Consider the following 67,269-nt stretch of genomic DNA (forward strand, 5'->3'; position numbering starts at 1 on the left):
ATGCACAAGCCAGGGGCTCCAAGCTCCAGGCACACAAGGCCTGGACCAGGGTCTGTAGGTGGGACAGAGGAGCCACCATTCCTGGGGGCACATCCCAGCCACTGTGCCCTCTGCTGGCAGGGCCCACAGGTGTCCTCTTTCCCTCCCCTAGGAACAAAGTCTTACGACTCTCTTCAGGGCTGGAGGTGCCAGGGGCCCTCAACTGGGAGGTGACCCTGTGTCTGCTGGCCTGCTGGGTCCTGGTCTACTTCTGTGTGTGGAAGGGGGTCAAGTCAACAGGAAAGGTACAGCTGGAGTGGGCAGGGTGTGGCCAGCATTGCCCTGGGAAGTATGTGTCTCTGCAAGGACACTATCAAAATGAGGTGTTCAGACTGGAACTAGGGCCTAAGGAAGGGAGAGGCTCTTAAATCCAGACCCATTGCTGGATATTCCTTCCCACCCTCCAAATCCAGGGAGAGAAGAGACCCAGGCAGTAGCTGCTCCTTCCTTCCCTGTGTCCATCATCTCTGTCCCCACCCTCACACCCTTTCCCTCTCCAGTTTCTTTATTCCTCCCTCATTGCCTCAGTCTGTTCCGATGGTCTGGGTGGACCTGGTCTATGGTTTCCAATGCTGAGGACCTGGAGGGAAATCTGCATACACTCCTCCTTCAGGAGTTCTTAGGCTGTGGAGACCAATGCATGAACAGATACATAATGAATGGGACAGTGTGTCGAGAGCTGTGGGAAATGGCCAGGTCAGTCCCTGGAGGGTAGGCCTCCAGTGCATCTCATTCACAGCAGGGTCCCCAGAGCTTGAATACTGGGCGAGGAGGCAGAGGCCTTTGCTGTCCCTTTCTCTGTTTTTTTTTTTTTTTTTTTAAAGTGCTGGGGATGGAACCCAGATTCTTGCACTTGCTAGGCAAGTGCTCTGCCTCTGAGCCACACCCCCACTGTCCCTCTTTCTCTTTTCTGTCTGGCCCAGTTAGAATCCTCAACTACTAAGGACCCCACCTCTTTACAGAGGATGACCTGGGGTTTGGGGCCCGATAGGACTCTGAGATGGACATAGCTTGTCACCCCATGCTACACTGCCAGCATTAGACTCTCCACCCTCTTTCAGCCCCACACCCCAACACCTTCCCAATCTTGCATGGACACACACCCAGAAGCTGCTCCAATTTTGACCCTCAGGACTGAGTTTACATGGGCTTGCTCACTCCCTGTGGGCACCCTTCCCTGCAAGACTTCTTGGATGTGCCTAGGGACCCTCATCTGCGAGAGCCATGGTCTGGCCTCCCCCCTCCCTCTGCAGTTGCCTGGGCCTCCAGCTTCCCTCAGGGGAGCCTTGGCTCTGAGAAGAATGGGGTGCCAGTGGTTGCCCTGCAGCACGAGGGCACCATGACCCCACAGTCAGACGCCAGGCTCGGGCTGGAAGCCTCTTGGGAGAGGTGGGACCTCGGGCCCTTCTGAGCCTCCCATCCCTCCAGATCGTGTACTTCACTGCTACATTCCCCTACGTGGTCCTCGTCGTGCTGCTGGTGCGTGGAGTGCTACTGCCTGGGGCCTTGGATGGCATCATCTACTATCTCAAGCCTGACTGGTCAAAGCTGGGGTCCCCTCAGGTGAGGCGAGGACGTGTGCAGCAGCAGGGGCGGGAGAAGGGGCTGCTGCACTGGGGTCCTCATGCTCATTCTCTCCCGGCCCATCCCCAGGTATGGATAGATGCCGGGACCCAGATTTTCTTCTCTTATGCCATCGGCCTGGGGGCCCTCACAGCCCTGGGCAGCTACAACCGCTTCAACAACAACTGTTACAAGTAGGCACCACAGCCCAACCCACCTCTGCCCAGCTCTGCCCTGCCCTGTCCTTCCTTGCCTGGGAGCAGCAGGAGGTCTAAGCATCTACTCCATCCCCTCCACCCCCAGGGACGCCATCATCCTGGCACTCATCAACAGCGGGACCAGCTTCTTTGCTGGCTTTGTGGTCTTCTCCATCCTGGGCTTTATGGCCGCAGAGCAGGGCGTGCATATCTCCAAGGTGGCCGAATCAGGTAAAGCCCTCAGCTTTAGGCCACCTCCAGAGCAGCGACATGTCCTGATGCATGCCATGCAAACGCATGCAAACCAGTTCTGCAAAGTGACAGACAAGTTCAGCCAAGCTGGTCTGATTGCCCTGGGCCAGAGGGCAGCAGGCAGAGCCACCGTGAGGCACAGCTGTTCTGGCAGCTCGGGGAGTCCCCTTCCATCCATCAACAAGGGCCACAGTCTGTCTTTGTAGTTGTCCCAGGGCTTCAGGAGGGAAAAAGAGGGTCTCCTGCAGCCCCTGCTGGTTCACCTAGGGCAACCAGAGACCTGAGGCAGTGATGGCTGTTAGAACCCAGGGAGGGGAGCCTGAGCCAGATGCCCCACTTGTATGGGGTAGGGTCCTGCTGAGCCTTCCAGGCCTAGTGTGAGGGGCCTGCAGGGCCGAGTGTGCCTGGCCATGCCTATAAACAAATGGAATTGGAGGGTGTAGCTCTTGGCCCCCAGGTGCCCTGGCTTTGTCCGTGGCTGTTGCCTCCGAGGGCCATGTAAGCGAGAGCATCAAGATAGGCTCAGGGTGTAGCCAGCCCAACGTGGGTGCCAACTCACCCTGCACCTTTGCCCCTCAGGGCCAGGCCTGGCCTTCATCGCCTACCCCCGGGCTGTCACGCTGATGCCTGTGGCCCCACTCTGGGCTGCCCTGTTCTTCTTCATGCTGCTGCTGCTCGGCCTGGACAGCCAGGTTTGCGGGGTGCTCCAGGACAGGAGCTGGGGTTGGGGCTGGTGGGCAGGGGCCTGGCAAACTGGGCAAGAAGGGCTGGTAGGGGGAGGGCTGGGCCTGAGCTGCCCTGGCCACAGTTTGTAGGTGTAGAGGGCTTCATCACCGGCCTCCTCGACCTCCTCCCGGCTTCCTACTACTTCCGTTTCCAAAGGGAGATCTCCGTGGCCCTCTGCTGTGCCCTCTGCTTTGTCATCGACCTCTCCATGGTGACCGATGTGAGTGGGGGCCAGGTGGGACTGCCACTGGTCTTCAGTCAGTGGCCACCATCTTCCCTGACCTGTCTCTGCCCCCCAGGGCGGGATGTATGTCTTCCAGCTGTTTGACTACTACTCAGCCAGTGGCACCACCCTGCTCTGGCAGGCCTTCTGGGAGTGTGTGGTGGTAGCCTGGGTGTATGGTAGGTGTGGGCCAGGGGTTGGGCTGGGGATATGGGGTAAGGTGTCGGGAGGTGGTCTCCAGCTCTGGCCCTCTTGCTTTGCCTGACCCAAGGAGCCGATCGCTTCATGGACGACATTGCCTGTATGATCGGGTACCGACCCTGCCCCTGGATGAAATGGTGCTGGTCCTTCTTCACCCCGCTGGTCTGCATGGTAAGGACTGTGGGAAAGGCTGGGCAGGTGAGGCGGTGCGGAGAGCCACGCTGACTGCAGATGTCCACATCCACAGGGCATCTTCATCTTCAACATTGTGTACTATGAGCCGCTGGTCTACAACAATACCTATGTGTACCCGTGGTGGGGCGAGGCCATGGGCTGGGCCTTTGCGCTCTCCTCCATGCTGTGTGTGCCCCTCCACCTGCTGGGCTGCCTCCTCAGGGCCAAGGGAACCATGGCAGAGGTAAGACCAACTCCACCCCTCCCTCCGGGTGATCAGCCCTGACCAACTCTGACTAGGGGTGGATGAAGGAGCTAGCACTCTATGACCTTGGGTGGTGAGAGGGTGGCAGGGCCCACCTCTAGCTTCCCTCTGAGAAAACACCCACCCAGCCCTGTTCTCTAGTGCAGGGAGTAGAGGACTCTGGGAGGAGCAGACCTAATTCAGTGGCAGGTGGTAGAAACTGGAGATAGAGGCCATTGCCATGGGGAGCAGTGACCCTTGGGGGTGCTAAACATGTCTCCCTCTCCCACAGCGCTGGCAGCACCTGACCCAACCTATCTGGGGCCTCCACCATTTGGAGTACAGAGCTCAGGATGCGGACGTCAGGGGCCTGACCACCCTGACCCCAGTGTCCGAGAGCAGCAAGGTTGTCGTGGTGGAGAGTGTCATGTGACAGGCAACCCCAGCTCACATCACCAGCTCATCCTCTGGTAGCCATAGCAGCCCCTGCTTTAGCCCCCACCCCACCCCTAGAGGGGGCTTGCCTTTCCCTTACAAGTTTTGGGGTCTGCCTGGGGGGAGGGGAGGAAGCACCTTGAGTGCTAACTAAAATAACTTTTTCCATTTTTAATAAAACGCCAAAAATACCACAACCCACCAAAAATAGATGCCTCTCCCCCACCTCTGGGCCCTAGCCAAGCTGGTCCATGCGTTGCTCCCAGGCCCTGCCTCCCACCCCTCCTCCCAGTGCCCAGGACCCATCTCCTACCCCTGCCAGGCCCATCCTGCCCACCTCCCTAGGCTCTGCTCTGTTACACACACTTGGGTGGCCCCTCACCCCAGAAGCAGCAGTGGTAGCTTGGGGAACAGGAGGGAAGGGGAAGGGTGAGGCAGGATAGGAGGGGAGGGAGGGAGGGAGGGGTGGGCAGGGGAACCTAGGCGAATGTTTCAGCTGGACTAGACCCCTCTCCCCATCCCTATTCTAGAAGCTTAGAGAGCCAGCCAGCAACGGAACCTTCTGGTTCCTGCGCCAATTGCCACCAATATCAATTGTGTGAGCTTGGGTCCGAGTGCACGTGTGAGTGTGTAAAGGATGTGTAGATCTATCTCTTAGTGAAGGCGAATACCAGATGTTAACTGTGCCTCTGGGCAACAGAGGCTTGTATTTTGCACATTTTATAAAAACTTGAGGAGTGAGATTTCTGCTTGTATATTTCTAAAAAGAGAAGAGCCCAAACCATCCCCTCTCCTTACCACTCCCTTCCCTCTCAGCCCCTCCTTCCTCTTGCCCCTAGCCAAGGAGTGTGAATTTATAGATCTAATTTTCATAGGCAAAACAAAAGCTTCAAGCTGTTGAGCGTGTGAGTCTGTTGAGTGGATGTGCGTGTGTGGCCCCCAGCCCCACACTGGGGTGGGAAAGTGCACAGTGGGGGGCCTCAAAGGTGTCCCCACACTGCCCCCTTTGTCCCCAAGTCTGTGGGGAGGGGGAGGCTGCAGAACCCTATCCCAGGATCTGGAGCTGCTCACCTGGCATGCTCAGGCTTGCCCACACCCTGCTCCCTGGGCTGGGCTCGATTGCAGGGATCATCCATGGGCACAGCCCAGGGAAGGGATCCCGGGCATGGCTCCCACCTCCAAGCTTAAGGCTGATGCACTTTCCACATCTCGAGTCTTCCGTGTAGCAGCTTTAACCCACCTCTGTGTCCTGTTGAGCCCAAAACAGCTGAGTGGCCCCTGGAAAGGCTTCCCCCATCCTGAGACCTAGGCCGGAGGGGTGGGGCTAGGTGAGGGCACAGGGCTGCAGGGACGTTCTTACTGTGCTAAAAAGCCACTGCAAACATAGCAATAAAAACACGTCATTTTCCAAAGCTGGCTCCTGCTTCTGCTTCTTCTCTGAAAGGGGGTCAGGCTTGGGATGCAGGAGGTATGGGGGGACTTTTCCCCCAGTTACAGCTGCTGCATTCAGCAAGAACCAGTTTTGAAGACCTTTGCACCTAGCACCGTTCTGGGATCTGGGAATAGAGCAAGAAAGGAAGCCGCAGAAACCCTCAGCCCCTGGATCTGATGCACCTGGGGAGAAGAGGGTAATAGTCATCTCAGAGTACATCCAGCAGAGGGTGGGTGTGCAACCATGGCACTGGAATTTTCAAAAGGTTGTTCCAAGAATGAGTCACGGAGCAGGTGACCTTCTAAGATCTGAAGGAGGTGAGGGGTGGGCCAGGGCCAGGTTGATGAGGAGACTATAGCAATGACATGGGGGCAAAGTGTGGTACTTGGACCCAAGTGGTAGTCATGGAGGAATGCGACATCTTCATATTAGGGTCTATTTTGAGGGCAGGGCCAGCAGGGGTTGTGGATGACTAGGATGCAGAATTCAATAGTCAAGGAGGACACCAGATATTGTCTGAGCCACAGGAAGACTGGCGTTGCCAGGTCCTGCAATGGGGATGATTGGTAGTTGGCTTTGGGTGTGTCATCCAGGGAAGTGTCATCCAAGTGGAAATGTCTAGTTGGCAGGTGGACTCTAGAATGTGCAGTTCTGGAAAGCGTGGCCTGGAGCTAGAACTTCGGAAGTTCTCACCACACATGGTGCTGAAAGACATGAGTCTTGATGGGTTCAAAGTACGGGATGGGGGTGGATGGTACATAGGCAGCCAGGGTCCAAGCTTGGGGTCCTGAGCCACCCTGCAAGGGTCATGGAGGAGGGAGTGGCCTACTCTGCCGGATACTGCTGCTGGTCAAGGAAGACAGTGCTACAGCACTCACTGGTTCTGGCAGTGAGCTCTCAGAGACCTGGACAAAAGGTCTGGGGGAGGAGCCTGACTGGAGTGGAATAAATAAGGGGTGGAAGGAACCAACGTGTCCAGAGACAGATGAATGGATCAAGTATGGCATGTCCATACAATAGAATATTACTCAGCTTTAAAGAGTAAAATTGTGGCACATGCTTCAACATGGATGACCCTTGAGAACATGATGCTGTGAAATGAGCCAGTCACAAAAAGGCAAATGCCATGATTCCACTCACAGAAGGTCCCTATAGCAGTCAAACCCATAGAGTAGAATGATGGGTGCTGGAGGCTGGGGGGAAGGTAATGGGGCCCTAGTGTCTAACAGAGACAAGGTTTCAATGCAGGAAGATGGGCAATTCTGGAGACAGATGGTGGCGATAGACGTACAATGTGGATGTGTTTAATACCACTGACTGTGTGTGCAATTAAAAGTGGAGATAATATGTTTTTCGTTATATATTAAATACATTCCGCTGGGCACTGTGGCACACACCTATAATCCCGTGACTCAGGAGGCTGAGGCAGGAGAATTACAAGTTTGGGGACAGCCTGGGCAACTTAGTGATACCCTGTATCAAAAATAAAATTCAAAAAGGGATATGGGTGTAGGTCAGTGACACAGCACTTTCCTAGTATGCATGAGGCCCTGGGTTTAATCTCCAGTACAACTGTACAAGTCGCCCCCGCCCCCCGCCCCAAAATCAAAGGGAGATAGATAGGTCCTCAGAGGGATGGGACATCCAGCACATGCAGAGGGCAGCCTTCAATGAGCATGTGGCACCATGGGCGGGAGGGCAACCGGGCAGCCCTGGTTCTGTTGTGTGCAGAAACAGACAGGAAACAGTCTTCAGGTAGGCAAGTGGGAGCCTGGACAGCCTCCCTGTCATCCTTCTCTTTCTGGTTTTCCAGTTTCTCTCTTCACAGAATCCCTGTCTGCCCGCTGCTCCCAAACTGCTACCCTTTCCTCAATAGCTGCAAAGGTCCTTCCTAAGTGTGCATTAGACCCCTCCCCAGGGTGCCCTAGGCCCCTCACATTGCCCTGTCCCCAACTGACTCCACCCATCAGAAGGAGCCAACAGCCAGTGTCACCCTCAGGGCTCCACCCCACCCCACCCCTGACAGGCTTACATCAACTCCTGAAGAGTTCTCAGCCAGGTTTTTTGCCTGGATGAGAATCCTGGTCTGCTGTTCTCACCTTCAGGTCAAATGCCCTCCAAGCCACCTGCCACAATGCCACCAAAGACACAGCAAACAGTGATGTCACAAAAAGGCAACTTCACGAAAGTGTGCCATTTAAACTGGCTTCTGCAGTAGCAGGCATGTGCCATTTACTCAGGAATCTGCTTCTGCACTAGGGGTTAGGACATTAGGGATCAACAAGAGCTCTTAGTCCTCAGGTCTCTCCAAGTACAGTGGGAGACATGGGTGGGAAAACAGAGTGCTGCAGCACCTTCTGTCCCATTAGAAGGCATGCTTCAGAAGCCAGGCCAGAGAGGGGCTTTGCCAGGGCCAGGGTGGAACAGCAGGAGAAGCTGTCTGGACTTTAGCCTGTTGAAACAGAGACAGGCGAGCTCAGGAAGGTCCAAAGGAGTCTAGGAACACTTCCTGGAAAAGCAGACAAGCCCTAACTAAGCCTTGGCATAGCAACCAGAGGGCGTCACCTGAATGCCCCCTGCCCCCATGGCCACCACCTCTTTGCTGAGAAAGGGGTGGGACTCCTCACGAGGTAGCCACGCTGTAAGCACAGGGAAGGGTGACAAGGTGCAGGAGAAGGCAGCTGTTGGCCTGGGCCCAGACTGTGCAGGCAAGAGTGGGAACACACAGTTGGCCATCAGCCATCCTGCCAGTGTCAACATCTACAGGGATCACCCTAATTCCAAGAGACACAACTCTACCAGCTCCCGGATTCCTCCACCCAATCCTCACACAGATACCAGGCATGGCAGACACCCTGTGAAGGGAGGAGGCTGGGGGACAGAGGACAAGCACCTTGTTGTAGACAAGCTCTTTCTTGTGCCCTGCTGGAGAGCAGTTCAGCTGCAGGCTGGCCCTGCACTAGGTCCTGCTCTGGGAAAGCCATGGGGGAACCACCAGCAAGCCAGTGCACAGTGGCAGGCCCATGCCCAGTGTTCTCAAGGCTGGAGTCAGCAGAGGGGCCCCAACCCATTCATGGCTCATCTCCACTGCCTCACTCTGCCCTGGGCCAGCTCTAGGTCACTGCCAAGGACAAGTCTCCTCTCCCAGTCCGCATTAGTCAGAGGTCATGCTGCAAACCTTCAGGAGGGGGTGGGGCAGGGAGTGACTGGTGGCATTCTGCCACGTTGTATCTGTCCCGGCTGCAATGAACAGTAACCCAGAGAAGGCAGGCAAGTTTGCCATCAGGAAGTCCTGCTGGTTTACCGAGCTTCCAGCTTCCCAAGCTCCCCGGATGGCTGCCAACCCTCAGAGAGAGTGGCAGGACAGACACTCCCCAAAAGCCATAAAGTGAGGCCTGTCTAGGCCTGGGGGAGAAGGGGGAAGGGCGAAAAAGACAGGACCTTTGAGGGCAAGTGTGAGCCTGGCCTTCAGGACTGGAAGCAGCTCAAGGAAATGAAGGGTGCTGCACAGAGCCCCTGCCTCGCCTTCCTGGCTGCTCTGGAGTGGCGAGGGGAGGTAGCAGTCCTCCCAGCAGCCCCAGTCACACACGAGGACCACATACACATGATAATAACCTTTATTGCCCCAGGAGAACTAGATGGCCTGCTTCACAGAACTCCTGTAGGACTAGAGAACACATAAACGTGGCAAAACAAAAGGGGCTCAAACTCGAGCTGGTCACAAGTGCCCTCCACACTCCTAAGAGTGGAAACAGCCCAGCAGGGCAGGACAACAGCAAACTCAATCTGAATGAGTGACAATCAGGTCCCCTGTGGTATGCTGGCAGGGTGAAAAGGGGCCTAGATAAGCTACTAGCTGTGGAAGGGAATGGGGCAAGCAGAGGGCAAGAACTGAAGTACCAGGGGAGAGGCCAGGCTCCCAGGAAGCAGCACACACAGGCCAGGTGGAAGCCAGCTGCAGGCAGAGAAGACAGGCCCTCACTCCTCCTTCTTGTCCGTGGGACCATCTACCGAGGCCTGGAAAGGGACAGAAACCCCAAAGCAGTAGGTTGGCAATGCCCATTCCTCCCTTTCAGCCTCCAGCCCTATGTGTGCCCAGAGGCCCAGCCTGGTTCCCTTCTCCTGTAAATGACAGGTATCCAGGCAAGCAAGATGCCCCACCCTCAGCAGCACCAAAAGACTTGCCAGGGTGGAGGACTGCCAGGACTACTGAGGTTCTCCAGCTGGGGAAGCAGCTGGAGGCCTCCATTATGGTTTTTACAGAAGCTGGACCAGAACCAAGATCTCCTCTCTCTCAGGCAAACAGCAAGCTATCTTTCAAGTCCTGATTCAGGCCCTTCCCAACTCTGCACACCTTCCAGAGGTATTCTCAAAACCCAAGTCCTTTCCAGAGAGCCTACCTTCCACTCAGGGTGTGGATCCCCACTGTGGGGCTGAGCCCTTCTTCCTCGCCTATGCTTGGACTGCCAAGCACCAAGGCAGGCTGTGTGAACACTTCCAAACCATCTAAGCTTCCAGATGCACCCGGAGTTCCCAGGCTAGCCTGAGGACTTAGACCAGACCTGCAGTGGCAGGCAATGGCATCAACCAGCATGTATCAGGTAAAAGTGGCCTTCAAGGCTTTCTTCCCAACCTCAAGGGAAAAGCAGCCAGCAGCAGGTCCCACTGTTTCACCTGCATTATCTCTTCTTGATGGGGCCCCATACCATGGGCTGGGGGTGGCCCCTCTTGAGAGCCCTGAGCCTGGGCTCAAGTTGGGGAAAGCCCAGAGCACAGAGAGCCAACCCACCACCGAAGGCTGCCTCAAGAGGTGCCCACCGTTTACTGCCAGGCCACACCCCACCATGAAGGGTTCTAGCTGTTGGGTCTGCTCTAGGCCCAGACTTAGCAGCAAAGGAAGCAGCAAGGGGAAGCAGCGGAGTGCCACTGGCTGGTCATCTAGACCTGCAGCAGGGCCTAGGCAGAAGCAACAGACTCCTCCACACACAGGGCATTTGCTACAAGGCCCTAACTCTAAGCCTTGTCTGACCAGCACAGGCACAGACACTCACCTGCAGCTTAGCATGCTCCTCCAGCAGGCGGTCATACTCCTTGGTAAGGCCCTCAGACTGCTTGCGCATGGCCAGAGCTTCGTTTTCAGCTTTCTCTAGTCCTGAAAAATGATAGAAATTAGGAAGGCAGAAAGAAATTAAATGACTGGGAGGAAAAACTTAACTTGCTGAAGACATAGGACACTGCCTGTAATCTGTCTCAAATGAGGTCGTACGTGCAGTTACTTCTGTTTCTAAATAAAGGCCTTTACAGCCCCCAGAGCATGGGCACAATGGACAACTGAACAGCTAGAAGAAGTGAAAAGATACAAAGAAACCCCTTGGTTCTTTTAATGGAGGGAAGCCCAGTGCCCCTCAGCCGGGGGTCAGGGGGGGCGCTTCAAGGAGAGTGAGAGGGAGCAAAATCCTAGCCTCAAAGAACCCCTGATGATGATGATGATGATAACGATGATGATGATGACGACGACGACGACACCAACACCTTAGAGAGTAGACACAGCCAAAGCATGTGGAGTGCAGTGAAGGTGCTCTGGACTGAGTGGGAGGCGTGTGGGGGGAGAAGCCAGTTAAAAGCTGGCTTAGACCACATCACGTACAACCACAAGAATGGAATCCTTACTAGAATCAGTTATACTCCATGTAGCATAATATGTCAAAATACACTCTACTATCATGTATATCTAAGAACAAAGAAAAATAAAAAGACAAAAAGCCAGTATAGATTTAAAAAAAATAATAAAACACCATGAATTCCTGTCCACTCCCTTCCTGACATTCCTTTTGTCCTCAGTTCCAAGGCACCTTCAGGTTCCCCTGCCTGCCTTTCCCAATGGGAAAAGCCCCAGCAGGCACTGCTGTGGCATGTGGGGCAGCTGCCAGGGCTTCTCCAGGGCCAGCTCAAATCACTGAGCCCCACCTAGCTGGGGGCTGAGCTCGGCTGCGTTTGGCTCGGCACACACAATGGTGCTGTGTACATTTCCACCCAGCTCTTGAGCTTGCACATGAGGTTTGTTATAAATATTCTGGTACAAAAGGGGCAGCAGCTGACAACACAGCTTCCAGGCTTCTGAGGGGTGGGGGATACAGGAAGACAATCCTCACTTTGCTTGGTGCTGGCCAACTCGTCCTTTAGCTTCTTCAGGTCAGCCTTCAGGTTCTTGTTCTCTTCCTTTAGCCTTGCCTCAGCATCCTCAAGATCCAACTTGCCTCCATCTACAGCAGCTCCCTGGGAAAAGCACAGAGGGCCCGGTTATTTGGGAGGAAAGGAGGGTGAGGGTCTAGTCTGGTCCTTTCCCACCACACGCCACAGTTCCTCAAGCTGCCCTGGGCACTCGTCCCTTCAGAAATGTCAATGCAGAACTGGGCTACAGCTTGCTCCCAGGCAAAGGCCAGGGAGTGGCTGGCTGCCGAGGAGACAGGGAAGGGTCAGTAGAGCCACCTGCTTGCTGCAGGCTCACAGGCCACATGCCCTGCCTCCCCTGGCCCCTGGCCGCGCTTCCTTCCTCACCAGCAACTCAGCGGCTTCACGGGGTTAACTGGTCCCTCCAATGACTCAACTTGCTGTCATCTGGAGCTCTCTGCTAGTCACCCCCAACTAACCACTTACCATCCCTTCCTCTCCCCAGGCTCTAGCAGCTCACTGTAGCCAATGACCCCAAACTCACCCCTGCCCATCTAGCTGCATCCCACTGGTGACTCCAAATCTGTCTGCTCCTGAGTTTGGCTCACACCTCACCTCCTCTGACAAGCCTTCGAGGACTTGGCCAACAACCCTGTCTCTAGTACTAAAGAACGTTATTGGCCCCTGAAGGGTTGTGACTGATAGCCATCTTCTGGAGAATGGAAAGGACGCAGTAACAACAATACCCCCTTCTCTACCTCATTCCTGTGAGCTAGAGGAGGATGTGAGAGTCACTCTGGGTCCTTCCAGCAGGCCCACCCTCCCAACTGACAACTTGTCCTTTGCGCTTCCGCCCAACTCTTCAGCTTCTCAGGTGGCAGTAGTCTCACAGAATCCCCAGCATACTGACAGTGGGAATGTGGCTCAGGCGCCATGACCCCAGGAATCCCACAGAACTCACCTTCTTGAGCTGGTCATTCTCCTCCATGTACTTCTTGGCTGCCTCACTAGCACTCTCTGCCTGTTTTTTAAAGGCTTCATTGGAGGCCAGCAGAGTGGCCTGCTGGGAGATGAGAGTCACCAAGCGCCTAAGCAGGCTGCAATAGTTTACAAAAAGGGAGAAGTGAGAAAAAGAAGAGAGCAAATTGGCTGGCAGGAATTATTCTTGGCTGCCCACCACCCCAGTCTGCTTCCAGCCTGGACCTGGCTGGCTTCTGCCACTAACCCCAAACAGCCACTCTGGGCTCGTACAGATGTTTCAGGGAGGTTGAAAGCAGGAGCCTGGGGACATCCAGGACACAGCCCAGCTACAGTAGCACAAGGACCCAGGTCAGGGCTTGAACATGCCAGACAAGCCTCAGCACAGTTCTCCTCCCCACAAGGCTGGGCTTGCCTCTGTAAGAGAACAACAGCCAACACGCCAGGCCCAACCTTCACATCTACCTTATAAGGTAGTTACTACTACTGCTCCTATTTTACAGAGGAGGAAACTGAGACACGGCAGAATAAGGTGTCCAAGGTTAAGAGTGAGAAATGGACATGGCTGGAATTCCAGTTCATACCTGTTACTCCAAAGCCTACAATCGAAAACACCATAGCTTCTTTACTCCAAGGACACAGCTTCTGGGTCCTGACATGAGAAAAGGCTTTTCTCCCCTCAACCTCTTTCACAAACCTTATATAACAGTGCCAAAACTGAGGTCTTCCCAGGTTAGAGCAAAAGAACCAGGGCACAGGTGCCCATTGCCTATCTAAAGCAGAGGAAAACAGGGCAGCTGAGGGCAGACCCCTATCCAAGCAGTGGGAATGGGCTGGCAGGGAAAGGAATAAAGGAGATGGGGTCAGGAGTCCCTTCCCCATATCATGCAAAGGGGCCCGGTCCAAACACAGGCAAGGCATGGAGAGGCCCAAGGAAAAAGGAAGAAAAGTTGCTTCCTCCAGAGCACTACAACGAAAAGTGCTTGCTCAAAACCTCAGCAGTCTGCTCCTAGGCTGTCCTCTCTGGCCCTGCCAGGCCTTGACATGCTCTGCTTATCCCTACCTACAGCCCAGGTGGGCAAGAATAGGAAAGCAGAGCAGGTGAGCTCTCTTCCTGGCCTGAGTCAGGGATCTCCAGGGCCCTGGCAGAGCCCCTTTCAGGAATGCACACATGGGATGGAGAGGCCCATGGTTCTTCGTTTGGGGAGAGGCGCCCAGGGGCCCCTGGCAGCACAGGGAGCGCCAGGCCATTGATTCCTGGCAGGAGAGGAGAGTTTCCAGTGACATGTGCTCTCTAAAATTAGTATCTAGACCTCGTGGCCTAGGGCTCAGGTTTCCCTGCCTCAGCCCCCAGCTGCCCACCAGCCTGCCCCCCACTGGGCTGAAGCCCTGAAGGTGGAGGGAGCTACTGAGCACCCCAGGAGCCAGGGAGAAGCCACGCATCTGACTCACAGCAGCATGGCCAGAAGTCATGGAGAGGCCAGAAGGAAAGGCAAGTGTGACTGGTCCCAACCCCCAGCACAGACCTCCCTGGCTCCTGAGCAGGTCCCTGTGCTGATGAGGAAGAGGCCCCTCCTACCAGCTGGAAATGGGGGGAGGGGGGCATGTGTGCCACCTGGTGGTAGAGATGGGCCCTGTGGGGACCCAACAAAGATAGGCAGGCAAGACTGAGGGTTATCTCCCCAACCCCCAACCAAGCAGTGCTGGTGGCCACTGGGAGTGCCCATGGCTATGGCCTCAGTTACCCAGGGAGGTCAGCAGGACAGTGACGACAGTGGCAGTGCAGCAGGGGCCCCAGCTCCTCTCTGTGCTATCTTTCCTGGTTGGGCTACAGCACCCACAGAATCCAGCACAAGACGGGTGCAGTGTCCACTCAAAATCCTGGCCCTGCTCGGCCCCGACAGGGCCTCCAGCTTGCAGTGGTGAACAGTGAGTGTCCCCACTACCAGGCCCTGGTTCCCTTTCCTCTGGCAGACTATCACAGATACTCCCCACACACTGAGCACCCTGGGTTGCCTCAAGGGCAGATACCTTCATTGTCCACCCCAACCCTGACAGTTTTCTTCCACACCACCCACTGATTCATCTGTGATTCTGGATAATTCGCTCTGCTATGCTGTCTTCCCCCCCCAGAAATCTGCCCCTCAATTTCCTTCCTGTAGTTACCAGGCCCTCTCTCCCACCAATCCCAACTCCAGTCAAGGGCATCAGCAGGACCACCAGTGCTCCCCTAACTGCCAGATCCTGTGACCACCCTGAAGACCTCACAGCACCCACACTCTGCTTGCATGTAGCACTGCTGACAAGTCACCCTCATAATGTCCTCCTCGTCCCCCACGACCCAATACTCTGCTCCTTGGGGGTCTGCTCTGTATCTCCTACTTCCTTCTGGTCAATCCTACACCTGAAAGGTTTTATACACCACTCAGACTCATATCCGGCTGCCCATTGAACAACAGATCTTGGATGTCCCTAGAGACACTCCAAACTCAGCATTTCCAAAACAGGCCTTCCCTTACCCAACCTGATCCAACCACTCCATGTGTCCATGCCATGGTGGTGGACACACAAGCAATCTTAAGATCCATCCTCCTCACCCCTCAGCCCAGGTCACCATCCAGTCATCCCTACCACCAGTACTATCTTTCCATCAGTCTAGCATTCCAGCAGTCCAGAATTCCCATTCACCCAGAAGCAGACAAATCCCACCCACCATTCCTCCTGTCAAGCCACTTCTTAGATAATGTGGAGCTTTCACCATTCCCAGAACACATCTGGTCTGTATGTCAGTCCTCCAGGCCGCAGTGTCTCCTACCCAGCTCAACCATCACCTCCCTGGCAGCCTTTCTCACTCCACTGCCCGACTTTTGGGTGCTCCCAGCAGCTCCCTGCATACACAAGGCTGCATGGTTCTTTCTCAATTTTCTGCATCCTTCTCACTTTATCTGGCTGCCTTACCAGGCTATTATGAACACCTTCAGGCCAGCACTGTACCTTTCATTTCTACACCACTGTAGCTGGCGCAATGAAAAGGGGCCTTCCAGGTGACCTCATCTCACTCCTGTAAGGGTGAGGGGACATGTTTGAGGTTGCTTATCAGGCCCAAGCCTGCCCTTTCTCCTTGATCCACCCATGTCCACCTGCAGGCCTGGCACTGAGGAAGGCACAAAAAGACAGTGCTCACCAATCTGTCCAACAACAGAAGAGAGACAGCAGTGGGAAAGTGTCAGTTCAGACCCTGTTGGCAAGAAAGTCAGGCTTGTGGTCTTGGTGGCAGTAGAGAAAGCACATAGGAAAAGCAATTCACCATGAGCTGGGGGCAGACCTGAGCTCTGGCTTCTGTCCCTAGCCTGCTCCCTTGAGGCCCCAACAAGGCATATCAGGCCCTTCCCAGCAGGCTCACCAGCATTTGCCAGCCTGGAAGTCAGGCTTCTAGAACATTTTGCTGCTCCCTCACCCACTGGGTCATTCACCCAGACCCCAGTCAACGGTCCCCTCAGTGACCCTCCACCACCCACATCCTCCACACTGCTCTCTATGGAATTTGCCAGGGCCTGGGACTGAGTGTAGCATGATGAACAGGAGTAACCTTCAGAATTTCCAGGCTTAAAGAGACCCAAGACACACCAGTCTGCTGACCACCACACTGCCTCTCTCTCCTGCCATGTTCTCTTCCATTGCTCTCTGTTTTATCTCCTGAGAGCTGTTACCCAGATAGCTGTTCTTTGCTATTCATTTATGGAGCATAGGTGAGAACCTGAGAGCCAAAGAAATTTCCTAAAGGAATAGTCACTGACAAAACAACCCAGGATCCAGATTAACTGCATCTAATGACATCAGGAAAGGCCAGTGAACTTAATAGAATCCAGATGTGTCCTTGGCAGACAAATGTCAACCCCAAATACCTGAACTCGGCTTGACTTTCTTGGTAAAATGTTCTTGGATGCTGAGCAGGGCTATCATGCTTTTATAAAAGGTTGAGTAAACAAGAGAAGGCAGAAGAAATATAATCTCTCTGGACTCTAGAGAAACAGGGCCAAGCATATCAAGTGGGGAGAGACATGGCTCATAGGCACTTTTCACCAATCCTGTCTCCCCTGTGAACAAACAGGAAGACAGGGGCTTAACAGGAAGTGGGAAGGGAGCAAGTCCCCATAAAAGGTCCTTCAGTGAGGACCTAGGGGCGTCAGGTGAGACAACACCCTTGCAGGCATAGGCTGTGCACCACAAGCTCTTCTCCTCTGCCCTGCACGAGCGTGACTCCAGTGTCACAGCGCCACCTGCTGACTCCACAATGTCACAGCCCATCAGAACCTGGCAGTGTAGCCAGAGGACACTGGACAAATCATGCCTCAGCTGTCAGAAGAAAAAAATGAGGCAGCCATCCTGGCAAGGAACCAAAACCAGGTGACGCCCAGGAAAGGCTTCGGGTGCAGCAGTGATAATACCAGGGCTTCTGCTGGTCCAGGACTCTCACTCTCAAGAGCCTGCAGTCTTGAAACTGAGGAAGCTGCAAACAGGAGGGTTAATTAAGACTAGGAAAGTTTTGCAATCCCAGCTACTTGGGAGGCTGAGGCAGGAGGATGGCAAGTTCAAGACCAGCCTAGGAAACTTAGTGAGATCCTATCTCAAAATAAAAAAGTAAATAAAAGGGCTGGGGAGGGTATAGCTCAGAGGTAGAGCACCCCTGGGCTCAATTCCCCAGTACTCCAAAAAATAAAAAAACACAGAAGTTCCCTAGGAAAGATCCAAGAAAGGTCACCCCAAAGGGCAGCCAAGTCCCTTCCAACCTCAGCAACTTAGCAAGGCCATGTCTCAAAATAAAAAAATAAAAACAAACTGAGGATGTGGCTCAGTGGTTGACTGCCCCTGGGTTCAATCCCCAATACCAAAAAAAAAAAAAGAGGTAAAGAGAACAAATGATGTGAATGAGCTACTTCAGGGGTTTTCTCATGTTTCTTTCTTGAAACCAGCTGAGGAGTTTGGGGTGACATGGGAGGCAGAAAGCAACAGGAAGGGAGCTGGGAATATAGTTCAGTTGGTAGAGTAATTGCCTCGCAAGCACAAGGCCCTGGGTTCAAATCAACGGGGTTCTCAAAAATGCACTGCAAAAAAAAAAAAGAAAGCAACAGGAAGCCAGACAACTTTGGCAGACATTTTGTAATTGGTTCACTCAAACTAAAACATGCTAGTGGCCTGCCTTGCTTCTGGAGAAGTAATCCATGATGGTGTGAGTCAGGAGGCTATCACTCCCAGATGTGCCCAGCACTGGTGCCCGTCATAGCTAAGTGCCTCCAGCAGGTTGACAATGGTGCTCAGAGCCCAGGGAGAAGCACCACAGTGAGCTCAACTGTATGGTACTCCATTGAAAGGCTCTGTACACAAGGGAGATGGGAAGCTCAATTTCCAGCCCATGGGGAGCAGTGAACCACACACGTGGCCACAGACACTGCTGTGAGGGAACCCATGAGCCTTCTTCTCCCACCCACCCTCACCCTGCTTGTGTGGCCAGCCCACAGAGGTAAACAAAGGGGACCACTCCTAGGAAAATAAGCTTTCAAAGACCTTGAAATAGAGAAGGGCTCCTGTTTGCTCAGAATTCTGCCCCAAAGGAACTCATTCACCTTTTTTTTTTTTAAGAGTGAGAGAAAGACTACTCTGGCCCAAATTTAAGAGGCTAAACAGCATGTATATTTTGAAAGCAGCTGATGGTTGTTCGATTGGATGCTTGTCAAGTGGTCCCTTTCAAGCCATTCAAAGGGAAACCCCTTGTCAGAACTCCCCAAGACCCAGCACCAAAGGACACAGCACAGTTGGATGATTTTAACTTTGGGACAGGGGGAGCTAGGAATCAATGGGGTTCTCAAAAAGGCTCTTCCCCAATATCTAGGCCTGAAGTGCTATTCCAGTGTTTGTACTCTTAACCCATTTTGTCCCATCATCCCAGATGTGGAACACCTATAAAAACTTTAACTGAGCAACAAATATACCACTTATGCTAACTTCAAATATTTGAATACTTAAGTATGTTCACAGAATTAAAAACTTAGAAGCTAATGGGTTAAGAAAAGGTGACAACCAGTGGAAGGACTGAGGGAGGAGCAGACTAACAGATGGACAAAGGGAGACAAAGAGAAAACATCAAGTGGAACTTAAGTTCAAAAAATTCCTTTATTGTCCTTTGGTAGCAGTGGCCCTCAGTAAGGCTGCATAGCAGAGTCACCAATTTAATCACTATGTTTGGGTGGGCCCCAGCACCAGTATTTTTTTTAAACCCCTATTTACCTTATCTAGATATGAACTTAGATAAACTATAAAGCAATCAGGGAAATGTCGATAGACTCTAAAGATTTTATATAAAACCTATTATAAACTTCTTGTACATAAGGTATCAGCATACTTATGACTTAAAAATCTCTACCTTTTCAAAGTTACAAACAAAACCAAAATATTATTTTATCTGTAAACATATTATCTCGGAATTGCTTCAAAACAATTCAGTGTGGGGAAACATTTGGGGGGTGGAGACGTGAGACGCCCAGTGCTAAAAGTGGGCCTGTGCCTTACTATTCTACTTACATACACACCTGCCGTTCCCAAGTCAATAAAAGTGGAGCCTACCCTGAGTGGTTCTAGTGTGGCCAGGATATCACCCATCTAGATGTCTGGAGCTCCCTGAAGATACCTACACTGGTTCATTTTCAACTTCTGTTTAGACCTCTCCTCGGAGCAGTCTTTTCCCTAAACCTCTGCTCTTTGAGTAGGCAAAACAACATTAGCCCTTGCTCTGGCTATAGTACCTGTCTTAATGGTTCTTCTTGACTCTGCCTCCCACTGAAGGTCAAGACTGAGTCTTTAATTCCCTCTCTGGGTCTGGCAATCTACCAAGCATGGAAAAACATCCCACCAAACTCTTATCACCAACAGGGATGAGACTGAAACCAGTTATCAGGCATCAAACACTTCTTACATGCCAGGCATCACTGAGAATGTAACATGAATTGCCTATATCCTCATCTCTGCTTTAGGGTTGAGGAAAAAGGCTCAGGGAGGGGAACTGATCTGAAATCACATAGCTAGCCAGTAACAACCAGAATTCAAACCCGGACCCGATTTTAAGCTCCACCCTCATCATGTCAACCTGCCTAACAGGGCCACCAGGGGCCACTATGGTCCCTGGGCAAGCAGGAAGAAAGCAACCCCTGGCTAGGGCACATCAGCAGGCAGAGGCCAGGTGGAGTGTTGGCCTTCTACCCTTGTGACTGGCACATGCTGTTGTCAGCTTACATGGCAACTCTAGTTCCTCTCACCATTAAACACAAGCCCTGGTATCACAGGGGTGCTAACTATCTGCATGGGCAAAGTGCTGTTGATGAGCAGGATTGACCCAATGAAGAGCACAGCAGCTCACTCACCCAAGGTTCTGAGTGGACTAACTACATCCTGTGGGTTAAAAAGGCTCCACTGCCTTCCAGCAGATAACCCAGGTCCTCAGAAGGGAACTCTTCAGACCAACAGTTAAAAAGAGGAGTTTAAGCCCAGTGCCGCGGCACATGCCTGAAATTCTGAGGCAGGAGGATCACAACTTTGAGGTAATGCAGAGCAACTTGGCAAGAACCCATCTCCAAAAAAAAAAAAAAAAAAAATTAAAAGGGCTGGGGATGTAGCTTAGTGGTATAAGACTTGCCTAGCATACACAAGCCCTGGGTTCAATCACCAGTACCCCTACACACACACACACACGAGGACTTCAGCTCTGATCCCAACCTGCCTATAAGCCATCAAATGATCCTAGAGGCTTGGCCCTGATCCACAGCCCCAGCTGGAGCTGCTGAGAGGAGCCTGCAAATAAGTGTGCCAGCCTCCACCACAGCTGAATTCTTTCTCAGATTCAGACCACTCGGCCTGAGCCCCTCCCTCAACAGCCACATTCACTCCCTAGTTCCTGGAGCTGGCAGGGGCTATAGCCCTGCCTGGATCAGATGCCAGTGACAAGCTGTGAGAGAGGATGAGGGATTGTCATCTCCTGTGAGAGGAAGAAGCAGCCAAAGACAGACAGACTTAGGAATAGCCGCTAGCTTTGGTGCTCCCTGCACTGACACCCATGTCACTCTGAGGACAAGGTCCAGCTCCATCCTGTCCTGGCACTGGGGCATGGCTCAGCACATCAATATGTGCCAAGCCAGTGCTTAGTAAATGCCTGTTACTTGCCTGATGGGGGCAAGGGCTTAAGGAGTTCCCTGAGGCCTTCTGGGCCCCTCTGTCCTATGGCCAATCCAGTTCCTAGCCTATGCTGGAGGTCTGCCCTTGTCACAGGGCAGGTGCTAGATGGTTAAGCCCACGGGGTTTCAACCTTGGCACTAGTGGCATCTGGGGACAGAATGTTCTTTGCTCTGGGAACTGTCTTCTGTATTAGTTTGTTTAGCAACATCTCTGCCCACTAGATGCCAACAGACCCCCTTTCAATTGTGACAACCAAAAAATGTCCCCAGATAAAAATGTCCCTTGTGGAAGCAAAATCACCCCCGAGAACCACTGGTCTAGACCTGCACTGTCCAATGCAGGTGGCCGTTTAGTCTGAAACTGAAATTAAGATTAAAGTTTTGTTTCTTGATCAATCTAGTAACATTTCAAGTGCTCAGTCACATGAGGAGACACTGCAGCTCTAGGACTTTTCCATCACCAAAATTCTGTTGGGCAGTGCTGTTCTATTTCCTATGAAACAGATTTGTTTCACAGGAAAAGCACAGAAATTGGAACAAATCAGATCCTCTCTCGAAAAAGAGGGACCCCCACCACCTGTGTTCCCAAGGCACCAAAGCAGGCAATGATATAAAAGACAGAACCTGTAGCTAGTGACTCCCCCAGTGTGGTCCCCTGAAGGGGTCCAGATATGCACATCTTCACACACTGTCATCACTCTTAAGACCTGAAAGACTGGGCTTTCAATTGAAAATGCCTGGCATCGCAGTTTGACAAGTTCAAATCAGACAAGCACCTACAGCTGTTACCATCAACCCATGACAACCCAGTCAGTCAACAAGTTCAGGCTGCTCCTCTTTGGTGCCAGGCCCTTGGCACAAGCTGACCAGTCCAAAAGGGAAAAGTGTAGGTTCCCTGTGCAGGGCCAATATGCCAAGCACCGCCCCCACAGCCCAATGTGTCAGCTATCCTGGGACCTGAGGACAACTCTCCGGGCCAGCAAGCGTGGGCGGGCCTCTGAGCAGCTTCCAGAGGGAAACCCCGAAGCAGCATGAACTGGGGGCACTGGCTGTGCAAGTGGTCATAGAGTGTATGCAAGATAAATGCCCCAGAAATGCTCACAGAAAGGTGTGTATCACTCAAGGTTCTCCAAGAAGACTGATGTTGCTGGCTCACAACAGGAAAAAGCCAAAGCAGAAACTGTTAAGGTCACGTCACCAATGATCTGTGGGTCAAGCGTTGAGGCTATATGAAGTCACCGGAAGGACTGTCACTTGGTTGGGGCATGATGGACAGGCTAATAGCAGGAAGCCTAGTAGGGAGGCTCCTACTGGGGTCTACACAAGGTGGTCCTGCTATAGTGGTGGCTCTGAGGGAACAGAGGAAGAGAGGTCTGGGCAAGGCAAAAACCACAGGCTGTAATGGGTACAGAGTTTGGGTTTTGCAGGAGAAAAGAGTTCTAGAGGCCAGTGCACAGGAACAGGTCTGTAATTCTGATTAACTATATCTTTAAGAAATGGTAACTATGGGAAGTCTTTGGCTGTATATTTTCCATTAAAAATTCCCACAAGACAAGGGGGTCATACAGGACAAGGATACAGGGCAAAGCACCCCCAGTTCCTGAGTCAAGGGATAGGGCTGAAGCAGTGGTTCTCAAACTTTGTGGCAGGAAAAGGAACCCGAGGACTCAAGAGGTAACAAGGTGCCCCAAGTCTCATATGAACAGGCACCTGGGCCAGGCAAAAGCTCAGAGCACCTTGGTTTTGAAGTTCAGACTTTCCACTTCCCCTTTACCCCCAGCAACGGCAGCAACTGTGGGTGGGGGGTGGACAGGAATATAGGCTAATCCCCATGTTTCCTAACCCTAGCCTGACAGGAGTCAGTGGCCACTCAGGCTTTCTCCTGACCTGGTTCTCCCCCCTACCATAGGCACTCGGCACTCTAACTTCCATCTTTCTGCTCCCTTTCCCTCTGTGATTCCTGGTCCTTTCCCCCATTCCTCAACACACCCTTTCCTGTTGGATCTGTCTAGCCCGCATGCACTCAACCTTTCTTCCCCTGTTATCCCCAGTATGCCCTCCCAGTGGGCTCTGCTGGCCCATTCCCATGCCACCTGAAGGTCTGTGGGTAACTCCCATCTCACCTACTTATGAAGCTAACCAGTGCAGAGTTCCCTTTCCAGCAGGTGACCAGGTCTTTCACATTCAATGTGCCAAGAGAACCTCCCAGGCATCAGTGTCTCTTAGACCTGTTCCCTCCTTCACTCTAGCTACCAGTGCCCTGACTGAGGGTGATAGAATCTCTCACAATGAACTCCCATTCCACTCTATCCCACACAGTCTTAAAATTTTAATTCAGGACACTGACCAGGCCACATCACTAATAGAAAATGCCCTTGGCTGTCTATCACCCAGAAAAGTCTCAAACAAATTCTTTCTGAAACCCTCTGCCCTATTGCCCACCTCTTCTGTCCCCATCTACCCTGCTCTACAGGCTGGGGCCTGCACATGTTCAAGAACAGCCAGCTATTCCCAGTGAGATGCACACAAAGATGGAAGGGAAAGAGATAAACAGGACCAGGAGGGCCAAATAAAGTGGGGCTAGCTGAAGTGCAGGAAAAATGACAACTGAGAGTTGTTTTCAACTGTTTATATGTTGGGGAAAAAAAAAACACCCAGGGCAACTGGCTTAATGTCCACCAGTGAGGAATTGGGAGGCGGCAAACAAGAATGCTAGAGAGACAGATCAGCTGTCCAGGAAAAAACATTTACGTTAAACTCAGTGGCAAATATAAATCACTACACGTGACAGTTAAACCTTGATCTCATTTTTAAGAAGCATGTGAATTCTGTAGGGAAAAATCCAGGTGCTCAGGTCAGAGCACTCTGAAACCTCAGCTCTGCCAATGACTAACTCCAAAAACTCAGAGAAGTTTCTGAACTTCTCTGATCCCAAGTTTCTTCATGGCAGAATTGTAAAACCTTAATATATGTTTGGTACATAAAATGTTTAAGAAGTACTAGCTGCTATTACATGTAGAAAGGTCTGAAAAGTTACATAGCAAAGGTATATATCCAGAGCAGTTATAGTTGCAACTCAGGACTTATTTTCTCATTTTTGCTTATTTAGAGCCTCACGTGGGTTGGGGATGCAGCTGAGTGGTAGATAGAGCACTTGCTCAGTTATTCAAGGCCCTGGGTTCTACCCCCAGAACAACAAAAAATAAAAAAAATTGAAAAGTCTCATATTCCTCCAATGAATATGTACTACCAGATGACCTCCTGATCTTTTGATATATGAAAGGGACTAAGAGATTGCAGTCATTAACATAAAATAAGACTTAAGAAGCCATTCAGAGAGGTCAAGTTTAGCACAGATTGTATAGACATCTCCCTACCAAAGTCAGGCCAGGAAAAAGAGCAGCCCACTATGTGATCTAGCTAGAGGTGAGCTGAAATCACCCATTCAGTACTAAAGCATTCACCAACGCAAAGAACCTGGCATCTGAACCCTGGCTGGGATTCAGCCGTGGGCACAATGTTTGGTCATCTCTCCTGGGTGCCCTTCTCTGTTCACAAATTCCCATCTAGCCAGGTGTGGTGGCACACATCTGTAATCCCAGTGACTCAGGAGGCTGAGGCAGGAATATCTCAAGTTCAAGGCCAGCCTCAGCAACTTTGATCCTATCTCAAACCAAAAAACAAAAAATAAAAAAGGTAGGGATATGGTTAGTGGTAGAAGGCCCCTGGTTTCAATCAAAACACACACACACAGGCTGGGCGCAGTAGCACACACCTGTAATCCCAGGGGCTCAGGAGGCTGAGGCAGAAGGATCCTCAGTTCAAAGCCAGCCTCAGCAAAAGAGAGGCCCTAAGCAATTCAGTAAGACCCTGTCTCTACATAAAATACAAAAGAGGGCTGGGGATGTGGCTCAGTGGTTTAGTGTCCCTGAGTTCAATCCCCCGTATCCAAAACACACACACACAACACAAGTGGGCACAGTGGCACACGCCTCTAATCCCAGCAACTCAGGAGGCTGAGGCAAGAGGATCAGAAGTTCAAAAACAGCCTCAGCAATTTAGCTAGTCCCTAAGCAAGGCCCTGTCTCAAAATATAAAAAGGCCTATGGATGTGGTTCAATACCTCTGGGTTCAATCCCTAGTACGAAACCAACCAAAAAACACACACATAAATTCCCTCTTAATACAAAGGGTTTTTAAAGTCCTCCTTATTGGTTTCAACCAGACCCAAAACACCATGTAAGAGCTCACACACACAGGTGAAGCCATGTGGTGGACCAGTGCTAGATAAGCCCTTGTTTAACAGAAAAGAATACTGAGGGTGAGAGGTGTAGGTTGCTTATCCAAGACCACACAGCTGCTGAAGGGGTTAGCATAGGCACAGGAACGTAAACCTCCTAACTTCTGATTCCTGTGCACTGACCTACCAACTGCACACACCTCTACCCTATGAAAGTGTGTACTGTCCAACTATGCTCCCACAGCAGCTGAGTTCCCTCTGCCTTGACTTCAACACAATGTGCTAAAAGCTACTGAAGTGCTGGTCTCCCAACTATGCTACCTTACTCGCCCGTGAGAACCAGCAATGTGTTATGCATTGTAATGCTCCAAGGTTTGCTAAGACCAAACAAAACGATTCTCATAATACAACCAAACTAGCCCCATCAAAGAGAGATTGCTCTCCATCTTTCACATGGGCATGCAAATGGCTAACAGTGGGTCATTTTTTAAAGAGTGGGCATAAAAGTCTGGAGAGGCATATACACAAGGACACAAAGTACAAAAACAAAGGATTAGCCTATAAGAGGGATTAGTCTATTTATTTACTATTTATCCAGGGCTGACAGCATGTGTTGACAGATGTGAGAGGCAAGCTTCAAACACACAAAGGGTAGCTAGTAACTGGGTTCCTGAAAGCAGCAGCCCAGGTGTATGAGGAGGTAGGCATTGCAATGAATCATTCTGAATGAGTCCAGACTAGATAAAGGAAGTAAAACCTCATAATACAGCCAGGAGTGGCCTACCGGTCACATTCACAGGAGGTACAGGGCAGCACCATACAAGTTGTTAAGTGCTTCAGTTAACCAGGGAACTCATCCAAAGACAGGTGCTCACTGACAGGCTCAAGAAGCTGAGCTCCCAGCAAGTTCAGGTCCTCCCAAGGCTACTGGGTCCCAGGCCACACTTAGAGCAGTTTCCAACAGTTAGAAAAAAAGGAAAATGGGAACCTAACATGCAGATGGTAGGCTGGAAACCACAGAATGGGATGCTGAATTTTCAATAGTAAAAATGCTGGCAGGGCACAGTGGCACACACTTGTAGTCCCAGCCACAACTTTGTTGTTGTTTGCAGTACTGGGGATTGAACCCAGGGTCTTATGCATGCCAGGCAAGCACTTTACTACTGAGCTACATCCCCAGCCCTAGTCCCAGCTACTTTGGAGAATAAGGTTTAGGATACTTGAGCCCAGAAATTTGATGAGACCAGTCTGGGCAACATTATGACACTGCATGTGAAATTTTTTTTCGTAATTTCAAGCTAGTTCACATATCCTGGCACAGAACTCATTAAACCAAGGATGCGCCTCTCACAAACAGAACACTACACAGCTGTCAAGAATGAGGGAGGTCTGCGTGAGTCATCTGGAAAATTTGCTAAGAGACATGGTTGAGTTAAAACAAAAGATATGGCACTTGTAAGGAAAGTGCTGTACACATGTAAAAATGATTTACAAGTCCAGAAAAATCCCTATTACTACCTGTAGCTTGAAATTTTTGTATTATTTGTAGTATGTTTGAGGGGAGCTATGTTTATTTATACTTTTTTATAACCAGATATAATGTTTGTAACTTAAATAATAGAGGATGGCTTTTTATCTTTAGGTGTTTCTTGCATGTCACATATAGGTTGTAGAGATATAAAGTGTGGACAAGAACATTTCTGTGGCTAAGATTACACAAAAACAGTAATTCCAGATGGGTACAGTGGAATACATCTGTCAGGAGGCTAAACCAGGAGGATCACTTGAGTCAGGAGTTCAAGGACAGTTCAAGGCCTTGAAACACTTTTTTATTTTTATTTTTAATTTGTTTGGTTCCAGGTATTGAGCCCAAGGGCATTTACCCACATCCCCATGACTTTTTATTTTTTAAGACTGGGTCTCGCTAAGTTGCTGATGCTGGTCTTGAACTTGTGATCTTCCTGCCTCAGTCTCCTGAGTCACTGGGATTACAAGCATTTCTGGCTCTTTTTAAAAAAAGTATTAAAATTTTAAAAACAACAGAAGTTCTTTATGGGCCATAGCCATCATCATAGGATCTGACCCTTAGACTAGGGAGTATGTATTTCTGGAAAAATTCTAGAAATGACTAAATAGATCATTTGTGGGCAACTGGTGAACCCACAATGATCCCTGAGATCACTGTGCCTTTTCTAAGTAGATGTCCCAGAAGACCCACCTTGTGACTGGATGGAGCCACATGAGGGTGCTGCAGGAACAGCAAGACAGCAGACATGTAGCTCTCAAAGTTTCCGCCACTAAGATAGAGAGGTGAGATATGTGGTTGCGTGAACAATCTGAACAAGGGAAATCAGCCATTTATCTTATTTGACACTTTTAAAAGGGAATTAGGTAAAGTCTTACATGCTTGTCAAAGGAAGAGGTGACAGTGGAGTAGGCTGCCAACACAAGAGATAAAGGATTAGGACTGTAAGAGCACAATGTGAACAGCACCATCAAATTGAACTCCATTCTCCCACTCCCGGGCATCACTTTGGGAATACTTTATGGGATAAATGAAAGCTGACTTATTTGAAGCTACTCATTTACATTTAAGTTAGAAAGAAAATCTCAAACCGTTCTGCATCCTGATTGTGGTGAACAAAAGCACATTTGTCCAAGAATTCTCAAACAGGGCTGGGGATGTAGCTCTACGGTATAGCTCTTGCCTAGCATAAGCAAGGTTCAAGGATGGATACCCCAATCAGCAAAAATAAATAAATAAAAATAAAAACCTCACAGAACTCTACGCCAAAAATGGTGAATTTTACTACATAGTCATGTGCCATATGCCATTTCAGTCAACAATGCATCACATATATGGCAGAGGACAGTGAATGCATGGTCAAAAAAAAAAAAGACAAAAGAAAAGGAACTTAAGAGAAGAAAAAGAAGACTCCCCAAGAAAATTCACAGAAAAGCATTTAGCAGTTTTTGTAGACCTCAACAAGCTTCTTAAAAAATGTGAAAACATGGGGCTGGGGTATAGCTCAGTACAGGGGTACAGCATTTACCTACCATGTGCAAGGCCCTGGGTTCCATTTCCAGCACTATATTTATAAAAAAGTTTGTGAAGACACAGACCCCAACCCCTAAGAATTTCCATTAAGAGAGAGGAATATTCATGATACATAATCTGCTTACAAGCAAATCTATGATGAAAAAAACAAACATCAAGGAAACCACTATGGACATATTTCTAAAAGGAGTGACACATCCTCAAAGAGAGCCTTAGGCTGTCATTCTGGAGATGTTGCAGAAGGCACTGTCATCAAAGGAAGTGACAGTTCCATGCATATTACTGCCCCTGAAGACCTAATGATAGGACAAGATGTGGAGGTGGAAGAGTGATACTGATAATCCTGACTCTGTGCAGGCCTAAGCTGACTTGTGTGTTTCTGTCTTTATTTTTAACAAAAGTTTAAAAAGAAATAATTTTAAAAGGAAAAGGATTAGAATAAGGGTATAAAAATATTTTTGTACAGCTGTACCATACAATGGGTTTCTGGTTTATCCCATATTATTACAAGAGTTAAAATTAAAAAGGTTAAAAGTTACATTAAGCTAAGGCTAGTTTATTATTAAAGGAAGAAAAATATTATGAATTCAGTGTAGCCCGTATGTGCAGTGCTTATAAAGTCTACAGCAGTGTACAGTGATGTCCTAGGTCTTCACATCCACTCACCACTCACTTGCCAACTAACCCAGAACAGCTGTTCCATTTATGGGAAGTGCCCCACAGAGTTGTACCAACTTTTTGTACCTTTCTAATCAACATTGTTTTGGGAGTTTTGTTTCTTTGCATTGCTGAGGACTGAACCAAAGACCCTGCACATGCAAGGCAAGCACTCCACCCTTGATCTACACTCCAAGCCCCTATGCCTTTTCTAAGTTTAGATACACGAATACTTCCCATTGTATTCAACTGCATACGGTACTCAAGAAAGTAGCATGCTATACAGGATTTAGCCTAGAAGCAACAGGCTAGACCACACAGTCTAGATGCACAATAGGCTGTACCTCTAGGCTTACGAAATATGCTCTGCATTACCACAATGAAATTGTCTACCATGGACAGGGGATGTGGCTCACGTGTACAGTGCTTACCTGGCAGGTGAGAGGCCCTGGTTTTGATTCCCAGCACCCTTTAAAAAAAGAAACTGCCTAATGGTACATTTCTCAGAACATGTCCTGTCATTACATGGCACATATCTCAATTAAAAAGAAAAACAAGGTCAATAGCAGAAATTAAACTGAATATCCTAATCCAACAGTAATGGACACAGAGGACAACACTGGGAACATATTCTCCTGGTAGCCTGGCCACCCTAAAGTTGCCGAAGAGAGGGGACCGCTATGCCCTGGCATGATTATACAATACCTACAGCATCTGAGCTGGATGTATCCTTCTAGAGGCAGAACAGAGTCAGGAGAGAAAAGAACTTAGCATAGTCTATGGGAAGCACGGGGACATAACTGCTAGCCTATCTGCCATTCTTTCTAATGTCCCACTTCTTTCCACATCTGTCCTTCATGCCCTCATGCAGATAATCATGGATTAGGACAGAGGCAAGCAGTGGGCCTACAGAGGTCTCTATTTGGATGGTGTAGATCCACACACCAGTCACTCATGTGAGTTATGACCACATCTAAGTACAATGTTAGGCTGGCGCCCTGCCCATACCCCAGCATTTGATCTGAGAACAGCCTTACAGCTCAGCAAACACTGTGCTGAGAATCCATCTATGCTTGATCTACAGAAGGTAGGGCTAAGGCTGATAAACTTCTCCAGGAACTCATAGCTGTCACCAATAATCCCTGTCTTTTCTAAAAGCACATAAGCTTTTCTTTCTAGAGTACAGCTTGGGATCAGTCAAAGTCTTCCATTTTGGTCATTTCCTCACCCACCTCCTCCCTTTGAAAACCAGGAGGTTGGCCTGTTTATAGCCCTCCAGCATCTCTCTCACCCTGTAATTCCACAAGGATCAGCAGCAATTCCACCTGCATCCAACCTCAATAGTTTCTGGACATAATACCACTGAGTCTAAGAAATTATATCATTTGGAGAAGACAGGTAATGTAGTAGACCTTTGTCCACCAGGGATTTCAATTCTCTTACCATGTTTCCTTCTGTCCTCCATCTCCTTAGCAGTCATGTAAAGGGTCCTGCTGTCCCCCACAATTCTTCCTGTTTCCCCATGCAGAGCTCATGGCAGGATTTCACCCTTCCCATACCTCTCCCCACTAGAGTGCTAGAGATGAAACCCACAGCATTGTGCATACTAGGCAAGTACTCTACCACTGTCTACCACTAAGCTACAACCCCAATCCACCAAAGATCTAGATGCTGCTGGCAGACATCCTCCCTCAGCTTCCTCTCCTCCTCTCTGCTCTCTTTCCTTCCTCATTTGACTCATGGTCATACTCAGAATCCTGTTTGAGAGCCTCAGAGTATGCTTCTCTTTCATTCTCAAACCACAACATCATACTTTTTTTGGAGCTTCCTAAAACTCCAAGAATCTAGGGTATGTGTCTGATTCCTCCCAGCCTTCTCATTTCCTACTTTCCTCAATCTGGGGATGTCAAAGTTGCAGATTATATCTGTGATTAAAAAGATGTTAGGACTGAGGGTGTAGCTTAGTGGCAGAGTATGAGCTTAGCAGTCACAAGGCCCTGGGTTCAATTCTCAGCAAACACACACACACACACACGTGCATTCAGCACATTAAACACTAAAGATAAAACAGTAAACAAAAAAATGTTTCTTTTCTCCAGTTTCATAGCCTACCCCCTTCCAAGATGGATCCAGGGAGTCCAAGATCATCTGAGTGACTAAGGCTATTTCCTAAAAGGCTAAATCCCAGATAGGTAATCATTCCAGTGCCTAGTGAAACAGGAGGCACTACAAGATTGGAGGGCAAGAACCCCTTAGGTACTGACAAGTCTTGTGTCTTTGGGCACACAACCAGGTAGGAAATTACCATCCACGAGCCCAGCCTAAGAATCCACACATTCACTTGGTGCTATGATCTCAATGCCCCCCAAAATCATATGTTAAAATTTAATACCTATTGTGGTAGAATTAAGAGGTGGAGCCTATTTGGAAATGATTAAGTCCTGAGGGCCCTATTCTCATAAATTGATTAGTGCCTTATAAAGGCCTGGAGGTTAGTACTTGGGAGGCTGAGACAGGATTCCAAGTTCAAGATAAGCCTCAGCAACTTAGCAACACCCTGTCTCAAAAAAAAAAAAAAAAAAGCGGGGGGGGGGGGGGGGGGGGGCGGGGTTGGTGTATAGTTCAGTGGTAGAGTGCCCCTGGGTTCAATCCCCAGTACTGAAAAAGCCTTGAGGGAACCAGTTTAGGTTTTCTTTAGCCATGTTGTCACATGAGGATAATGTTTTGCCTTTCCAAAGGATGCAGCAATAAGGCACTATCTTAGACGTAGAAAATAACCTTCACCAGACACCAAACCTGCCAGTGTCTTGGATCTCAGACTCCAAGCCTCTAGAACTGTGAGAAATAATTTTACTGTTATAACTTACCAGTCTCAGGTTATTTTGTTACAGCAGCACAAATGGACTAAGTAAGATACTTGGCTTTTTTAGCCCTGAATCACATAGCAGCAAATCTTCCTAATACCTTTATCCACCCTTAATCTGAGCTTCTATATACTTCCCTGCCAGGCTCCACTGATCAGAACCCATGAATGAAGCAGGAGGCAGCAAACAGGGACCCAGACTCTACTTGGCACTTTGTACTAGTCTGGTCTTGCCCAATTAGCCACTGCTGGCCCTGACCAAGACTTGGCCTTGTCCAAAACAAAAACACCAGAAGTACTCAGGGCGCCATAGAATACAACATGTGGCCAAGACATGCTTACACCTGGAAAGGTCCTAAGGACAGGATAGATCTTGGCCCCCTCCATGTCGCTTTTGCCCACTCTTCTCAAGTTAAGCACCCCATACAGAAAAGGTCCTTGGTCAGTCAGTCCCTTATAAGCTGGGCTCCACATGTCTTCTTCCAGAGGAGGGAAAGGAGGGAAGGGCTTTGTCATTCACTTCGATCTATATGCAAGAGATTGCAAGATGGTAATATATTTTTCCTAGTGACCAGAGAGAGAGTTAGGGTCTTTTGGCATTCAGTCAATCCCTTCCCACTTTCCATGCTGCCTCTGGAGATGAAGGGTCAACTTTGTGGCTCCGTAAACACAAACGGGGCCGCTGAGTTCAAGCCACAGCCTGAGGAGCTGAAGCCACAGGAGGCTGTGTACACAGAGCTCCATGTCCCCAACTAACCCAAGGTTCACTTCACAGACCCTGGCCCCTCCCCACTCACAAGGACAGCAGCAACGAAAAACCAGCAATGTACAGATTCCTCTGGGCACGAAAAAGCTTCATGTGGAAGTGTTCCATGGCCCCAGGATTGTTCTGGAGGTTCACCTTTTCTGTCACATCGTCATACTTCCGAATCTCACGCACAGCATCTATAGTGAAGCAGAGAGAAGACAGGAGTATTTAGCTGTCACTTGGGCAAGAGGAACAGGTACCATGAGAAGGGTTGGCCTCACTTCCCTCAAATCCATCTCCCCAATTACTTCTACTTGCATACACACACATACACCCATGGGAGGTTTTATCAAAAGCTTCCTCCCTCAGGCCTCCTCTCTGCTCTGGCTCTTTGCACATCAATACCTGCTCCATTCTATCCAGACCACAGCTTAGTCTACACTTCACTAACCCAGGCTAAGTATTGCTGGCAACAGTGGCAGCATCCCTTTCCCACTGTGCCCCCAATCTCACTTGTTCTCCTTCTCTCAAGTCAGTCTGCCAGCTATCTCACTGGCAAGCCAGCTATCCTGTTTGTGGAAACACCTGCTTAAGAACCATGGAGCTCCATTGAAATCAAGGGTTTCTAAGTTTTACAATAGGCTTTATTATTTATGTCTTATTCTGATTAGAAAAGGAATTTATGCTCATCAAAAGTTCAAACATGGCCAGGTGTGGTGGCACACGCCTATAGTTCCAGGGGCTCAGGAGGCTGAGGCAGGAGGATCACAAGTTCAAAGCCAGCCTCAGCAAAAGCAAGACACTAAGCAACTCAGTGAGACCCTGTCTCTAAATAAAATACAAAATAGGGCTGGGGATGTGGCTCAGTGGTCAAGTGCCCCGAGTTCAATCCCCAGTACTCACTACCCAAAAAAGTTCAAACATGCCAAGAATGGTGGGGCACTCCTGTAATCCCAGCTACTTGGGAGGCCAAGGCAAGAGGATTGAGTTTAAGGACAGCCTGGGCAACTCAGCGAGACCCTGTCTCAAAACAAAAAGAACTGGATGTAGCTCAGTGATATTGTACCCCTGGGCTGGGTTCAATACCTAGTACCGGGAAAAAATAAAAAGATATGTAAAAAGGGATTAATCACCCCCTACAGTGTATATACAAGTATGTGGTCCCCTAATCTAAAGTCACTATCAGTCACATCACCCCATTATCTGCTTTATAATACAAATCTCTCTCTGAAATTATCTTAAAACCTGTTTCTTGTCTGTCTTCCCCAAAGTAGACTTTATGAAAGCAGAGTTTTTTCCACCATATTCCTAAGAGCTAGCACACCTCTGGGCACACAGTGGGTATTCAAATAACCATGAGTAAGTGAAACAACCTCTACTCCCAAAAGAGTCATTGTCAAATGCACAGCACTACGGTTCCATTTCTATGTTACAGACTGATGTACATGGAACCACAACACACCTACTACTTTTCCCCACTTACCTGAGATGGCTTTTAAAAAGTCAGTACATAAAATCTACCTGAAGAATGCTCTTAATAGCTCCCCATGTAAGAAGGGCAAGAGATCACTATTTGGGACTGAGGGTGTGGCTCAGTGGTACAGTGCTTTTCTTGCATGCACAACATAAGTCCCTGGATACCATCCCCAGTATCAAAAAAAAAAAAGGTATTAGTGGGTATTAATGTCTTGGTATTGTTTGGTTTATAATTTCTTGGTTTGGGACTGGTTGGTTTTTATGCTGATTTTGCATTACAAAAATATACCTGCCCTTCCTGGTGTCTTTGTGTTAAATCTGTGTCATGATGCAAGCAAGCACTCTCACACACTGCCAGTAGGGGTATAAACTGGTACAACAACATATCCATTAAGAAATGTAAAATGTTCATACCTTCAGGTTCAGCAATTCCACCTTTATGAATTTATCCCACAGAAGCATGTACAAGGACGCCTATAAAGGGAATTAAACTATGGTGCAACCATGTGAGAATACTATACAATCTTTTATTTAACTTTTTTTTTTTTTGCAGGGGGTGGGATAGTGGGGATTGAACCCAGGGACACTTCACCACTGAGTTACATCCCCAGTCCAATTGATTGATGCTGGGGATTGAACAGAGGGTGCTTAACTGCTGAGACACATCCCCAACCCTTTTATTACTTTGAGACAGGGTATGGTCAAGTTGCTAAGGGTCTCCCTAAGGGTCTCAAACTTGGGATCCTACTGCCTCAGCCTCTGAAGTTGCCAGAATTTCAGGTGTGCAATACCACACCCAGCACTATAAAATCTTTTTTAGTGAGGAGGTAGGAAGGGGGACCGGGGATTGAATTCAGGGGCACTAGACCACTGAGCCACATCCCCAGCCCTATTTTGTATTTTATTTAGAGACAGGGTCTCACTGAGTTGCTTAGCACCTCGATAAATTGCTGAGGCTGGCTTTGAACTTGCGATCTTCCTGCCTCAGCCTCCAGAGTTGCTGAGATTAAAGGCACGGGTTTTTAAAAGCAATGTGATTGCTATGAAAAGATTCCTAAGGTAAACAGAAAAAGCACAATCCAAAACAATGTGTATATGATCCCAGCACTGTATATACTTCAATGCACAAGAAAGTATTCATGATGGTTACCTGTGGGGCATGGGCTCACAGGGGACTTCAACTTCCTATCTTTAATTTCTGCATCTTTTGAGGGTGGGGGTACTGAAGATTTAATCCAGGAGCAGTTTACCACTGAGCTACATCCCCAGTCCTTTTTATTTATTTTGAGACAGGTTCTCACTAAGTTGCTTAGGGCCTCACTAAGTTGCTGAGGCTGGCCCTGAACTTGCAATCCTCCTGTCTCGGCCTCCTGAGTAGCTATGATTACAGGCAAGTGTCACCACACCCAGAAATTTCTGCATTTTTAATATTAACTATGTACCATTTTGCAATCAGAAAAACGAGATTAAAAATATGACTTCTCACATTGTTGTTGCGATCCAAGAACTCCATCATCCTAAGGATCACAATGGCTAACAGCTGAGAGGAGATTAGGGTTGGGGGAGGCTGAGCACTACCAACCAAAGCCCACAGCAGAATCCAGTCCCCACCCCCATGTTGGGTCCCAGCCAGGCAGATGGACCCTGCCGCATCACCCCCACTCTCCCAGTCATATCTGATCCAGACCACTCCTGGTGAACAACGCTAGCCAGAGCTGTAGCTCGTGCTACTTGTACCTATTACCTTTCAGTAGTTCTACTATTAATACTTCTACCTGCAGAAGATCTGCAGATGTTTCTAAATTATGCTTATCATTATGATAGGACACAGATAGTCATCATAGACATATGTCTCTCTAGAACTTCCAGCAGACCCGTGATCTTCCAAAAAGAATGCTTTGACAACTACTAGATTCTACAAAAGGCCTCTCTGGTAAGCTAGCTTTCCTAGTGGGTAAGCTACACTAGAAAAGAGAGACTATGGCTCTGGTTTGGGGAAGGGGCAAGTCCCAAGGATGACTCGCATATTCCCTACTGGTTCCTGGCTCAGAGGCTGAAGGGAGAGAACCCTGATCAAAAAGAGGTGCTTCCAGGGAACCTGCCAAGTGTTTCAAGAACATTGAGGTATGTGGGCAGCAGGCACTTACCCTATGTGCCTGGGAACTGGTAGGCCACACCTGGCCTGTTCAGAAACAGTCTTGCCTGAACAAATCCCATCAGGCCCCAGGACATCAGGAAAGAGAAATACCCAATAATGTAGCTAGTGGGTGGGGCTCTGTACACTCCTCTGACCTACATCCCTGACCCTGTGGCAGAAATTCTGGGCACTGAGGGAGAGAAGTACTCTACACCTAAGCAAGTGTCACGGCTCTGAAACAGGACTGCTATCTGCAGCAGAGCCAAGCAAATGCTCTGGAGTCTAAGCAACGTGACTATAATGATCATTCACCACAGCAAAACAACAAACATCTAATAGCCAGAAAAGAGCATTATTGATTTCCTGTGGCCCCAAATGTTCTCAACACCACCTCATTATAAAATGTTCCCCTTTCATCTTAACACAAGCCTGAAGCCTGCCCTCTGACTGTTTTATCTTTCAAATCCCTGCAAATATACAACTCGATGCTGGGGTTATATACACAGGTAGAAGGATCCAGAAAAACCTCAAGTCTAGCAAAAATGCAGAGAACTCTGGGATCTGTTCCCAAAAGACACTGCCAAAAATCTGGGTCCTTCCCATAGGATGTGAAAGGGTTCCCCTTCCTAGCAAAGTTCACCATCTACTTGGTGCTCAGTCCTATATCCAAGGCACTGTTTCAACTTCAAGGGAGGAGACCATACTGTTCTCTATGTGACTCACAAGCAGCACTATTTAGACCAAAGTCAGGGGGCCAGTTAGTTTCTCCCAGTCAGTTCTAAAATGACCCAAGGAGCAACACCAGAAACACGAGGTAGTCATCTTAAGAGCATAAAAAGACCTCTTGGTGTAAGCCCACACCTATTGCTAGAAGCACCTATCAAAGTGAAGGCCTTGCTAGTAGTCAGCAGCACCCTCTCCACAAAGGGGAGCTTCTGCCAGACTCAGTGGAGCACAGCTGTAATCCCAGTAGCTTGTGAGGCTGAGGCAGGAGATCGTGAATTCAAAGCCAGCCTCAGCAATTTAGCAAGGCCCTAAAAACTCAGCAAGACCCTGTCTCTAAATGTAAAAAAGGGTTAGGGATGTGACTCAGTGGTTAAGCACCCCTGGGTTCAATCCCAGGTACCAAAATAAATAAATAAATAAATAAATAAATAAATAAATAAATAAATAAATAGAAGGGAGCTTCTTCTCCAAGAGAAAGACACAGGGGACTTATCCAAAGTGGCACAGGGCTTTGCAGCAGAGGCCATGGCACAAGATCTAGGATAGGCAGTTTGCCCCCAGACCCACTCAGCTCACTCACCAATGACTAGCAGCACAAGGATGACGATGAGAACTACGAAAAAGGTGTTTCCATAGGTCACTACCAACTCCACCAAACGGGACTTGAAAATCCTCTGCCATCTGTAAAGGAAATGAAAAGCATAGGGACTAAAGAAAAACACACATACACATCCCTACGACCCAGGCCCTAAGCAGAACAGAAAGCCAGCTGTTCCCCTGTGGTAGAAAAGCCCATACAAAGTCAGCCTTAGCTGCCTGTAATTCTCTAATTCATATTGTCCCTTCAAGAGCGTTTAAAAAGCCAGGAGTGGTGCTGCATGCCTGTAATCCTAGTGGTTGGGGAGGCTCAGGCAGGAGGATTCCAAGTTCAAAGCCAGTCCCAACAACTTAGCGAGACCCTGTCTCAAAATAAAACATAGAAAAGGGCTGGGGATGTGGCTCGCTGGTTAAGCACCCCTGGGTTCAAACCCTGGTACAAAAAGTGGGGTGGGTAATAAAAAGATGTCTGTACAAGTATTAAAAAAATCTAAAAAATAAGTCTTAAAACACAGGCCATTTCTAGTAAGAAACAATTTTCATCATATTTGGCTTTGCAGTATTTAAGTGTTTGCCATACACACTTGGTATTTCTTTGAACTTTCTACATGACAAATTTTGGTTATCTAGTCTTTACCACTCTGATTACAAAAAATCCAGATCCACAAATACTTCGGGATGTGGAGAATTATCTTCAGAAATGTTTACATATTGTTAAAATCAGCAAGGCCCCCTCCTCATTATCAGAGGCAGCATTTGAAAGCCCAATTGTTTTAACAGTTGCTTTGTTACCATCAGGGGCCAACAAAGTTCTGATTTGGCACTTGGTAAGTAAGTGTTTAAGTCTGTCTTATTCTGCACCTTCCACCTTATCACCCCTCCTCCCGCCTTTTGTTTTTGGCATGAGATACTGGAGATTAAAGCCAGGGCCTCCTCTATGCAAGGTTGGCAGCCTACCACTGAGCTACACCCCCAGCTCTTTTCATTTTGAAAGAGGGCCTTCAAGTTGCCAGGATAACCTGGAACTTGCGATCCTCCTGCCTCAGGTGGGTAGTTTGCCCTAGGAAGCTTCCCAGATTGCAGCTCCAAGGGGCTCTACATTTCCTAATTTGTATGCAGATTTGGTTTTTAGCAAACAAAAGCGTTCCTTAGGTGATGATGCATTTTTCCTCAGGCACTGCATCAGGACTATTTTTCATTTTTAAAAAATGATTTTCAAAGATATCTGTGGCTACTTAGTCTTACTTGTAACATTCTAATTTCAACAGGAATTAAGTGTTTGTGTATCACGTGTAATTAAAAATTAACTTCAAATTAGCTTTTAACAGTTCCTTTGTTCATTAAAAAGGAATATGGCTTCATCCTTCACAGGCTGAGTAATGCTCATGAGGTTACTATGCAATGCCAGTGAGGCTAGTTAGGAAACAAGTCAGCAAATCAGCAACAATGTGACCCAATGGTGCAAGTGTTCTGGATTTCACACACAGTCACCCTCCTCCGCACCCTGGGGGCCCAAGGGTAGGCAGTAGGGCATTGTTTCCAAAACGAGATAAATCTTCCTTTTGGAGCATTCTGAAGACCAGAGAACAGGGTGCACAGGAAAGGAACTCAACAACATGTGACAAACCACAAGGGTGTGCGAGGTTGGCAATAAAAAACATACCCCTGCCACCCTCAACCCAGACAGGTTCTACCTGTTTTCATCTGGCCCCAACCCCAGGGTCCACCAAGGCTGCACATGCACAAGCTACAGGGTTTGGTGGCAGGCACCCTCCTGCCTGCTCCACAGGCCATACCTTTTGGGAGAAATGAAGGGAATGCAGAGAAGCAACACAGCAAAGACCTCTGCATAGAGGAAGGTGGCAACTGCAGTCCACTGCAGACTCATCCTGTGGCTAGCAGGTTTCCAACAGGAGATGTGAGCTTGTTTCCTAGCAAGGCACAGAGGGAACAGAAGCCATGAGAACTGCGCAACCACCGACATCAAGTTTAGGTATTTGGAGAAGCCAGGGTTGCCCTTCATCACCCTGGACCCAGCACTCTGCTTCAGAGCCCGTGAAGCACCAGCTAAATCGGGGCTCAACGGACCGTAGCTACTTGACCAATGGCGTCCAACCGCCCGACAGACTTCCGCTTACGGGGACAGTTACTTGCCGCCCTCCAGCATGTGTGTTAACACGTCCGGAGCCACCTTTGTTGACGAGTTCTTTCCCTGGGGAGTCCCAGAGACTCCTTAGGCCTGTTTAACTAAGAAAACGTTTTCCGTAAACAAGAGTACACGAGCAGGAGGAAATCCTCAGCACCCACTGGGCTCCCTTCCCAGGCGCGCTGGGCAGTTTTCAAACCCCTGCTACAGTCAGCCCCGGGACCGCAGTGCTTTAGTAACTGCACCTTCTCCAACGTGGCCGCCACCCACACTCCCACAGAAACGGGGAGCCCTTCGGTCCCCAACCCTCTCGACCCACAGAGGAAAAAAACAGCGCCTCCCTCTGGGACCATTTTCAAGAGCTAAAAAAGCCTTCGGACTGCTCCTGCCTTCCATGGGGTGGGAGGCCTTGAGGTGCCTTGACAAGGCCCACACGAGCGACTCCTAGAGGGCAGGAGTCAGGGCCGATAGCAAACCCAGGTCTCGACTGAGCATCCCAAGCCCACGCCCAAAGAAAGTTCTAGAAGAAGCGAGTCTCCTCCGAAGCCCTGGTGGGTCACAACGCCACCCAGCTCTCGAGCCGCCCACGCGGCATCAGGCGGCCCGGCAAACTCTCCCCAAAGCTCACCCAGTGCTCCTACGGGTGGGGTTTGCCACCGTCCCCCGGTCCTCGAGCCCCCAGAGCCCCGCTCCAACAGTCGCCGCGGGCCCATTTCCCTCAGCCCGGCCCTCTCCCACACTCCTGGGTCGGCCCCCGGCCCCTAGATTTCCCAGACCCCCGGCCTCTCCACGCTGCTCGCCCTTCTCCCTCGCTGGAAGGCTGGTAGCCTTCGCGACCCTGGAGCCCAGGTGGGCACACGGACCCAGCTCACCGAGTTCCTCACAATCACCACGCACGCCCCGCCGCAACCACCAAACTCTCACCACAGCCCCGGCCCCGCCCCTTCCCCGCAGCCGGAAACCGGAAGTGCCTGCAGGGCCCCGCCCACCAGCCCTCGCAAGGCCCCTGAGGCTCCACCCACGGCCGCTTCCCGCCTCGCTCTCCAGCCGAGGGCCTGTCGCCAAGGGCTTGAGAAGAAGCGGCGCCTCGCAGCGGGCGGCTGGCGGCGGCGCCTCCAGCACTCCGGATGCACAGGGGGCGGGGTGGGGCGGGAAGGGGCGGGGCCTTGGCGGGAAAACAAGGGCAACTGCTCTAGCCTGCCGGGTTGTCCCTCGTCTCTGTGGTGGGGGGCGGGGCCGGCGTGCAGTGAGAACGGGGTGGAGCACCCCGCGCCCGACTCCGCCTCTCGCCCCTCCTCCGCCTCCTCTCCTTCCCCCGGCTCGCCCCTGGGGAGGGCTGCTGGATGGGTGGGGATTCTGGGCCGGTGGCGGAGTCACTGTCGCTTCAGCCAGACTGCGAAGCGGACGGACTCACCCGGTGCCCCGGAAAGGGGCGCCACCAGGGGAGGAGGAGGAGGGGAAGAGACACCCTCCCTGCCTGAGCCCTCTCGAGGCTCTCATCTCAGGGGCTAGGGGATTGACAGGAGAGGGAAGCCAAGTTCCTCCACCTGGGCTGCCTGAGGAGGCCGCGACCCTGGAGGGCCCTGAGCCCACCCACATCAGGGGCCCTAGGACCAACCCGAGGGCCTAAAGCGACAGTCTTAGGGACCACTGCAAGGTTTCCAGTTGCCTAGACAACGAGCCCGGGGTCAGAGCAACAGCCCTTCCAGCACCTGCCTCAGGCACCAGTCCCAGCCCTGAGCGTGCCTGCCAGTCCAGGTGACATGCCGGTGCTCTCCACCCCACGGCCCTCACGGGTGACCACGCTGAAGCGCACAGCTGTGGTCCTGGCTCTCACTGCCTACGGAGTCCACAAAATCTACCCTCTCGTGCGCCAGTGTCTGGCTTCGACAAGGGGCCCTCAGGTGCCGGCTGGAGACCCCACGCAGGAGGCCCTGGGGGCCACAGCGGCCAAGGCTGGCATGAACCGGGTATTCCTGCAGCGGCTCCTGGTGCTCCTGCGGCTGCTGTTCCCTCGGGTCCTGTGCCGGGAGACGGCGCTGCTGGCACTGCACTCTGCTGCCCTGGTGAGCCGGACTTTCCTGTCAGTGTATGTGGCCCGCCTGGACGGCCGGCTGGCCCGCTGCATCGTGCGCAAGGACCCACGAGCCTTCAGCTGGCAGCTGCTGCAGTGGCTGCTCATCGCCCTGCCTGCCACCTTCATCAACAGTGCCATCCGCTACCTGGAGGGCCAGCTGGCCCTGTCTTTCCGCAGCCGTCTGGTGGCCCATGCCTACAGCCTCTACTTCTCCCAGCAGACCTACTACCGAGTGAGCAACATGGACGGGCGGCTGCGCAACCCTGACCAGTCCCTGACAGAGGATGTGGTGGCCTTCGCTGCCTCTGTGGCCCACCTCTATTCTAACCTGACCAAGCCACTCCTGGACGTGGCTGTGACCTCCTACACGCTGCTTCGCGCTGCCCGCTCGCGTGGAGCTGGCACTGCCTGGCCCTCGGCTATTGCTGGCCTCGTGGTGTTCCTCACAGCCAACGTGCTGCGTGCCTTCTCGCCCAAGTTTGGAGAGTTGGTGGCAGAGGAGGCTCGGCGGAAGGGGGAGCTGCGCTACATGCATTCTCGCGTAGTGGCCAACTCCGAAGAAATCGCCTTCTATGGGGGCCACGAGGTGGGGCAGTTTGGGGCACTGGGCTTGTAATAGAGCATGCAGCTGGGAGGCCCAGGGCAGGCAGCTGCAGATGGTGGGGCAGATGCTGGAGGTGCGGTGGGCCGTGGAAAGGGGCCTGGGGACGGGCCAGGCCTTGGGTGGCCACGGTCTTAGGTACAGAAATGGAGAAGCAGGACAGCAGAAATGGAGAGCAGGCCTGCACCGGCTGCCTGTGCAGCTCTAGCCCACTTCTGCTTCTTTGCTTGGCCTCCTCCGTGAGCTGGCCCTGGACTTGGAGCTGGGGATCCTAGCGGTTTGAGATGCTTGCATTCTGGCTCACCCCACTGCTGCAGCCAGCCAGGAGGAGACTCCTGCCATCTGGGAGCAGGGACAGTAGGACGCAGCCTGCTGCCCAGCCTCTCTCTGGGTCCTTTGAAGGCTGGCGTCCGCCAGAGCTGGCCGGCATTATGGGCATGACTCAGCCCAAGCCGAGGTTAATGAGCAGCGCCCAGCTCAGCGGCCACTGGCGGCGGCGGCACTCAGGGTCAAGGCCATGGGTCTGCCCGGTTACAGACCAGCTTAGCCTCCTCCCTGCGGCCCCGAGCCAGGGATGCCTGGCCCCAGCTGCCACCGCAGCAGGACACACTTCCTGCCCACCCGGCAGTGGCCCTGCCCCCAGCGTGGCCGCCCTTCCGCCTAGGCCCCAGGCACAGGGCTCTCTGGTGGGCCTGGGCTGCCCGGCAGGCACTGGGAAAGGTTACTCCAGGCCAGTGCCTCCTTTATCATGGCAGCCACTCCCCTTCCTCGTGCCTGGGGTTGCAGCTGCCTCAGGTCCTGTTCTCTGCAACTCCAGTTTCGGTTCCTGAGGGCCTTGGGGGGAGGGGCGCGGTGACATCCGACTCCTAAAGGTCCGTATGTGCTCCCTAGGTCAGGCGGCCTTTTGCCCCTGGACCCTATCTCATTGGTTGCACATCAAGTAGAGAAGCAGGATTGCGCCTGGTTTTTAAAAAGGGCTTGTCCCTAAACTGCAGAGAGAGATGTCCCAGGTGGGACCAGGTTTCAGATTAGGAGAAAGGTGCCTGGCCTTCCACAGTAACCCCTCTCCTGCTCCCCTCTTCTCCTGCATGCCAGGCTGCAGGGCCTTGGCAGGCAGCCGTGGCCTTGGGTGAGGTGCTTGGCACATCACCTGCAGCTACATCGTCAGCCTTGGCTGGCACTCCTGCCAGCTCCCAGCACGAGCCTGGATCATCGGGTGCTCAGAGGAGACACAGTCACTTCAGGAACAGGAAATTGGGCCTGAGAAAAGCTGAGCTCTGGGAGCAGCCTCAGGTGCTAGAGGTAGAAGAGAGCATTGGTTCTTTGAAGAACTTCCTCTGGCCCTGGCTTCAGGAAGTAGTTCATTTGCCCTGTGTGCATTCTTGGCCAGTCCGATAGGCATCAGCTGGAAAACTGTGTGAGGTGACAGGCCCCCACAGGTGGGTCGATGGCCCTTGCTGTGCAGGCATGTGGCCCACTCCAATCCCACTGGCTGATGTCCCATGGACAAGGACCTGGGTTCAGATCAACAGGTTAGGGCAGAAGTGACTGACTGACTGGGAAAGGTTACTCTAGGCAGATAAACAGCAGAGTATTCTCTTTTTACTAGGGTTTCACTGAGGCTGCTTATTTAAACGCACACACAGGCACACATGTGCACACAACTTCTTGCTTGAAAACAAAGTAAACCTTTCTTAATAAGTCAAAGCATCATTTATAAGAATCTGGTTCTCCCAACAGCCCTGCCAGTGTGCTCCACATTCTTGCACTGCTTGCTCCCTCCAGGCAGCATGAGGTTGGGCAGGGCACTTTGTCTCTCTGGGCCTCAGTGTCCTACAGTGGGCACAAGAATACACATGCTCTGATATGGGTGTAAATCAAATGGAGAGATGCAAAAGCACTTGGCAAACAGTGCCAGCTTGGGCAGCTCTCATCAATCGGGCATGGTAGACAGGGCCAAGGCATGTGTACCTGGACCAAGCTAGGAAATCCAGGCCCCAGTGGCCATCTTGCCAGGAGCACTTTTCAGCATCTCTGGCCTCCCGTACCTGTCTGACTGCTGCTGCCACCCAGTTCCCTGAAGAGGCACCTGCCCTGTCCTGACCTAGCAGAGGGTAGTGACCAATGTACAAGGGCCTACCCACTTCTGAGGGAGGGAGAACCAGGCTGGAATGCAGGCTGTTGGGGAATATACCATCCTGTTTTGGTGGGAAAAAGCAATGCAAGTTTCTCATGGAGAGGAACCCTGGCAAAGTAGCAGGAGGTTGGGCCTAAGTACACAGAGACTGTTGACCAAGTTTTTCAAAGCCAAGAACACTACCTTTTGCTCTCCTGTACTGCTCTTTGCTTAGTTTAGTGTAGAAAAATTAGAGCGAGCCAGGCACGGTGCTGCACACCTGTAATTCCAATGACTCTGGAGGCTGAGGCAGGAGGATTGCAAAGTTGCAAACCAACCTCAGCAACTTAGGGAAACCCTGTTTCTAAATAAAGTATCAAAAAGGGGTGGGGATGTGGCTCAGTGATTAAGTGCTCCTGAGTTCAATCCCCTGGCACAAAAAGAGAAAGAAAACAGAACTGATGATGCAGGGGCAGTGCTGAGGGAGACCAGAGCCCCTCATGCAGAGGCCACCCAGGCTACAGAGAGGGGAGTGGTAAGTGTCCCAGCTAGATAGATAGTAGGAAGCAGGGACAGGTGCCACACTGACTTCAGGCAGTCCCTTACCGTCAGCACTACCCGCATTTGGGACCTTGCCCACCCCAATTGTAACCCCCAGCTCTTAGCCCAGTCATGGCCATTGAATGGTGAAGTATCTGTGAGCAGCACTTGGAGATTCTCACCATCACCCCCACAGGAGTTGCCACAGGGCCTCTTGGTGTCTGTCCTGGCAGGTGGAGCTGGCACAGCTGCAGCACTCCTACCAGAACCTGGCCTCGCAGATCAACCTCATCCTTTTGGAACGTCTGTGGTACGTCATGCTGGAGCAATTCCTCATGAAGTATGTGTGGAGTGCCTCGGGCCTGCTCATGGTGGCTGTCCCCATTATCACTGCAACCGGTTATTCAGAGTCAGGTGAGAGCCAGGGATCTGGGAAAATGGCGTCAGGTCCCTGTTTTCTCCTGTAGTGCTGGGTGCTGGGTTTGCAAGGGCCCAGTGCTTAACCGGCCACCTGCCCCTTTGACTGAGGATGTTGAGGCCCTGCTGGCATCATGAGATTGCCAGAGGTCAAGCTCTCCTCATAGCTCCGTGTTACCACCCAACTGAGCCTGGGACCACAACTCAGGAGTACTGCATGCCTCTTCACCATGCGTGTGCAGTTTTGCCCACCTGTCCCTTGTCCTCAGCCCAACTTTAACTTGGAAGTGGGAGGATTTGGGGAGTACCTTGGGTGAGCCCCTTCATGACCGCAGCCTTGTTTTCCCCACCTCTAAAGCAGTTCTTGCAGGTTTCAGAGGGTAGAGATCTCACCCTGAGGCCTTTTGGGGGAACAGTGAGCCTGTTCTTTGACTTTAGTGATGATCAGGTTGTCTTTGTTCCCACTTTGTTCCTCTGCTGGTTTACAGCTCATTTGTTTTCTTTTCAGCCTTTCAGCCGTTACCCTTGAGAAGTTTTAATGCATTCTTAAAAAGTCTCAGGTTAATCAATAGCTCCTCTCCTCCCCCGGTCCTTAGAGCAGAGGACCTTGGAGAACCTATCCCCCTCACAGCCCAGCATGAAGTTTGGTTTCACGTGGTTTTTGTTCTTAGCTATGCTTCAGCTGGTGGTTGTATGTATAGACTCACCTGCTTGTGTACTGATTTCTCTGCTTGGCATTCAGTTCTTAGGCCTCAGTCTGCCCCTCCATGTTCCATTTCCTTCTTCCAGGTAGACATTTTGAAAAAGTTCTCTCAGGAAGGGTTTCATCCTGAGACAGTCTCAATTATTTTGTGGTCTGAAAACATCTTTATTTCACCCTTTTCCTGCACTAAGTTTAGGTTGGGTACAGAAATCTAGGTGGACAGTTCATTTCTCTCAGCCTTTTGACAGTGTCCCATTGTTGACTCACTTTCATTACTGCTGAAAAAAATCTATGAACAGTTTAATTGTTAGTAACCTGCATTTTCTTTCTGGATGCCTTTATAATTTTCTCTTTCTCTGTAGCATTCTGCAGTTGTGCTATGATGTGTTTAGGTGTAGGTTTCTTTTTCTCCTACTGGAGGCTTGTGCATCCTTCAAATATTCAGGGTTTTCAGTCTTTTTTTCTGCTCACTAATGCTCCAGCTCACCAGTTTTCAGTCACATCTAATTTGAATTTTTTTTTACTTCTCACTGACTATTTCTGTAAGTTCTATTTGATTCTACTTCAAATAGAAGTTTGAAAATAGAAATTTTCAGATAGAAATTTCAAACTGTTTTTGTATGTTATTTGCTCCTCTTTTTGTCTGCTCCTTTTATGCTGCATACCATATTAGTCATGCCGATTTCACAGTATCTCTCCAAAGACTTGGTGATCTGAAGCTCTTGGGGGTCTAATCTACCATCACCTTCCCTGCTGGTTCTTACTCCTGGTGGATCATTCCCTTGTGGGAATAGTTGTGATGTCCATGGAGGGTGTAATTCCTGCATGCATCTCTTCTTTTCTTTTGCGCACGCACTCCAGGGGTGATTAACCAGTTGTAGGTCATGTTCATGTTAAGCTCTCAGCTTGGGCAGGAAGAGGGAGGTTCCAAGGCTTGGAGGCAATATTCATTTGAAGCCCAGACATATAATTACCAATTCTTAGAGGAGACCTTTTGCTCAGTGCACCTAGAGTCCAGGCGAGGTCAATGAAACTTTCTGCCTTCTCTGCATCTTCAAGCACAGTTCTGCTTTAAAAGGTGTTCTAGTTTAGCTGGTTTGGTAAGAGGGTTTTCAGTTATACATATGTGTATCTAAGCCTGACTTGTTTTAGAAACCAAAGTCTCTGATTTTTTCCCTCTTTGTGTTTCCACTTTGGGGTTTCCATACCTTCAGCTCTCTGTGTCCCTCTCTGGGTGACACTACCCCCCACCCCTGACAGAGGAGAAATCTAATTCCAGAGGGTCTATACAAAGGACCCAGCCAGTATACCTGGCCCTAAGCACGTGGAACCAGCCATGAGGAAACCAACTAGGTTTGTAGCAGATTCAAAGAAGGGTGAGCTACTGCCAGGCATGGTGGCACACATCTATAATTAACAGCAGCTCAGGACGTTGAGGGAGGAGGATGGAAAATTCAAGGACATCGTCAGCAATTTGGGAAGACCCTGTCTCAAAATAAAAAGAACTGTGGATGTACTCAGTGGTAAATCACCCCTGGGATCAACCCTCAGTACCAAAAAATAAATAAATAAATAAAAGTAAGCTCCTGTCCCTGCTACCTGGCCTCATAGCTAGTAACCTTTGGAAAACATGCAAAGAAAGTTCCCATCCTTGCTGGCCCCACTTCTGTCTTAGTGGCCTCCTTGTTATTTTCCTAAATATCAAGCATTTGTGGACCTCAGGGCCTTTGCCCCTGCTGTGTGCCCTGCCAGGAATGTTCTTTCCTCAGCTGCCCCTGAGGCTTTGTCCCTTTGTCTGTCAGAGCTTTGCTCCCAGGCACCAGCTAAGCAGGCCTGCCTTGACCACCATACCTTCATCTTCCCCTCCCCCTCTCCCAAGCTCTGAACATCCTGCATGTGTCACTTCTTTGTGGAATTCATCCCTTTCTCCCCACCTTCCACTGAGAGCTGGATAAGGGCTGAGAGTTTTCTGTTTTGTCCCTAGTACCTGGAGGCAAGTGAGGGTTCCAGGAGCTTCAAGGAGAGCCAGTGGGAGGAGACAGGCACTTAACCACTGGGGAAGATTTAGATAAACTTATGTGAGGAGCCTGGAGGCCCTAGGAAAGGAGCAGAGCCTGCCACTCACTCCAGCCCAAGGCCTGACCTGCTCTGCTGCAGCCAGGCCTTTAACTTCCTGAGGCGCTAAAGGGGACTGCAGGGACAGTGAGTTCTGGCTCCAGGAAGTTATCAGACTTGTGGACCCCTTCCCTTTGTCCACTCTCTGTCAGGACATCAAGGAGGAGGACTTGTATCCCCACTGTCTTCAAGGGCACCATGGGAAGAAAGACCCAGGGCCTTAGATTTGGAGAACTAATGTTCACCCCTACACCCTGCTCATGCACCTGGTTTCCTGGGCCAGGCACCAGCAGGCAATTGAGGCACTCTATCCATCTATCCTTTCCTCTCTCTAACTTGCACTGTCCCTTTTCCCCGTCCCCATCCTGCTCCTGGCACTGATCCCTGAGGCTCCCACTTCAGGATCACATATACCCCTGGGTAGTGTTCTTTCCCAGTCCAGCCCCAGGGATCCTGGCCCCTGGAACCTCTCAGATGGTTGCTTGCTACTCACTCCCCTGCACCCCTCAGGGGATCCTCAGAGTTGGCCTCCTCCTTAATCCTCACTGCCATCTCCAGATTCCTCGTATAACAACCCTGCTCCTCTGGGGACTCCCAAGGTCAAGGATGGTCGAAGGGCATGACAGTGGGATCTAGACTGTCACTGAAAAGCAGGTTCAGACTGGAGCAGCTCTTAGGATCAAACAAGATGGCCATTGCCACAGAGGTCAGAGATCATGGCTTAGAGGGCCATGAGGGAAAATGGGTCCCAGGGCGGTCAGAAGTAAGATATTCATGTTTCAAAGACAACTCTGGGTATTGGATGAGGAAATCCAGGGGCTCATGTGGTGCAGGACAGAGGGGCTGGGATAGTCCAGGTAAGAGGAGCTGGTTTTGCAAGAAACAAAGCCATGTGCCTGTAACTCACTTTCTTAATCAATGTTATTGAAATGTGATTCACAGACCATGTAATTCAGCCTTTTTTGTTTGTTTTGGTACTGGAGAATGAACCCAGGGGTGTTCTACCACTGAGCTAATCCTCAGCCCTTCTTATTTGTTGTTTTGAGACAGGGTCTCACTAAGTTGCCTGGGTGGCCTCCAACTTGTGATCCTTTTGCCTTCCTCTCCTGTATATCTGGGATTACAGGCATGCACCATTGTACTGGGACCAGTTCAGCCTTTAAAAATGGACATTTCTGTGACTTTTTTAAATATATCCACAGAGTGGGGCTGGGGTTGTGGCCCAGTGGTAGAGCACTTGCCTAGCATATGTGAGGCACTGGGTTCAATTCTCAGCACTGCATATAAATAAATGAAAGAAATTTGAAAAGGTCTATCAACATCTAAAAAATATATATTTAAAAAATATGTATATCCACAGAGTTGTGTAACCATCACCACTATCTAAGTCCAGAATATTTTTACACCCTAAAAAGAAATTACAGACCTGTTATCAGTCAGTCCCCAATCCTCCCTTGCCCAGTCCTTGGCACCCACCAATCTACGTTCAATCTATGGATTTGCTTGTTCTGGACATTTCATAGGAATGGAATCATATGATATGTGACCTTTTGTGACCGGCTTCCTTCACTGAGCATAATTGTTCAAGGTTCATCTATGTGATGAGATGAATCAGTACATCATTCTTTTTTATACAAATAATATTCCATTGTATTTTTTGTCTCTCTTCTTTGCAGTACTGGGGATTGAACCCAGGAGCATTCTACTGCTAAGCTACATCCCAGTCCTTTTTAAATTTTATTTTATTTTGAAACAGTGTCTCACTAAATTGCTGAGGCTGGCATGCATGAGATACTGGGTTCGATCCTCAACAACACATACAAAACTAAATAAAGGTGTTATAAACTTTAAAAAAAACAAACGTCTTCTTCCCATGTGTATGTTGTCTTCTTTCTTGCTTGCTTCTTTCTTTTCTTTCTTTCTCTGTCTTTCTTTCTCTTTCTCTCTCTTTCTCTCTTTCTTTCTTTCTCTCTTTTTATGTGGTTCACAAATGTTTTCTCCCAGTGGGTATGTTGTCTTCTTTCTTTTTTTCCTGGTGATGCTGAGGATTGAACCCAGGGTGCTCTACCACTGAGCTGCATCCCCAGTCCTTTTTTTGGTGGCGGTGGGGACCAGGTACTGAACCCAGGGGCACTTAACCACTAAACCACATCCCCAGCCCTTTTTTATTTTGTTTTATTTGAGACAGGGTCTCACTAAGTCCTTAGGGTCTCACTAAGTTGTTGAGGTTGCTCTCAAACTTGCAATCCTCTTGCCTCAGCTTCCTGAGTCACTGGGATTACAGGCATTCACCACCATTCTGGCCCTTTTCACTTTCTTGATGATGTTCTTTGGTGCCCAGAAGTGTTTAATTTTGATGCCGTTCAACTGATCTATTTTTCTTTAGTTACTTGTGCTTTTGATGTCATAGTTAAGGAACAGTTACCACATCCAAAGTCATGAAGTTTTACCTTTATTTTCTACTGATTTTATACACTTAGCTCTTATACATCAACCTCTGATCCCCTTGGAGTTAGTTTTGGTATTTGGTATGAGGCAGGGATCAGACTTGTGTGTGTGTGTGTGTGTGTATCCAGCTCTCTTTCCCCTGTTGGCTCATTTTGACTTTCCAATGTCTCCCCTCCTCCACCCGCTCCACTGGGTGGGCAGACTCAGAGGACATGAAAAAGGCAGCCCTGGAGAAGGAGGAGCTGGTGAGTGAGCGCACAGAAGCCTTCACCATTGCCCGCAACCTCCTCACAGCTGCTGCAGATGCCACTGAGCGGATCATGTCGTCCTACAAGGAGGTAACCACAATACAGCCCCCACCCCTGACTGCTCCCCTGCTAGCAGCTGGCCAGGTCTAAGTCCATGCTGCCCTCCTTACAGGTGACAGAGCTGGCTGGCTACACAGCACGGGTTCATGAGATGTTCCAGGTATTTGAAGATGTTCAGCACTGTCGATTCAAAAGGCCCGGGGAGACAGAGGACACTCAGGCAGGGTCTGGGGCCATGGTACGGTCTGGTGTTCGTGTGGAAGGGCCCTTGAAGATCCAAGGTATGGTGATTGCCCCTGTGCAGAGCACCTCCTCTCATCCCTGCCTTGTTCCCTGCTGCCTGGGCTTCATTCCCATCCTGACCCTCAGGGACCATCCCATCTAACCAGGAGGGAGCGCTTCCTAGCAGGGTCATTGAAGATTTCTGCCGGGTTTAACGGGATCCCTGGGGAGGGCTTCCCCAGGAGAGGTACTGGTTCAGCAACCTGCCATCTTGGAGTTGTTGCTGCCAGCCAAACTGCTGATGCACCCTTCTGAGGACTCTGGATGAATTATCAGTTAAGAAAGTGGGGGCAGGGGGTGTAGCCAGGCATGGTGGCACATGCCTATAATTCAGGTACTCAGGAGACTGAGGCAAGGGAGGATTGCAAGTTCCAGGCCAGTCTTAGCAACTCAGAGAGACCCTATCTCAAAATAAGAATACTGAAGGACTAGGGCTGTGAGTAGTGGTAGGGCACCCCTGAATTCAGTCTCCAATATCAAAGAGAGAGAGAAGAAGGAGAAGGAGGAGGAGGAGGAGGAGAGAAGGGAAGAAGAAAAGAAAAGGAATAAAAAGGACAGGCAGTCCTTGAGTGAAGGCAGGCAGTCCTTGAGCGTAGGTGATCATGCGCCCATGCGGGGCAGCCGGAGAAAACTTGAGGCAGTGTGCGAGCATGGAGCAAGAGCTCAACCAGCTGCCAGATAAAATAACACAACAGGAAGAGGGGCCTGGACACAGGAGTTGCCTTTGACAGGGTGCTGGGAGGGTAGAGCCACAGAGCAGGAGTAGAGACTTCATGCCTCAGGTTCCAGAGGACCTCAGGGTGGCAGCTCACGAACAGTACTAGACAATGGGAAAGGAGGGTCTACTTGTCAAAAGGCCTGACTGTTTTCCCAAGGGACCTGGGAGCCGTGCTGATTGGGAATCCACTGGCTTGCTGCTGGGGGAACAAGGGAGGGCAGCAGGGGGCACACAGAACCCACCAAAGCTCTTCCGCCTCTCCTCCCTCCTCGCACTCTCTCTGCAGGCCAGGTAGTAGACGTGGAACAGGGGATTATCTGCGAGAACATCCCGATCATCACGCCCACAGGAGAGGTGGTAGTGGCCAGCCTCAACATCAGGGTAGGTCAGTGGGCTGGGGATGTGATAGAGCACTTGCCTGGCTTCTGTGAAGCCCTGGGTTCTATCCCCAGCACAAACAGATAAATAAAAATCACAGGTCGAGCAGGGAAAGCATGTCTGATGAGGAAGTGCTTACCAGGCAGGCTGAGCTGAGAGGACCAGGATGCACAGCTTAGGTGCCTGGCCATCTGCATCTGCAAGTCTGAGCCCTTGGCTTCTCATCTGACTGCACTGGCAGTAGCCATTGTCCCCAGATATACTTGGCAGATGGGCCAAGGTCGAGATGAGAGACCAATGTGTCTCTGACTGAGTTCTGAGGCAATTGAGTCAGAGCTGATAAAAGAGACTAAGGATCACCAAGATTGGCCAAGAGTTACACAAGTGTTTCTGGTCTGATTGTTGCCAGCTTCCCACCATCCTGAAAGAGCCAAGACTTGGGGGCTCTCATTCCACTCCAGCTGTGGGGGAGGAGATTGTTGTTCTCCCCACCTGGGCTCCTCTGCTCTCCACCTGGGTTCCTGCCCCATCTGCTTTGAGAAGCCCCCTGTGCAGAGTCTACATGGTGGGCACAGAGCTATTGACTGGGGAGTGCTCCCAGGCCCTGGAGAGGTTGTGGAATGGAATTACTGATAGCTGAAACATCCACTGATCACCTTTGTACTCAGTCAGGGGTTTGGATAGGGGCAGGGAGCAATGGAGTAAGGGGAAGACTGAGCAGGGAGACAGGGAGGAAGTAAGAGGGATTAATTCCTTTCTTCGTTCATTTAACAAATGTTCCCTGAACTTTGGGCTGGGTACTAGAAACCAGTGATAAATCAAGAGGCCCCTGCCCTCAAAGTCATCACTCTGGAGGACATTGCAATGTTACAAAGGACCCCAGTTAGACAGCCATCCAGGGTATAACAGGGGCTGCAAAAATAATGGTCATCATCCCCAGGGGTGAATGGAGGTCCAGGAGTCACAGGCAGGAGGATGGGAAGGCATGACTGGGACAAAGGACCAAGGGAGGAGGGGCCAGGGCCTGCCATGATCCTGCAGGGAAGGGTAAGAGGAGGGGCCAGGGCCTGGGCCTGGAGGGGAGGAAGATGGGGGAAGGGCCCTGAGAGCCAGCTGGTGGCAGGACACATGTCACTACCCCAAGCAGCACAACACAGTGATGGGATCTACATTGCCCTAGTATTGGTCACTGTACGGGCTGGGTACCAGCTAGTGGCTGGCGGATCAAGATGAGTGATTTCCAGGCTGGCCTGGAGGAAGCCCAAGGATGTAAAGACCCTGAGGCCTTGGTGAGCAGGGACACAGCTGGTTAGAGAGCAAGGCCAGGTGAGAAGGTACAGGAGGAGTGAAAGAGCAGGGGTGGAGTCCTGAGTGAGCCTGTAGCCCTCTTGCCCTCTAGAGTTGATAGTCACATGATGGTGTGAATGTCCTGGGGCTGTCCTACAGAGTACCACAGACTGGGTGGCTTTAACACCAGAAGTGGACTCTTTCCAGTTCTGGAGGCCAGATGTGTAGACCAAGGTGCTGGCAGGATGGGTTCCTCCTGGGGGCTGTGAGGGAGAATCTGGCGCAGGCCCCTCCCAGCTTCTGGTTTGCTGGCAATCCTGAGCGTTCCTTTGCTTCCTTCTGCTGCACCCGCCCCCCGAACCCGTCTTCACAGGGCATCCTCCCTCCACATGTGTCTGTGTGCAAATCTCCCCTTCTGATAAGGACACCAGCCATGTCGGATTAGGGACCGCTCCAGTAGGACTGCCTATTAACCAATTACATCTGCAAAAACCCAATCTCCAAATAAGGTCACGCTTGGAGGTAGTGGGGGTGAGGATTCCGACACATGAATTCGGGGGAAACAGTTCAGCCCGCTGCACTGCCCAAAGTAAACCAAATGCCAGGACCTTGAATCTCCCCAGGAGTGCTGGTCATGGTGGTATTATCTGTAGCTTTCACAGATAAGGAAACAGACACTGAAAGAAGGAAGAGACAAAGTATGATTGTGCTGGTGGTGGCCAGGGAATCTCCACTCCAGGGTGCCTACCTCTGCACCCCAGGCTCTCTCCAACACTTGCCAGCATAGGTGCTCACTGGGAATCTGGCAGGCTAGGACCGAGCCTGGCTGCACTCTGAGCCCTGCTTCCTGTGTACCACATTTCCCTAAGTCCAGCCCAGATAGCACAGTAAGCTAACCAGGAACCTGGAGGACCTGAGGTCCATGATGCCAAGCCCATGGGGCCACAAAGGCATCTTTGTGCCCCCCTGGCACCTGTGGAGGTGAAGAGGACTATGGGACAGAGAGATGGGCAATGGAGATTTGGACCGTAAGTCTAGAATTGTAAGGAAAGTGCGTTGCACTGGGCAACTCCTAAAAGGAACTGGGGCTCTTGACCCTGTGCTTGGATTCCCAGTGAAGTGGGATTGAGGGTAACATTGACTATCATGCAACACACCCTTCCTCTTGTGCTGGCCCATGCTCTCTGGGCATGCTGGGACCTTAGGGGACAGGACCAGGTCTTGTCTGTTTCCCTGCATGCTGGGCCAGGTGTTCGTTTAGGGTTCTGGATGCTGGACTCCATCCCTCTGGTAAAATCCCTTACCAAAATATTAAGAATGGCCTGTCTGCCAGCCTGGAACAGAGGGAGCCTTTTGAGGCTGGGAAGGAAGCCCAGGGTGTGGCAAAGGAGGCCCATCCGTAGGTGCCACAGTCTGCTGCCTCTCTGCCTCTGCAGGTAGAAGAAGGTATGCACCTGCTCATCACAGGCCCCAATGGCTGTGGCAAGAGCTCTCTGTTCCGGATCTTGGGTGGGCTCTGGCCCACGTATGGTGGTGTACTCTATAAGCCCCCACCCCAGCGTATGTTCTACATCCCGCAAAGGTAAGGAGGCCAGCTGCAGGAGGAGCCTCCCTGGCAGGCAGCTGGAGGCGGAACTCTGTCCCCAGATGTCTCTCCCCCACCTCTTCCCACCTGTGCACTCGGAGGCTTCTAACGGAGGCCCAGGTTTGAAATGGTAGAATGTGCCCCGTAGGAGAGGACTCAAGATATTGCCCCAGAGCTGGCCAAGGGCTCTGAGTCTGTGCCCTCCTTTCCACCCCAACCACTCTGTCCATTTAAGATATGGGTGGGAGGGCTGGCACATGGGTACCCATGAATGTTGAGGGGTGCACACACACTGTGTGCATGCACATGTTATATACGTGTGGTATACACATGAACGTGGGTAGGTGTGTGGGCACGGTGTACATCTACCACCTGGAAGTCTCCATGATCATCCAGGGCCACCCCAGAACCCACTCAGGCACATGCTGCCCTCAGTGGACACTTGGCTCTCCCACAGGCCCTACATGTCCGTGGGCTCCTTGCGTGACCAGGTGATCTACCCAGACTCAGTGGAGGACATGCGGAGGAAGGGCTGTTCTGAGCAGCAGCTGGAAGCCATCCTGGACATCGTGCACCTCCACCATATCCTGCAGCGGGAAGGAGGTAGGGGCGGGGCTGCTGCCCAGCTTATCATCAGCTCAGGGAGCAGTCAATTGCCCTTTGTCCCAAGACCCTGAGGGGCACCCTGCTACCGCCCCCACCCCTGGCCTTGTCCCCCAGCCCAGGGGGATGAGGATTATCTCGGCAACCAAGAGTCCAAAGTGCTTGCTGTGAGCCCCACCTACCTGGGAGGACAGGCAGTAAACGGGTAGCCCCAACAGGACTTTACTTTCACCAAGGCACTCACCTCTTCAGGAACCTAGGACACCCTTTCTCAGAGAAGAGGGGCCCGAGCCAAGAACTGTGGAACACAGAGAAGTCACCCCACCTGGGAACCAAGGGACAGCAGGGCAGAGTACAGCATGGGCTCAGTGGCAGGAAGGTGCTGGCTCACAGTAGGGCCTTCTGGACCGTGGGAGCCTGGACTCACCCTGAGAGGGATCAAAAGCCCTTAGAAGGGTGTAGGTAGGGAAAGTGGTGGCTTAGTTTTGCATTTCAACAAAATGGCCCTCTTCCAGGCAATGAGCAAGTGTCTTGGCCAGGCTGTGTGCAGAGGCTGGGAATGTGGGTGGGGAGAGCAGAGGGGACTCTTGGAAGAGCCCTCAAGAGGGAGGAACAGCTGGCAAGAGGTGGTGTTTCAGAGAAGAGAAACCTTGTGGAGGGACAGTGCTTGTCTGCAATGTCCATTGTGCCCAGCTGCAGGCACAGAATGGAGGCCATGGCAGAGTTTCTTGGTGAAATCTAAGACTCAAGGTTCCACTTCCTGCCTCCCCCACTTAGATACAAGATGCCCTTGCTCAAAGACCTCACTTCTCTGACTCTGTACCTGCAGCATTAAATGCAATATCTCCTGTGGGGGCCACTGGTGCATTTTCAGAAAATGGCGGCGGGTATGGGGATTCAGGAAGATTTCCCCCAGGTGTCATCACCTGTCCATGCAGAAAAGGGGGCCAGGAGATGAGGTCCCTGCAGCTCTGCTCACTTCAGAGCTTCATCCCCATCTTTCCCATGGCCTGGCCTCACCTCTTTTGTTCCTGCCACCCTCAACCTAGAAGGCTATCCCTTCTACCTTCCCTCTGTGGTGTCCCTGAAGGCCTAGGACCTGTGGCCAACCATTGCAACCTACTAGGATGGCGTTCAGCTGTAACAGAACTATGCTGCCCCACAGTGGCTCAAGGGTTTAGCCTGCTGTGCTCAGTCCCAAGAAGCACAGGCCACAGTTGAGCGGGTGGCTCCGCTCTGTGCGGGCTCCAGGAATCCAGGCTATTCTATCATGTGTGGCCTCCATTCCCAGTCATTTCATGATCCAAGACAGCTGGGGTAGCCATCATATACCTGTCCCCTGCTGTGGGATGAAGGAAGTAAGGGGGAAGAGACTTGTCTTCTTTCTTTCAAAGAAGGTTCCATAAGCTTGTCACATGCAAGTTCATCTCATTTGCCAGAATTGAATCACATGGTGACACACCTCACCACAGGGCAAGCTAAAAGGTATTGAAAGTAGAATCTTTTTTGGAGGGTGGGTAAGAGGGATTGAACTCAGGGGCACTTGGTCACTGAGTCACATCCCCAGCCCTATTTTGTATTTTATTTAGATACAAGGTCTCACTGAGTTGCTTAGTGCCTCGCCGTTGCTAAGGCTGGCCTTGAACTTGTGATCCTCCTGCCTCAGCCTCCTGAGCCCTTGGGATTACAGGTGTGCACCAGCACGCCCATCAGAAAGTAGAATCTTGATGTCTTGATTCTGAGCTGCCACATGCACTGGCAAAACTTCAGTCCTGTGGGAGGCACAATGGATGATAGGAGAGGAGGCACCCCTTCTGCACAACTGTCCTGACAAATCTCCCTACTCACCTGCTGCTCAGACAGCCTGGAAGCCCCGTCGAGGCACTGGTACCACACCATGTTATGTAGCCCAGTCCTTCCAGCAAGGCCCTCTGTCCAGGGGAGACCACTCTGGCCATCCCTGGGGCTCTCTGCCATAGCCATCTGCTGCCCACTGAAGGAGGTGTTGGAGCTCTTCATTGGCCTCAACAACAGAAATGCATCTTCTCCCAGTTCTGGAGGCTGGTCGTCCAAGTTCAAGGAGTGGGCAGGGCTGGTTCCTTCTGAGGCAGTGAGGAAAGGATCTGCTCCAGGGCTCTCTTCTTGGCTTGTGGAGGCCATCTTCTCCAGGGCTTTTCACAGTCTTCCACTTCTGCTTGTCTGTGTCCAAACTTCCCCTTTTTATAAAGACACCAGTCCTATTGGATTAGGAGCACCCTAATGGTCTTGTCTTAAATAATGATACCTGCAATAACCCTATTTCCAAATAAGGTTGCATTCTGAGGGGTGGGAGTTAAGACTCTAATATGCCTTTTAAAAAAATTTTTTTGAAGGCGAAGGGTTTTTTTATTAATTTATTTATATGTGGCACTGAGAATCGAACCCAGTACCTCATACATGAGAGGCAAGCACTCTACCACTGGTCCCAGCCCCCACCCTCTAATATGCCTTTTTTGGGAGGAAGCAATTCTGGTTCCAACTCTGGGTTATTAAAGTGTCACAGACAGACAAGGACATAGCAGAAGTAGGCAACTGGACAGGCTCCTTCGGGGGTCAAATGTGGCCTGTCTTTCCATCACCCTTGTTACCCTAGCTCCCCCTGCATAAGCCCCAGCACCCCTGCCCCTCACACACATACACACTGGGCCCTGTTGAATTGAGCAGAGCTCCTTACTCTCTGGCCAGGTTGGGAGGCCATATGTGACTGGAAAGATGTCCTGTCGGGGGGCGAGAAGCAGAGAATCGGCATGGCCCGCATGTTCTACCACAGGTAAGCCTCCGGTGGCTTTCCTGGGCATCCAGGGTGGTCTAAGTCAGCAACAGAGACAAATTGGTGCTCCCTAGGGCCCCCCTCAGGATGAAGGCACCTTCCAGAAGGAGCCTTGATTCTACTCTGAGCATGGCAGGGTGGGGCTTGAGCTGGTCAGGGGGTTGGCAGTGGAGGGTCACCATCTCTCTCCCTTGACCATCCTCCCCCAAGGCCCAAGTATGCCCTCTTGGATGAGTGCACCAGTGCTGTAAGCATAGATGTGGAAGGCAAGATCTTCCAGGCGGCCAAGGACGCCGGCATCGCGCTGCTGTCCATTACCCACCGGCCCTCCCTATGGTAGGTGCCTCTCTGAGGTTCACTCTTGGAGGAGCGGGGTGGGACTGCCACCCAAGATGGGGAGGGCAACTAGCAGCAAACATTGCTGTCCCTCTCCTGGCCAGGAAGTACCACACGCATTTGCTGCAGTTTGATGGGGAGGGGGGCTGGAAGTTTGAGAAGCTGGACTCAGCTGCACGCCTGAGCCTGACGGAAGAGAAACAGCGGCTGGAGCAGCAGCTGGCTGGCATTCCCAAGATGCAACGACGCCTCCAGGAGCTCCGCCAAATCCTGGGAGAGGCCATGGCCCCAGAGCAGCCCCCGGCAGCCAGCCTCCCAGGCCCTGGTGTCCCCACTTGACCAGGATCGAGTCCCTTGACCCCCACTCCCCAGGCTCTCAGATCACATGAAGGAAACTGCAGCTCCCACCCTGTCCTCACAGTCCCTGCATGCCTTTCCCTCTCCCTGGCCACCTTGTCATGGATCTGCCCTTCATAGAAGACCCGAGGTACACTGTACCTCTTCCCCATGCTGCCACCCTCAGGCAAGTAGGAATGGAGGGTGCACCCTGCTTCCAGCCCCCACCTTGCCCATCACCCTGGGGGCTGCTCCACAATAACTGCCCTGTTCAGGGCAGCGAGTCCTTTACTTTTCTCTGGGGAAGGGGCGTGGGGCTTGTGAGCCCCCAGTCCTGACCCCACACCTGTGTATGGTTGAGCCATACGTAGGAAGCAATCAGGGACCCCTCAGGTCCCTGCTTACTGCCACCAGCCAGAGACTGGCAAACCTGGCGATTGTGGGTCACCTCCCTCCTGAAACTCAAGTCCTTGTTATTACCTCTCCAGTCCCTTGCAGACCCCACGTTCCATCCTTCTATTGCCACCTTCCCGGGTAGCCAACCAAGGCCCCTGTCCAGGAAGCATCTTTCCTGCCATCAAAGCAACCAGATGGGGCTCAGGGTCAGCCAGCCCCATGTTACATCGTCTCTCCCCGCTGGCAGTCACAGAGAGCCCTGGGGAGAAAGAATGGAACAGCATTCCTCCCAGCCATGAAAAGAATGTAGCCTGGCCGGTTCACTCCCTTGCTTTCTCTCCTTCTGCAGCCTAATTTATTGGATTCCCTGTTTGTAGCCGTCTAAATTGCCAATGTGAGCGCCCTGCCACCAGGGGAGGTGGTCAGGCCTGGACCCTCTATGCTACCCAGCCTCTGAGGCCACAGGCCTGGCTCCCACAGGTGCCAAGCCTGGCCCCCCCCCCACCAGCCTATACTGCCAGCCGCCACTGGGGGGCGTGCTCTGCCTGCCAGGCGGGAGTAAGGGCACAGTGTTCCCCACTCAGTGCCAAAGAGGGGTCACAGGGGGCGCTGTCTCTGCCAAGCCAGCCCTCGCCAAGAGAGACCCCATCGCCGCTGTGTGCCTTTCCTGGGCCCTCAGCCCACGGGCAGGGGCGCCTCCCCTCAGTCCCCTCAGTAAAAACATCTTACAGAAAATGCACTCCTGCCTCCCTGCCTGTGTCCTGTTGCTGGGGGCGGGGCAAGAGGTTGGGTGGGACAGTTTGGGAAAGGAGTGGGCTTAGTTCCCCAAGCCCCTCTGGGAGAAATCACCTCAGCCACCACCCCTATCCTGCACAAAGAATTTTCTCTGACTGACTCTCGAAATGGAAATGTTTTTCCGTTACAGTCACATGGTGTTGGGTCAGGGGGACTGATAATGACATTTCACAAAAATATTGACTGAGCCAAAGCAGGACTCAACCTGGTGATGGAGAGAGGAGACCACCCCTAATCACTGCAGGAGGAGCTGTCAAGAGGAATGCTGTGGAAGGCCAGCAAGCTGCCAAGAAGCTGGAGGACCGACCCTGGCAGCAGGGAAGGCTGAGTCACAAGGCAGGGCTGCTGCGTTTCTAAACCTTCTAGGAAGAGGGAACCCCTCTCGTGCAAAGGTCCAGCCTTGGCGAATTGGAGCAAAGTATAGGGTATGATGGCCAGTGGGGGAAAGGAGGAGTTGACTGTTAGACCTTCCTAAGGAGCCTGCACTTAGCCTAGAGGCAGCAAGAGGCCACCAAAGAGTTCTCTGCAAGGTACAAATGGCACTGGGGGTCAGCCTACAGCAGGCCATGGGACCTCACGTGGAGGGTCACTGGAAGACTGTAGCACACCACTGCTGGGAATGGGAGGGGTGGCTGGAGAGCAGCGGCCAGCCTGGGGAAGCTGAGCAGAGTTCCCACTGGCCCAGCACTCCCACCCTGGCCTTGCACCCAAGAGAACTGAGAACAGCCATGCAGGCAAACATGAATATCCGGAGCGGCCTGAGTGTCCACTGACAGAAGGGTGGATGAAATATGGCGAGTCCACATGCAATATCATTTGGCCATAAAAGGCACAGAAGTGCTGATGTGCTCCAGCAAGCATGAACCTTGAGAATGTGATGCTTTGTTAGAGAAGCCAGACGATCAAAGGCTGTGTATTGTATAATTCCATTTAAATGAAATGTCCAGCATAGGCAAATCCATAGAGACACAAAGCAGATCAGTAATTGCCAGAACTGGGCAGGGGAAGCAAATGGGTACAGGGTTTCCTTTTGGAGAAGATGGTGAAAGTGTTCTGGAACTGCAGAGGTGATGGGTGCACAGCTCTGTGATTTACTAAGTGCCACTGAACAGTGCAGTTTGGTTTTTTTGTTTGTTTGTTTGTTTGGTACAAGGATTTGAACCCAGAGGCATTTAACCTGAGCCACATCCTCAGCCCTTTTATTTATTTGTTTCTTTGTTTGTTTTGGTCCTGGAGATTGAACTCAGGGGTGCTTTCCCACTGAGTCACATCCCCAGCCCTTTTTTACTTTTTATCCAGAGACAGGATCTTGCTGTTGTTCAGGGCCTCACTAAGTTGCTGAGGCTGGCTTTGAACTTGAAATCCTCCTGCCTCAGCCTCCCAAGCTGCTGGGATTACATGTGTGTGCCGCTGCACCTATCTCTATTTTTATTTTTTATTTTTTTATTGCCATGCTGGGGATTGAACCTAGGCCCTTGTGCTTGACACGCAAGCACTCTATGAACTGAGCTATATCCCCAGCCCCTCAGCTTTATTTTTTATTCTGAGACAGGGTCACACTAAGTTGCTGAGGGCCTGGCTAAGTTGCTGAGGCTGGCTCTGAGCCTGCAATACTCTTGCCTCAGCCTCCAGAGTCACTGGGATTACAGATGTGCACCTCCATATCCATCTCGAATAGTGTAAATGAATTTTATGTCATGTGAATTTCACCTCAAAAACAGATGATAGAGCTGGGGATCTAGCTCAGTTGGTAGAGTGCTTGCCTCACATGCACAAGGCCCTGGATAATGGATTGTTGAGAAGATAATAGGTTCATAGATGATACAAAATAGATGATTAATTGATAAATAGATGGTAAAGAGGGAAGATAGATGATAGAGCCTGGCACAGTGGGCATAGTTGTAATCTCAGTTACTCAGGAGACTGAGGCAATGGCATTCCAAGTTCGAGGCCAGCCTCAGCAACTTAGTGTGACTGTCTCAAAATAAAAAATGTAAAAAGGACTAAGGCCAGTCATGGTGGTGCATGCCTGTAATCCCAGCAACTTGGGAGGCTGAGGCAGGAGGATCACAAGTTCAAAGCCAGCTTCAGCAATTTAGTAAGGCCCTAAGCAATTTAGCAAGACCATGTCTCTAAATAAATAAAAAGGACTGTGCCCCTGAATTCAATCCCCAGTACCAAAACAAACAATAAAAAAGATGATAAAGGATTATAAATGGATGCACACATACATACATCAATTGATTGATTAATAATGGATTGATGAAAAGATAATAGATTCTGGGTTTTTTTGTTTTTCTTTTGTTTTGTTTACTTTGGTACTGGGGATTGAACTTAGGGGCACTCGACCACTGAGCCACATCCCCAGCCCTATTTTGTATTTTATTTAGAGACAGGGTCTCACTGAGTCGCTTAGCACCTCGCTTTTGCTGAGGCTGGTTTTGAACTCTCAATCCTCCTGCCTCAGCCTCCCAAGCTGCTGGGATTACAGGCATGCACCACTGTGCCTGGCTAAGATAACAGATTCTTAGGCCCCAAACAACTTAGCGAGACATTGTCTCAAAATAAAAAATAAAAAGGGTCAAGCATGTAGCTCAGTGATAAAATGCCCCTGGGTTCAATCCCCAGTATCCCCCACCAAAAAAAGGAAAGGGGCTGGGGTTGTAGCACAGTGCCTAGCCTGTGTGAGGCACTGGGTTCAATTCTCAGCACCACATAAAAATAAATAAAATAAAGGTTAAAAAAAATAAAAGGGCTGGAGATGTAGCTCAATGGTAAAGCACCCCTGGGTTCAGTCCTCAGTACCAAAAAGAAAAAAAAAAAGAATAAAGGGGCTAGGGTGCCACTCAATGGTAGAAAACTTGCCTAGTATGCATGAGGCCCTGGATTCAATTCCTAGCATGAAGAAGGAGAAGAAAGAACTCAAATGAACTAACTTTATATCTCGTGGAACTAGTAAAAGAAGAACAAAGGCCAGAGTAGAAATAAATGAAATAGAGACTGGATCTATAAAACTAAAAGTCAAGGTTTTCTTAAAAGATAAAAGCAATCATCAAAACCTTTAGCTAGACTGAAAGGACGCACAGCAGCCCGGCGTAGTGGCACATGCCTGTAAACCCAGGGGCTCAGGAGACTGAGGCAGGAGGATGGCGAGTTCAAAGCTAGTCTCAGCAAAAAGCAAGGCACTAAGTAATTCAGTGAGACCCTGTCTCTAAATAAAATATAAAATAAGGCTGGGGATGTGGCTCAGTGGTCGAATGCCCCTGAGTTCAATCCCCGGTTCCCAAAACAAAGCAGGGGGCTGCAGATGTGGCTTAGTGGTTACATGACCCTGGGTTCAATTCCCACCACCACCCCCCAAAACAATGAAAAAAGGAAAAGATAATTGGCAACTTCAAATAAATCAAGTTGGAAATAAAAGAGGACACAATACAAATAATACCACAGAAATGCAAAGATCATAAGAGACTACCATGAACAATTGTACCCCAACAAATTGAATAACCTAGACAAAATGGATAAATTCCTAGAAGTATACTACCTACCCAGACTGACTCAAGAAGAAATAAAAAATCTGAACAGACCAATAATGAGAAAGGGTATTGAACCAGCAATCAAAAACTTCCCAGTCAAAAAAAAAAAAGTCCATGACCTCATGACCATGTGAATTTTGCAAAATAAAGAATAATTAATATAATTCTTTTCAAAGTCTTCCAAAAAACTGAAGAGGAGGGAGTATTTCCAAACTCATTTTATTAGACCAGCATTACCCAAAGCCAGATAGGACACAACAAGGAAAGAAAACTACAGGTCAACATCTCTGATGAACATAGATACAAAAATCCACCACAAAATTCTAACAAAAAAGTTTCGACGGCACACTAAAAGTGGAATTTTTCCCTGGGATTGTAAGAATGATTCAACACATGCCAATCGACAAATGTTATAGACCAAATTAGCAAAAGGAAGGGCAAAAATCATATGATCCTCTCCATAAATGCAGAAGAGACTTTGGATAAAACTTGACATCTTTTCATGATAAAAATTAAAACTCCCAACAAATTAGGTATAGAAAGAATACACCTCAACATATTAAAGGCCGTGTATGGCATCATATGCTAGTAACATACTCAGTGGGGAACATGGTGACCTCCAAGGTCAGGAACAAGGCAAGGACATCCACCCTTGCCATGTCTATTCAATATAATACTGAAAATCCTAGCTAGAGCAATTAAAGAAGAAAAAGAAGTAAAATTGTCTCCATTTGAGATAACATGATCCTATGTAGATTATGAGGCATTATTCACAACAGCAAAGATACAGAATCAACCTAAGTATTCATCGCCTCATGAATGGATAGAGGAACGTGGCATAGATACACAATGGAATACTAGGCAGCCTTAAAAGGGGGGAAATGCTGCCATTTGCAGCAATGTGGATGAACCTGGAAGACACTAAGCGAAATAAGCCAGGCACAGAAAGACAATACCACATGTTCTCCCTTATATGTGGAATTGAAAAAAAGGTGAACTCCTAGCAGCAGAGTAGAACTGTGGTGACCTTGGGGGTGGGGGTGGGATGGGGAAAAGAAAGAGAAAGATAAAAGGGGGTAGTTTCAGTAGCAAGCTGAATAAATTCTCAAGATCTATTGTACAGCATGGTGAATACAGTTAAAGTTGACCCCAGGGCTTCACACATACTAGCAAGAACCCTACCACGGAGCCACGTTCCCACTCCTTTTTTATTTTTTATTTTGAGACAGTCTCATGAAGTTGCTGAGGCTGGCCTGGAACTTGCCATCCTGTTGGCTCAGCCTCCCTGATTGCTGGAATTAGAGGTGTGGGCCACCACTCCCAGATCATCAACCATCTTTTCACATGCTTGTCTGTCACTTGCATATCATCTTTGGATGTCTTCCCAGGTCCTTTGCCCATTCCTTAATCCAATTACTTGAGTTTTGAGGTTGAGTGTCGGAGTTCTTATATATTCTGGACGTTAGCCCCTTATCAGATGTATGATCTGCAAGTATCTTCCCAGCCTGCAGGTTGCCTTCTCACTCTCATGTGTCCTTTGACACAGAAAGTTTTTAAGTGTGATGTAGCCCCACATATCTGTTTTTGCTTTGGTTGACTATGATTTTGGTGCCACATCCAAGAAAGCATTGCCAAGCAATGCCAACATTATAAAATTTCCCTGTTCTCTTCAAGGAGTTTTATAGTTTTGGGTCTTACACGTAGGTATTTTATTTTATTTGTCTTTGGTACTGGGGATTGAACACAGAGGTGCTCTACCACTGAGCCACATCCCCAGCCCCTTTATATGTATTTCTTTAATTTTGAGCTAGGGTCTCGCTAAGTTTCTGAGGGCCTCGCTCAGTTGTTGAGACTGGCCTTGAATTTGTGACCCTCCTCAGCGTCTTGAGTCTCTGAGATTAGAGGGGTGTGCCACCATGCCCAGCTCTTTTATTCATTTTGAGTTAAGTTTTGTATATGGTGTGAGGTAAGGGTCCAACTTCAGTCTTTTAGATGTGAATATACAGTTTTTCCAAAACCACTTGTGGAAAAAAAGACTGTCTTTTCCCTAATTTGTAGTCTTCAAAAACAGCAAATAAAAGTGTTGGGGAGGATAGGGAGAAATGGAACCTGTATGCCGTTGGTGGGTTTGGGCAGTGGTACCACTGCTATGGAAAACAGTATGGAGCTTCTTCAAAAGATCAAGACTAGAAACAGCCTACTGTCCAGCAACCCCACTACTGGGTTTATATCCAGAATAATCAAAAGTGGGAATATTCACACACCCACGAACATAGCAGCATTATTCACTGTAGCCAAAAGGCGGGAGGCATTAAAATGTCCATCAACAGACAAGTGGATGACAAAATGTGCTCCATATGTACAAGTGAATGTTATTCAGCCTTAAAAAGGAAAGAAATCCTGTCACATGCTATGACACGGTTCAAACTTGAAGACTTTATACTAAGTGAAAGAAGTCAGACACAATTGACAAATATTGTGTGGTTTCACATACACGAAGTGCATATAGTGATGCAATTCATAGAGACAGAAAGGAAAATGGTAGTTACCAGAGACTGAGGGGAAGGGAAACACGGAAATTGTTTAGTGCGTACAGAGTTACATATTTACCGATGAAAAGTCCCGGAGATCTATTTCACAGCAATGGGAATTCACTTAACACACTACTGAACCACACAGTTCAAAGTGGTAAAGATGGTAAATGTTATGTTATGTGGGTTTTACCACAATAAAAATTATTGACTTGAGAAAAATAGAAAACACGAACTGTCCCATAATTATTAAAGTAATTAGATCAGTCTGGGTGTGGTGCCACACACCTGCAATCCCAGCTACTTTTGAAGTTCAGACAGAAGGATGGCAAGTTCAAGGCCAGCTTTAGCAATTTATTAAGTCCCTAAGCAATTTAGTGAGACCCTGTCTCAAAAGAAAAAAATAAAAAAGACTGGGGATGTGGCTCAGTGGTTGAGTGCCTCTGGGTTCAATCCCTAGTGTCACAGAAAGAGGAGGAAAAAGGAGGAAGAGGAGGGGAAGGCGGAGGGGAAGAAACTAAATCAGTAATTTAACAATCTATGGTAGGAAAAATAAAATACATCCTTTTCATCTCTAATTTTGTTGATTTTGATCTTTTTTCGTCTAGTTTGGCTAAAGGCTTATCAATTTATCAATCTTTTATATCTTTTCAAACAGTTCTTTATTGCATTGATCCTTTGTATTGCTTTTTTTATCCTCAATTTCATTAATTTCAGCTCTGATTTTATGTCCTATCTTCTACCAGTTTTGGAATTAGCTTGTTCTTGCTTTTCTAGGGCCTTGAGGTGTAACATTAGATCATTTATTTGGGATCTTTTTTTATATAGACACTTAATGCTATAAATTTTC

General features: G+C 50.1%; 3 protein-coding genes across 5 annotated transcripts in view; 2 read left to right on the forward strand and 1 right to left on the reverse strand.

The window, feature by feature from the left end:
- Positions 1-5,471, forward strand: part of Slc6a8 (solute carrier family 6 member 8) — a 9,416-nt gene extending 3,945 nt beyond the window's left edge. The window contains exons 4-13 of the mRNA XM_047536740.1: positions 152-284; positions 1,468-1,602; positions 1,693-1,796; positions 1,906-2,030; positions 2,631-2,743; positions 2,860-2,997; positions 3,077-3,179; positions 3,272-3,372; positions 3,449-3,619; positions 3,912-5,471. Of these exons, the coding sequence (XP_047392696.1) occupies positions 152-284; positions 1,468-1,602; positions 1,693-1,796; positions 1,906-2,030; positions 2,631-2,743; positions 2,860-2,997; positions 3,077-3,179; positions 3,272-3,372; positions 3,449-3,619; positions 3,912-4,052 (1,264 nt within the window). The 3' untranslated portion in view covers positions 4,053-5,471. The remainder of the gene's footprint in view (positions 1-151; positions 285-1,467; positions 1,603-1,692; positions 1,797-1,905; positions 2,031-2,630; positions 2,744-2,859; positions 2,998-3,076; positions 3,180-3,271; positions 3,373-3,448; positions 3,620-3,911) is intronic.
- Positions 5,472-9,087: 3,616 nt separating this feature from the next.
- Bcap31 (B cell receptor associated protein 31) lies at positions 9,088-40,456 on the reverse strand. Of its 3 annotated transcripts, none has more exons than XM_047535536.1 (9): positions 40,378-40,436; positions 39,448-39,606; positions 39,156-39,290; positions 37,343-37,443; positions 32,473-32,620; positions 12,619-12,754; positions 11,639-11,762; positions 10,538-10,638; positions 9,088-9,503 (listed from the first exon to the last, which is right to left on the reverse strand). In XM_047535536.1, the coding sequence occupies exons 3-9, from the start codon at positions 39,245-39,247 to the stop codon at positions 9,465-9,467; spliced, it is 741 nt and encodes a 246-aa protein (XP_047391492.1). In that variant the 5' UTR covers positions 39,248-39,290; positions 39,448-39,606; positions 40,378-40,436; the 3' UTR covers positions 9,088-9,464. The 3 variants fall into 3 exon arrangements, with proteins under 3 accessions (XP_047391492.1, XP_047391494.1, XP_047391493.1); XM_047535538.1 differs by having other exon boundaries at positions 39,498-39,606; positions 40,378-40,435; XM_047535537.1 differs by lacking the exon at positions 39,448-39,606 and having other exon boundaries at positions 40,378-40,456.
- A 385-nt stretch (positions 40,457-40,841) lies between these two features.
- Positions 40,842-60,316, forward strand: Abcd1 (ATP binding cassette subfamily D member 1). The gene is made up of 10 exons (XM_047535534.1): positions 40,842-42,168; positions 45,073-45,253; positions 50,724-50,860; positions 50,943-51,111; positions 52,117-52,211; positions 54,932-55,077; positions 55,538-55,683; positions 58,408-58,492; positions 58,703-58,828; positions 58,933-60,316. Exons 1-10 carry the CDS (start codon positions 41,269-41,271, stop codon positions 59,165-59,167), a joined length of 2,220 nt encoding a protein of 739 aa, XP_047391490.1. The 5' UTR covers positions 40,842-41,268; the 3' UTR covers positions 59,168-60,316.
- The last annotated feature ends 6,953 nt before the right edge of the window (positions 60,317-67,269 follow it).

This window comes from Sciurus carolinensis, chromosome X (assembly GCF_902686445.1).
Source record: "Sciurus carolinensis chromosome X, mSciCar1.2, whole genome shotgun sequence".
Classification (NCBI taxonomy): Eukaryota; Metazoa; Chordata; class Mammalia; order Rodentia; family Sciuridae; genus Sciurus; species Sciurus carolinensis.

Bases quoted from the DNA above. Each gene is read 5' to 3' on its own strand.
- Bcap31 (XM_047535537.1), bottom strand. From the start codon at position 39,247: ATGAGTCTGCAGTGGACTGCAGTTGCCACCTTCCTCTATGCAGAGGTC. The intron at 32,621-37,342 runs GTGAGTGAGCTG...GCTTCACTATAG, and splicing joins CCTTGTGCTGCTAGTCATTG to ATGCTGTGCGTGAGATTCGG. The intron at 9,504-10,537 runs GTGAGTGTCTGT...GTCCCTTTCCAG, and splicing joins AGGAGCATGCTAAGCTGCAG to GCCTCGGTAGATGGTCCCAC.
- Abcd1 (XM_047535534.1), top strand. From the start codon at position 41,269: ATGCCGGTGCTCTCCACCCCACGGCCCTCACGGGTGACCACGCTGAAG. The intron at 51,112-52,116 runs GTATGGTGATTG...CTCTCTCTGCAG, and splicing joins AGGGCCCTTGAAGATCCAAG to GCCAGGTAGTAGACGTGGAA. The intron at 58,493-58,702 runs GTAAGCCTCCGG...TCCTCCCCCAAG, and splicing joins GCCCGCATGTTCTACCACAG to GCCCAAGTATGCCCTCTTGG.